We start from the raw sequence: 71,852 nt of genomic DNA on the forward strand, positions 1-71,852 counted from the left end.
TTAATCATTCTCTGTGGGCACCAGGAAATGGCTCATGGAGGAGGTGGTGTTTTAATTAAACCTTGAAAAATGGGTGAGGGCATATGCACATGAGCTCAGATTGGGATGGAAAGCACATTCAAGGCAGAGGAAGAAGAGGACAAATAAAGCTTCGCACTTCACTCTCAGCAAAACTCAACTCTTTCACGTCTCCATACTTTTCATCAAGGAGTTCTGCCTGTCCTCTTTTCTCTGTATAAGTCCTATCATTTTTTAAGAGCAGCTGGACGCCTCTAGGACTATTGCTGAGGCACCAGCTCTGTCTCCCAGTATTTCCCCCAGCTCTCCTCCCTCATGACATTAACACATAATAGCCCCAATCCTGCTGTGAGCTCTTTGAGGGTAAGGATGTCCTACATATTCATTCATGATCTTGTTTCCAATGTCTTCCACGTGTCCTGCCTCTTAATGATTTTTAATAAGTATATTTTTAACTGAACCAAAAAGATGAAGCAATCTTTTTAAAAGAATAAATCAGATTATGTTATTCTCTAGCTGAAAATTTTCAAATGGCTTTTTACTTACTTATAATAAAATCCAGACTCCTTACTGGCAGTGATTTGGCCCCTGGATATTTTTCTAACTTTAAATCATGATATTTTTCTAACGCTTTTTCACTCTGTGCATACAAGTCTTAAAAGGATCCACAGGTAAATAAACCGCCTGCCAAAACAAAAACTTAACACTTCTATTCAGGAAGATGATGAAATATAGATAATCACACCACGGCATCCAGCATACAATCAAAACTTTCCAGGTTTGTGGAAAAACACGAAAACGTGACCCAAATTCAAGAGAGAAATCAGTCAATGGAAACAGATACAGAAATGAAAAGGGTGACGGAATTATTAGCAAGGGATTTAAAACAGCTATTAGAGGTGATAAAATAACATGCTAAAAAAAAAAAAAAAAAAAAAAAAAAAAAGTTTGTATCTTAAAGAATGCAGGGAAGGAGGGGAGAAGGAAAAAAGAACTCATGGCCCAAATAGAAAAACAAACAGCAGTATGGTGAACTAAAACCCAATTAAATGTAAGTAGGTTAAGCTCTCCAATTAAGGGGCAGAGGCTGTCTGATTGAATAAAGGTAAAACAGAAAATAAACAGAAGTGTCTGATTCATCAGGTTTGATAAGTAACAGGAGATAAAGACTGTTTGAATGGAGCCAAATCATGTTGGATCATAAATGTCAAATCCTATACTTACTATAGACACTTGTGTTTTCTCTGTGCAAATAGTTAGCTCACCCTGTGAGATGGAATGACCTTCTGGAAGAACAGGTATAAAGCTGACTTACTTTTCAGAATGCTTTATTTGATAAAGAACATACGTCTTCATCCCATCTCCTGATTTTTACTTTCCTGGAGAGGAAACAGAGTGGCCGTGGTCATACCTTTCAGCTGCAACACATAAATAAGCCAGGTGATGAACAAAACCACCTTTCAGCTGCACACTAGGGTCTTTCCTTTAAAAGTGAAAATGTACTTGGAAACTGAAGAAAGTACTAAGTCTAATCTCTCCTTGTCATTAAATCAATAAAAAAAAATTAAAGACAACATTACTCAAAACTGTCGCTCTTGGAAGATTGTCATTTTTTATTATTGTTGTTATTATTATTGTTATTTCATTTTTTCAGTGGCCACCAAGCATGAAGGTTCCTAGAGTTAAAGGCATGGCAGGATATAGGAAAGATATCGCTCTTGCCTGAGTTCCATGAAGCTGATATCAATCTATTTCATAAACTTCAGGCTGGTTATTGCTTCAAACACGGGCTTTGGTGCATTAAATGTGGCGCCGACAGGAATACAAATAATAGTTTTCCCAATGATACTGAGCAGGGGGTCTGGGGAAGGACTGAATTTCCTCCACACCTAAGAAGGAAATTCAGGAAAGGTCACAAGGCTGACCAACGAATGACTCCGAGGTACAGTTTTTGTTGCTGTTTTTCCTCAGTAAGAAAAGAAAGGATAAAGGATTTTATCTGAGCTCAGAAGGTCAGACTTGGGGAAGTTGAAAGGGCCTAGACTTCAGGGTCAGGAGATGTGACGTTTACCCCAAATTTAGCCCCAAATTAGCCCACCTCTCTGGGCCATAGTGAGATCTGTATAGCAGTTCTTCAAAAAGTCCTTTCTGACCTGAAATGTTAAGGACCTACGTGGGGCAATCATTAATATTTGGAAAATACTTTCCAAAACACCAGTTTTCTTGAGGCTAATGACAACCTCGGAAGGAAGGAAGGGGATAGTAGAGTAAGCTGAGGTTTAATTAAGCTGAAGGAAATACCATATTCGCTAATGAGTTGCTAGATCTGGTCGCAGGTCGCATGTCTTTTGGTTTCTAATCATGGGTCCTTTATCCCTCATTCCCTTCAACAAAGAGAATACAAAACCTATTTAAAAGGAACATTCACACCCGGCCTATGTGGCAAGAAAACTTTCCTTAAAAAAATAAATAAATAAATAAATAAGTCCTTCATCTCCAGAATTTTTCACTCTGAAACATGGTGTTCTCCAGACATGCCTGAGATGACGTAAACATATCGAGTCCTGCACATTCTGCCCTGTGGCTGACACTCTTCCTGCTGGTCCCGACATGGGAGAGCCACCACAAGAAGGGCTACGGCTAAGTGCATGTTTGCTAAATGAAATAAAAAATCTCAGCTGAATTTCCCAGAGCTTATGACAACCCCCCACAACCACTTTGATGTCCCCCAGAAAGTGCTGACTGTACCAGGGAGTCTGTAATCCTGGGAACCACAGGCACCTGGCAGATGTGAGCAGAAGTATGACCTGCTAAGAGCCTTTCTTTGTCGGAGACTGAGAAACTGTCTCATAACTTCTATATGCCATTTAAATTTCCTCTTTAAATCATGTCGCCCCTGCAACTCTCCTCTCACCAGCGATTCCATAACCATCCTCCTTGGGGCTCTTGCTTTCCTTTCTCACACTGTATAAGTCACTAGAATCAGTTCATTGGGTGCTCAATCAATATTTGTTGAATAAACAGAAATTTATTTGTGAGGCTTTTTTGTGCTAGGTGCTAGTGGTGACATTGTGCTAGAGATGACATTGCATTAGAGATGACACTGTGAGAACAAATATGGCCTCTTACACCCATAGAGTTCACTGTCTAGTGGAAAACAGACCACCAGGCGATCATGACAAAATAGAGATTGGCTTACAGATGTGATAAATACCATGCAAAAGCAGCATGACACCTTCTGGAGAGACGAAGAAATCACCAGTGTTAACATGTCTCATCTAAATTGGTGAATTGCATGGTATGTGAATTATATCTCTATGAAACCACGATTTTAAAAAGACAAGTGTCTCACATATTAGAACTGTGAGCAAGTGTGAATCAAAGGCATTCAATAATTGATCTTTGGTGGGTCAAAATATATCCTGTTATTGTGAGGCCACATGACAAACATAACCTGAGAACTAGCCGTGTTCTCTGCTTCCTCCCACAGAGCAAGCTGGAATTAATGATCCTTGAGAGAAAAGAAGGGGTGGTGAAAGGTTGTCAAGGTTGTCTTTTGGCGTTCACCTTATCAAAAGCAATAAAATTTCCTCTGCTGCCACCTGGTTCTGAACGGTAAATACATTTCCTGCTCTGGTATCCGAAGAAAGTAACAGACACTGCCAACCATGCTTTGGTGAATGACCAAGCCAATGCCATCCAAATCAAAGTAGCAGTTTAGGATTGAATGAGACTAGTTTAAAAAAAGAACATAGCCATACAGCGGAATAGTGTACAGTCATGAAAAAGAACTAGATCTCTATGTACAAATATGGAAAAATAAGCTGGCTATATTGCCAAGTTAAAAAAGCAAACTGCCTATATACAGAATGACCCACTTTTTGTACAAGGGATATGTGTGTATCTATATTCTTTTATACATAGGCACACTCTATATGTTGCTGAATACTGAATATAAAGAAACTGGCAAAAATATATAGCATATGTTATCAAATATAACACATACATATTTATATATTAACTACATAGCATATATATTAACTGTATGTAATTTATAATTAGTGGCTCTATGGGTCCATCTTAAGTTAGGCCGTAAAGAAGCCCAGCCTAAAACAAGGGTGTGCATGTACATAGATTATTGGGGGATGGCCACAGGAAGCAACGGCAGGAGAAAAGAAAGTGGACACAGAAAGAGAATAAAGGGTGTATTATTAAGCGAGTCATCATAGTGGGCAACTAGGGCTCTACCCCACAGAAAACCCGCAGGAGGCAGTATGGCCCACTTCTCAGACATCCCCGCCAGAGTGTGGAAGTCAGTTTCCCATCCCAGCCATGATGGTCTGAGGTCACAGGGACATCAGCTCTGCCAGCCCTTCCAGCTCGCCCCCCACCCCGTGTGCAAATCAAGAGAAGCCCGTTGTCTACAAGTAATAAGATCTTGTGGTGCTATAGGTGAGGCTAAGCCCCGAGGCTAGGGTCCAAGGTTAGGCTTCCAGGCTCCAAGGCTAGGCTAGGCTCCGACTCCAATGCTTTCAAACTTTTTTTTTTTTTGCGTATTAATGACATTTTAAAATCAGAAAAACTGATAATAAAAACACTCACCAAAATATTAATATCTATAAGGAGGCTTACCACTAAGCCAGACAATGTGCAGGGAGCCCAGTTCCTCACCCCAAAGGCGGCCTTTGGTCTAGACAATGTCTGCTCTAGAGGCCACCGGTCCCGGACACACGCTTGCCGGACACGCAGGGCGGCCGGAGCCGCGAAGAAAGAGACAGCTGAGACAGAGCGCCGTCGTCGGGCTTTTTATTCACGGGTCATAAATAGCATCTCGTGAGCATCAGGGTGATCATGGTAATGGGCTAGCACCTGGAACTTGGCCGTAACAGAGCACTCTGCTTCCCCACCGCTGGCTGAGAACTCGCTGCAGCTGCCCCGCGGCTCCCGGGGGGAGCGCTCAGCTTTGAGGGGGCCCGGCCTCGGGTGCAGCAAGTTTATTCGTGGCTCGTTCTTGCCAATTTTTTTTTTAAAAATCATAAAAGATCAAGTGTTTGCAAGAAAATATCAAAGAGGATAAGAAGATTTTCCGTTCTTCTCAAGTGTCTAAAAGTAAAAAGGAGAGGTAAGAAAGGAGGAGAGGAAAGGGGGGAGATGGCAGGGGCTGCCCAGTGTCTTCCTTTCCCAGAGCGTTTTTCGGAAACGGACACGGGGCAGGCGTTAGTGCTGCTTGGAGATGGGCTGCGTCTCTCTGAGGAGCCACTCGAGCGCTTCCTGGCGGCCCTGCTTCTGCAGCTCCTTCCCGATCACGTCCCTGCAGGTCTGGTGGTAGTTGTTGAGCCACTCACACTGGAGAGAGAGAAAGACGAACAGACGCAGTGTCTCCTTTACCAAAGGCTGAACACGTGGAGTGTGAGGGGCCCACGTACTGAGCGCCCCAGATGAGAATCAAACTCTCCCCCTGCTCTATTTCTCTGGAAACAGATGGGATGAGGCCATATCGCTTATGGTGAAAATGCTCCCGGAAAGTCTACTCCACGTGGCCTGGCAGTGGTTAGAGGGAACCACAAACACCTAATGGCAAGCAATGCCTTCAGGCCTCCCTCAGTGCAGAGTAACTTGCAAACAGGACCCTGGGAACCAAACTCACAGGCCATGAGAAGAGGGAGGAGGCTGCACCCACCCCAAGGGGCCTTACTCGCCCCACCCGAGTTATCTGAGGGTGCTGAGGAGAGAGAGGAACTGGAAAATAGCTCCTGGGCTGCTATGAAGATGCCTACTAAGAGACATAAGTGGGGCTGGCCTGCCCACACGCTCACTTCCTTTCCTGTATCCACTGACAAAGCTGAATCAACTAGAATGTGGGCCTTGTAAGTGTGGCCCAGGACTGTAGGACTGCAGGGCAGGGCAGGGAGTGACCTTGACTGCCAGACTCTCCTGTGGCCCTCACAACAGGAAATAGATTTTTTAAAAAGGAGGAAGAGGAGGAGGAGGGAGAGGAGGAGGAGGAGGAGGAGGACAGGACTTGGTGCCTGGTGAGGCTGATCACTGGGTCTGACAGTGAAAGTTCGGCAGCTGTAAAAGGGTGGGATGGCCCCCTTGTGTGGGTGGGATTTAGGAGATGAGGACAACAACCCACTCCCTTCACTGCCCATGAAGTGGGCCTGCCTGGACACCCAGTTGCAGCGAGGCTGGCAAACTGGCACCACCACGGGCATGGTTGCTATAAGGAGCCAAGAGCTGCTGGGCAGGCAGTGTTGTTACAAACTCATGGGCTTTGAAGTCTGCAGTCTGGACCAGGTACCGAAGCCTGGCTAAGGGGTCAAGATGGACACACAAGTCTTCAAGGCCCAAGGGCAGACAGATGGGGTGATGCTGCCAGCTGGCCTGGGCCCATTGAGGGCTCTGATCCCCACTGATAAAGAGCCTGCGGGCCCTGCTGGGAGTTGGGGAAGGAGGTAGAGTCAAAAGAAAGTGAGTGCTGTGTTTGTTCAACAGTTCAACAGTGAAGGCCGCAGCGGGAGCCAGCCAAGGACCGCAGGGAAACCCGCAGGCCGGTGGGATGGGGAAGGAGGAGGAAGGCACCTGAGCAACCTCCCAAAGGCCCTGACAGTCTGCGATGCCCATGTTCACATCCAACCAAAGTCCTCTGCTGCCATCTGGTGACAATTGGTGGGAATGCTGACCCGACCCCCACACTCCGCAAAGTGACAAGGAAGACCATCTGTCGGGGAGAGAGTGAAAGGCCACAACCAGGTGTTTTAACAGCCCAGTGAACAGAATCTTTTTGGGGAGTTTTACTGTGCCTTCGAATTATACCTTGAACACCTAGATCACTGAACTATGCTTTTGTCCAATTAATTTTTATAGGATATCATCTTACCTTAGGATCACAAGCATTTCCCACAAATAACTGTGGACAGTAGTATTTAACATATCAAGCGGAGCACATTATCTCTTTGAGCAAAAGGGTCCCTTTCCCATTTACCTCTTGATAAATCTGGGGCTTCCGACACAACAGTGACTTATTTCTGGAGGGTCCCTAGCTACGACCCCGGAAGCTGTGCCTAAGGGCCACCACAAGAGACTGGTGCCAGTGGGGCAGAAGCCTCTAAGCAGGGTGGCTCCTGTGCCCTCTGTGTTCTCATTCCCTTTCACCTAACTGAGGTCAGTGGTCGGCAAACTCATTAGTCAACAGAGCCAAATATCAACAGTACAACAATTGAAATTTCTTTTGAGAGCCAAATTTTTTTAAATTAAACTTCTTCTAAAGCCATTTCTTCAAAATAGACTCGTCCAGGCCATGGTATTTTGTGGAAGAGCCACACTCAAGGGGTCAAAGAGCCGCATGTGGCTCGTAAGCCACGGTTTGCTCACCGCTGACGTAAGTCATTCCCCACGAGGGCTGGAGAAAAGCCCTGGACTGTGGCAGGCCTCTGGCTGAAGAGACCCACCTGGCCCTGGGCTGCTCACGGGTGCTTTCAGTTCTGCATCATCTACAAGCTGAATAGCCTGCATCAGCGGGGCCCGCTTAGGTCCTGTGAGTGGGAATGTTTGGTTGGACCAAGGCACGGATGGTCAAGCAGAGGTGCCCACGCATAGAAGAAAGCTAAGCAAAAGTGGGTGACCTTCCTCTGTCACCCATCTGTGAGCCAAACAAGGCAGGAAAGGCATCTAGCTGGGAGGATCCCTGCCACAGGCCCACAGAGAACGTGTTCCTGCCTCCAGAGACACTCAAGGCCAGTGGCTGCCTTGGTCACAAAAATGTCTTCTCTCTCCAGGAGCCGCAATGCCTGTCCTGCCTTGGGCTCCCATCAGTCACTTGCTTTTTGACGGCACTTCTGACCACCTGCCTCGTTCTAGAATTTGTGCCCTGGCTTGTCTTCCTGATCTGGGAATTGTTTTGTTGGTTGCTCCTGCCCCATTTTTCACCCTTGTCTCGGCTCTGACCTTGATCACCTGCCTGAACCCTCAGCCTTACTCCAGGGTCCTTGGCCTGCCACTTCCTTGGCGTCATGAGCCTGGGAGCCACCCTAAGATTTGAAGGGGCTTCAAGGCCTGCAACCCTGTGAGCTCGATAGGTGACACCCTGGGCTCCTGCTCTGCAAAGAGCACCACAGCCCAGAGGGGCCCGGAGAGCAGGCACCACCTCTCTGTGTGAAACTCAGGCCGATGGTAACAGAGTTGCATCTCATTTCCTTATTGCTTCACGCAGCACAAGGAAACAACCTACTGTGTGCAACAGCCACAGGCCCCACCACCGTCTGGCTTTTTGTAGGGAAGACACGTGGCCCACGTTTGCTCAGGCAGCCGTGGCTCCTGCCCTCCTGGAAAATAACGGCACAAAGCAGGCTTTCACCTGCGAGCATACAGCCCCCAATGGGGGCGGGAGGACTATCTCCATGCAGAGGCCCAGCAACTACAAGAAAAGCACCTCATGCTCAGGACTCAGCTGGCCCAGACCTCGGACTTCAAAAGTGAGGATGCAGAAAAGAGTATGAGGTAGCTCTCCCCCGCCCCCACGCTGCCTCCCCAGGACTCCCTCGTTACCTCTTTGTCTGTAAGAGAATCCACATCTATCATCTTGGTCTGTATCGGAACCAAAGTTAGAGGTTCAAAGGTCAGGCTTCCCCGGTTGCTGAAGTTATACTGTGGGGTAAGGAAGGAAACAGAAGTTTTGACGCCTCTTTACCACCAGGTGCCACCGTGAGGTCAGCCCCACCAGCGTGGGCAGCCCTTGGAGCCAGGCATGGCAGACCCGATGGACACAGCTGAGGCCACCGAGACCTCCCAGCAGCAGGGCCACAGACCACTGTCCTCTGTGATGGCAGGGAGTGCGGCCAAGAGAGTGGGGGCGTCTGGGATCAGGGGCTTCTCTGGTTTCGGTTCTCAAGACTGCTGAGGTATAATTCCCCAAATCATTTGTTAAATGGTCAAACATGTGGCCAGGCTTGGCCCAGCCAGGCCCGAGAGAACAGGTGTGCCCACTCTGAGCGATATGGAACAGCCAGGGCACACAAGCACACTGGTCTTTGTCCCGGGAGGGGTTTGGATGGGAGGCGAGCAGCCACTTTCATGGGCAGGGACTTCCACGTGGAAGCCAAGAGCAGGCCCTGCAGTCAGCCTCACCGGAGGCATGGAAGCCACTCCCCTCCACCCGTTCAATCCCCAGTCACCAATGGAGGAGGAGCAGACAGGTCTCCTAGGTAAAGCTCCGGTGACCTCTTGGTGATGCTGATGGGGGAGAAGGTGAACTTCTGTCTTCCCGAGGGCACCACACCTGCCCCACGGCCTGCCCCTGGCCCTACCCATGTGCCTCGGCTTTACAGAGAAAAATCCCCCGGGGCGTTAGTGAAAAATACTCTCCAGGCTTGGAAACTAATTCAGGGTCTGAGAGGGACCTTTAAACAAGCATCGGCCCAGCAGAGGAGACGCTGCCTTTAGTAAACTCACAGCCACAGATCACACCACGCAGGGGCCCGCCTGAGGCTCCACCGATCCCATTCCCAGGTCCCGATTCATTGAGAATTTTCCTTCTGGCTTTGCAGAGGGTGAGTCCCAGGAAAGTCCCCGATATCAGGCAAAGGAAGCCCCAAGCATAAAAGTCTCCGTCCTCCCCATTTAAGGAATAAGGAAATTTTAAAAGTAAATACATCAATTACTCACCTTGGTCTTCACAGGAACCACCAGAACCACATTCTCAATGCGAATTCCAAAGGCCCCGTCTTCATAGTACCCTGGCTCTGAAGCAAACCAAAGCCCAAGTGAGCAGCGGTCCAGGAGGGAGAGGCTCCCAGAGGCCTGCCCACCCCAAACAGGAGGCAAAGAGGTGAAGGGCCCACTCAGCCCAACGTGAGAGCCCAGAGACGCCCCTTCGCCCATGTGGCTCCTTCTAATAAGTACCTGAGGTTCCTGAAAACTGGCTGCAGGGTAGGGAGGACAGTAACCGGGAGCCACCAACTAAATCCTAATGCATATGCAAGAGGCATAATGATGCAGGCATTCAAATACATTCACTAGAACTTGGTGATGATATAGCAATAGGCAATAAATTAAGAAAGCAGAGCCCAGCCTGCATGGCTCAGTGATTGAGCATCGACCTATGAACCAGGAGGTAATAGTTTGATTCCTGGTCAGGGCCCAATCCCCCTGTGGGGCGTGCAGGAGGCAGCCAATGGATGATTCACTCTCATCATTGATGTCTGTCCGTCTGTCTGTCTGTCTCTCTCTCTCTTCCTTCCTCTATGAAATCAATAAAAATATATTGAAAAAATATATGTATATATACAAAAGACCAAAAGCTAACATGTTGAAATATTAAGTCCTTTTTCCCTTGGGTGGTCAGATTACAAATGATTTCTTTTTCTTCAGACTGTTCCAATGTCTCACTTTTCCTACAATGAACGTGTATCACTTTTATACTAATCGTAAAAGGTGTTTAATTCAAGATGACAAGGGGAAATGGTTTCCAGTTTAGTTTAAAATAATTAAAATATAAGAAACAACAAAGAGCCTTCAGGAGACTGGAGGACCCATGCTTGCATCCTAGGTGAGGGCCGCCTACCGTCAGTGACGATCATGCCCGCCTCCAGCGGCTCATCAGAAAACGTTTTATAACTGATGCCGCAGGGGCCCTCGTGAACGTTCAGGAAAGAACCAACACCGTGTCCCGTCCCGTGCAGGTAATCCAAGCCCGAATCCCACAACGCTGAGCGGGCAAAGGAGTCGAGGAGGTGGCCTGAAAGACACACGAAGAACCACTTGATATCTGCACAGCACTTTTCAAGTCGCAACATGTTCTGGCGAACAGGCTTGTTATGTTTGGCTCCAGAAGGTGAGATAGAAACCAGGGGTAAAAGTTACCAGAGGGTTCAGATTTCAGCCCAGCACAGGGAAGAACTAACGATCAGAGCCCCTGAGGAGGGCAGCTCCCAGCAGGCAGCGCAGTCTGAAGCTGGAGGATCTGCCCGGGATACTGGTGAGGGGATGGCATCCCCAACAGGTTAGGGGTGGCTGCCCGTAGCTGGTGAGGGCGGCACTTGAGCCTGGCTGGTGTGGCTCAGTGGTTGAACATCAACCTATGAACCAGGAGGTCACAGTTCGATTCCCAGTCATGGCACATGCCCGGGTTGCAGGCTCAATTCCCTGTGGGGATGTACAAGAGGCAGCTGATTGATGATTCTCTCTCATCACTGATGTTTCTCTCCCTCTTTCTCTCTCTCTCTCCCTTCCTCTCTGAAATCAATAAAAATATTTTTTAAAAAGAAAAAAAAAAAAAAAAAGAGCTGCACTAGATAACAGTGGACATTCCCTGCCCAGCTCTGGGACCCTGAGGTTTTAAATTTACAAAGATGAGATTATAACCAGACTCAAGCAAACAGGCAGGCAGGACAGATGAGGAAACTGACCCCAGGGAGACGAGTGCAAGCCTAACCTAAGCAGATTCAAGGCCCAGGTCTTGTGCATTCCCCATTCAGTGCCCCTCCCACCAGTCCTCGCAAGGAGGTACATATCTGAAGTCAGGGGCCCAGAAAAATAAACCCCAACACCTGTCCTGAAAGAACGCACTGGCCCAGAGCTGAAAGGCATGCAGGAGGCTACAGGGATGTCCACTGGCCCTGAGGCTCATGCCCTGCTGCCCTTTCCTGGAAGCCAGCAGCCCGTGTCACCCAACACTATCCATTGTCACCCAATACCATCCATTGTCACTCAACACCATTCACAGTCACCCAACACCATCCATTGTCACCCAACACCATCCACTGTCACCCAACACCATCCACTGTCACCCAACACCATCCATTGTCACCCAACACCATTCACTGTCACCCAATACCATCCATTGTCACCCAACACCATTCACTGTCACCAAACACCATCCTTTGTCACCCAACACCATCCACTGTCACCCAACACCATCCACTGTCACCCAACACCATCCTTTGTCACCCAACACCATCCACTGTCACCCAACACCATCCACTGTCACCCAACACCATCCATTGTCACCAACACCATTCACTGTCACCCAATACCATCCACTGTCACCCAACACCATTCATGGTCAGAAGTGAGGCACACAGCTGACACCAGGCCAATCCTATGCCTACTTCCTTGGAGGCCCTCTGAACTCAGTAGGTGGGTGCAGGAGACTCACTCTGTGCAGCACCCCACCCCGTGCCCTGGCTGGGCCAGAAGTGGGCTGGGGGCTGACACTGAGAGATGTGTTTGATACCTGGATGGGAAAAGGCTGCCATGTGACAGAAGGAACCACCTACCTTTGGTTCCGGTTGGGAAAATGGCTGCGCTCACAGCTATGTGGCCCTTGAGGACATACGTGAAGCATTCCTGCCAAAGAAAACCCAAGGGGGCATGTTGCAAAGCAGGCACGGGCATGCAATCCTGTGGTTTTCTAATACTTCAGAAAGCCTTGCCTCTGAAGATTTGTCAGCAATACCACACAGAAGTTCAGAGTTAAAAAAAAAAAAAAAGTCTAGTGGAAAAAAGGTTGGCCTTGGAACCAATTTTCCAGAAAATCTTGGAATTAAATTCAGCAAAGAACTATGGGAGAGATGGCCCCCCAGGTCTTCCCCTTCTCATGAGCATTCGGACACCCTCAATGTCATCTGAGCCTCGGGAAGACTGGAAAAGTAACCAGTGCTGAGGACATGAGCTAACACTACCAAGCTACTCCTCTGTGCCAGGCATGATGCTAACTAAATACAACATTTCATCCTGCATCTCATGCCTGGGCACTACAGACATCCGCACTCTATAGAGACCAGAGGCAGCAGGCTGGGCCATGCAGTTCCGAAGAGGTAGCATCTGGCCTCAACGAGGCAATTCTGCCTCTGGGCTCCCTACCACCTGCTATACCCAGGGTTATCCCTAGTGCCTGGACAAGAAGAGGGCTGTTTGGAAGGTCAAGGGCTTGCCACTACTGTGCTAAGTAAGTCAGGACTCAGCCCCAAACTCCTCAATCTGGTCTGGGGCTCTTCCTGCAGCACAAAGAGAACCATACCCAAGGGTATCTGGACCCAAGATCAAACTCTTGTCAGGTGCTGGTGGTGCCCACAGAGAGACAAGGCAAGGGACCAAAACTATGAAACTTGCCCCAGTGCATCACAGAAAACCCTCCTTCCTGGAATAAACTCAGAGACTCAGCCAACATGCACTGAGCAGTGACTGGGACCCTGGAACTTGCTCAGCTCATGGAACTATCCCAGCCAGCCTTGGAGGCAGGTGCTTTTATCCCCGTGTCTATGGGTGGTCTAAGTGCTTCATTCCAGGTTACAGAGCCAATAGGCAGCAGACAGGACCTGAAGTTCAGTCTCCAGATTCCTGGTATACCTTTCTACCTCACAGCTGCTTCCTCTCCTGACAGACAGACCAGAACCTGAGCAGTGTGTGCCACTGCAGGGCCTGGAGAGATGAGTCCAGACACAGAAACACTGAACTTGAAAAAAATCTAGATACTGTTTATAAAAAGCATGGACTTCAGTAACCCACTCTCATCCCCAAAGAGACTTCCTGACTCGAGGCCAAAGCCATTTAAACTTGAATCTGAGCTGCTTTGACCTTAGCAGACAGAATGCTTTTAAAAGGTCGCTAATGCTTAATTAACTGGATGTCATAAAGCAGATAAGCCTGACTCCACATTAATGGGCTATTTTACTATCCCACACATAATTTTTACATATTTATACAATCCCTTTTCATAAAAACAATGCTCTTCTTAAGAAAGCAGAGAGGGCCTGTCGGGTTTTCTGCTCCACCTTACCTTCTCATAGGCCGTAGGGGTCCCAAAATGCATCGTCCGGGTCACGTCTGTGGTTCCATCTCTTTCCAAAAGAAAAAGGCAAGTTATTTTTCAGTCAAAATAAGCATTTGCTCACATATGAGTCGGGCAAGGGTGTGGAGAAATTAGAACCCTCAATGTATCGCTGGTGAACTTGTAAAATAGTGCAGCCAGCTTGAAAAACAGTTTCCAGTTCCTTCAAAGGTTAAACCTTGAATTACCATATGACCTGGCAATCCCACACCTCAGTAAATACCAAGAGAAATGAAAACATATATCTGCACAAAGACCTACACTCAAGTGTTCATAGCAGCATTATTTACAATGTCCAAAAGGTAGAACCCACCTAAATGTTCATCAACTGGCAAATGAATAAACAAAATATGTGGTGTACATACAATGGGATGTTATTCAGCAACTAAAAAGAATAAAGTATTGACATGTGCTACAACATGGATGAACCTTGAAGACATTATGCTAATGATAGAAGCCAGACAAAGAAGTCCATACAATTCCATTTATATGAAATGTCCAGAATAGGCAAACGCACAGAGACATTTTTCCCTGGGGAGGGCAAAATGCGAGGAGTCTGGAATGGGAATGGGAATGGGAATGGAAATGGGAATGGGGTTTCTTTTTGGGGTGATGAAAATGTTCTAAAATTGACTGGGGTGATGGTTGCATAACTCGGTGAGTACACTAAAAACCATGGATTGTACACTTTACGTGAATAAATTGTGTGGTGTGTGAATTATGTCTCAATAAGGTTGTTATCCAAAATAAAATGAGACAGAGTGTAAATGCAAGGATGGCCCAGTGCAGTGGCAGTGAAATCAGGCCCCGACTCACATGCTATTGGTCTGAAATGTGAGGACTATTTCATGGGAGACAGCACTGTGGGGATTATGAAGAAAAGGCAGAGAAACAAAGTAAACAGGAGCCTGTTTCTAGCAAATGACAGCCAAACTCCAATTCCTCTTATCAGGACAGAAAGTTTGCTGGAAGTAAAAATCCCCAATGCGTCTCTTTGAACACCCCAATCCACAGCCCTGACACAGAAAGGATAACTTCCTGAGTCCTGCTAAACTGTAAAAGCAAACGAGAGTTTACATCCCATGCCTGAAGTGCTAGGCTGCCATTACTGACACCCAAGGCTGGGCTGTGGTCTCCATGTACTTGGCTGAGCTCATTTAATGAGGTTCTCCATCAGCCCCGGTCCCGGTGGCAGTGGGGCATGGACCATGAAAAGGCCTTGCTCCTACTCTCTTACTGCAGACAACACCTACTCCAGCTCCTTCTCATGGGTTCCACATCAAGACCCAATCCAATTTTAGGTTCTCCTCTAGGGGATGATGATGAAAGTAGCAAGACATGAAGAAGGAAATTCAGAAATTCAGGAGCACCTTTCATTTCTCACTCATTCATTCAAAGTCATGCCCTCATTTCACAAGGCCCTGAACCGTTGCAAGGCCAGGAAGACAGCAGGAAGTTTATGGGTGGGGGCAGAAGACTTTGCAGTGGTTCTGAAAGCTCACTTTCAGTTATTTATTTAGTATTTAACAACTTCCGGCCAAGGGCTTACTGTTTCTGTCAAACAGTCTTTTGTGGACGAGAATCACAACTGGGCTATGTCAACGAGGGGTGAAAAGAAGGACAAGACATGGGAAAGACTTAATTAACAGCCGGTGCAGAAAGAGATAACCAGCTGAGCTCTCTGCTGGAGACTGGCTCGCCTCCCTACTCAAATGCCTTGACTCAACAGAGTGAAGTTCTACACATTGGGCCACCTTTGCATTCACACTTGTCTAGTTAAGAGAACAGCGCCAGTTCACTTACTTGTATTGAGCACCCGAGTCAATGAGGTACACCTCATCAAGGGACAAAGTCCTGTTCGTCTCAGGAACCGGCCTACGGAAGTAAATAAAAAATGAATTATTCCACAAATGTATTCACCTGCTAAGTTCAGGAGGAGGGCACATTTCATACTATTCTTACAACTTATGTAAGCCTGAAATGATATTTTAAAATTAAGTTGCCCAATAACTTAATGATTCCAACTAATATTAAACTTCCACTATTTAAAGACCCAGTCTACCTATCTCCCCAACTGGAGAAAGAGCTATGAAAAGGAAGAATAACATACTTCTTTATGCCTATCTCCTTTTGTGTCTGGAACAAAATAGGTATTCGTGAGATAATTTATATTTTGTGAATATCAAAAAATAATTATCGATATTCACAACAGGGCCAAACTAGAGTCTTGAAAACTAGGCAGAGAGCAGCCTAGAATCGCTTTTCTCTGGGTGTGTGTCCCTGCCTCAGACTCCACATCCCTCCTCCCTCAGTGCTCACCCCGTCAGCTGCCTCCCCAATTGCCTCTCAGACCATCAGACAGGCAGGTGAATGGCTCCATTGGGGAGAAAAACTACATGGGATTTTTGCTGAGAAAAGGGATGGATCGTGATGCTCTTATGCCGGAGCACTTTTTTCAAAGGAGCATGAGGTATTTTTAAGAAGTGATCTCATTTCCTCGTGCCTTTTTCCACACAATGTCACTGCCCTGAGAGATGCTAAAAAGGGATGGGAGCAGTCCAGGGCTCCGCCCCGCAGCTGAGAGAGGTGCTCCAGTATTTCCAAGCACCACCCCCTCCTTGGCAATGAAGGAGGAGAAGCAAAGCCCCACCCTTGCTCTGAAATGTTTTAATGTGTTAATTATCTGGAAATGCTAGGATAGTGTCCAGCCAGGAAATTTATCACCTAAGTGAAACATAAGACAGGAGCTGGCGTCCTTTTGACATTTGAATGTGGGAACAGAGGCACTCACGCGAGAGAGCTGGGCACTCACATCTGTGACTAGCTTCCACACACAGCTTCCGAATTTTCCCAAGCCCAGAAACTCGAAAAGGAATGATCAAAAAGGGGGTGGGGGCCTGTGCCCGAGTGCAGCACGGTGAACCTAGCAGACCCTCTTGTCTGGCAGGGGTGCTCGGCTCTTGGTCCATGGGCTCTTGAGGGTCTCCTGGTAAAATCCCCAAATGCTGGGGTGCCAGGCTTCAAGCCCACAGAGAGGGAAAAGGAAGTGCTGATTATTTCCCCATCCATAACTGGGTGGTCCACATCAAAGTGATAAGGTTTTTTAGTATGGAGTTTTTTAGGACTAGTGCATCAGGGAAAGCTGCCATTATAGGGAAAACACACACACACACACACACTCTAAAAAATTCTAATCATCAAGATTCAAGGGCTCTGAACACAACTCCCACAGTCTCAGAGAGGAGGGAGGGACAACCGTTTGACTACCCCATGGAGAACTTCAATCATACATCCGAGCCTAAGAGGAGGTTCCCGGAGGCAGAGACTGGGGGATTTAGAGAAAATAAGACCTTAAGGTCTTACTGCCCATAGAGGAACAGTGTCAGCAGACACACAGCAGTGGGCACGGGGCCTCCCCCGCTCAGCCCCAGTGCAGGAGCAGCCGCAAAGCTGGGCAGCGGCTCCTCGGCGGCCTTACGCGTAGTGAATGATGGCACCGTTGGGTCCCGTACTGGAAATCGTCGGGAAGCTCAGGTCCACAAAGTCAGCCTGTTGCCTGGACAGAAAGACACACGGAGCAGAGGGACAGTTTGTTACTGTGCAGAGAATCAGGCCCTCCCGGCCTCATTTAACTCGCCAGGGAGATGAGCACAAGGTTCCTCGGACCCTCAACACACCCTTACCTGCGAAATTCCTCCGCTTTGTCGGCAGCTGAGATCTCCGTCACACCACCTTTGGGCACCTAAGGAGGAAATTATCATACATGTGTCTCCTCCACATTAAAGGGGGCAGGTATACTGAAAGCTTACTTTTTCCTCAGCTCCCATTCCCAACTGTTCAATGTATAGGACGCAGATGAGGTCTCATCTTTAACAAGGAGGGAATTTCCAAAGGCTCTCACTAAAGCTATCCAAAGTGAAGGGTTTCTATTTAGTTTTTCCACTCACTATTTTATATCTCAGGATTACATCTGGCACCTCCCAAAACATACATCTAAGTTTAACAAATTCTAAAACATCCCCTCCTAAGAATGTCATCCAAAATAAATAATAAAGATAAGTCTGATGATATTATTACAGGGTTACCGATAATAGCAAAAGCATTCAAAATAATCTAGACATCTGAAAATAGGCAGAATGGGTAATTAAATCAGTCTAGCCACTAAATGCAGTCTCCATTTAAATCATTGCTTAAAAGCCTCAAAGCACATGGAAAATGCTCACATTAGTATGCAAAGTAAATAAAATAAACAAAACAAAATCTTATTTGCATACTGAGAATTGTGTGAAAATGGTTTACAATGAAAAAATGGTTTACATAGATGAACACAGCCAGTGGAGAGAAAAATAGTCACACTGGTGGCCAATATAAGTTACTTTTCGTATTTAAAGGGAATCTAATATCATGCAATAATAGCACAAAGAAACTATCCTCCTGTCAACCACAGGGAGTGAAAGGGCAGGAATTAACATAAAAAGTTTAATGGCTTAAGTTGATGTTCAAACTGTACACAAAGAGCCTGGCCGGCCTGGCTTAGTGATTGAGCATCAACCTATGAGCCAGGAGGTCACGGTTCGATTCCTAGTCAGGGCACATGCCCAGCTTGCAGGCTCGATCCCCAGTATGGGGTGTGCAGGAGGCAATTGATTAATAATTCTCTCTTATTATCATTGATGTTTCTATCTCTCTCTCCCTCTTCCTTCTTCTCTGAAATCAGTAAAAAAAAAATAAAGAATTTTTAAATACACACAAAGCAAATTTCCAGAAAAAAAAATAAAACTATTAAAAGAGAGGACTAAAATCAGATCCAGATCTTAGACACCGTGAACACCAGAGCACAGAAGGTGCCTTGGTCAGAATCACACATCTTAATTCCTGGACATTCTGTATCCATTTATTAAACAAAGACTAAAGAACCAACCTCCTTCTCCAGCCAGTTAAAGAGTTCACAGAGGGCAACAGCATCTTTAATCTGTGCAAACAATAGAAATGTTTTTTTAAGTATTACTAAAAATCAAATAGCGGCTTCAGAACCTAGTCCTAACATGATACAGAGAGGGCTGTATCTGCAGGGCACAAACCATCAGCAATCAGGGCTCAACGTGCATTTCCTGCGACAAGTCTGCAGCAGTCCCCTATCAGGGACAGGCTGCTCGGCTGTCCAGAATTCAGGGACAGTGAGCAAGGACCCCCCTCAGAGCACACGCAGCTCCCTCAGCAGGTTCACTCCTATCCTATAGGGACCATAAAAGACAGGCCACTGCCAAAAGCTATCTCTGGGCCCCAAATCTTTCTAGACCCTCCGTTGGTTTTAAAAACACAATCTGGGCCCTTTAAGAGGCTTCGCCTTCTTCGTTTTCATCTTTGTAATCGTGATATCACCATCATCTAAACTGTCATCCATCTCTTTTTGTATTGTATGTTGTAGTTTGTCAAGATCTAGCCCACCAAGTGCTTTATCTCATTCTTTCATTAACTCTAGAAGGCTCAGAGAGGTTCCAACCTTGTGCCAAGCTCAAGACCACAGAGCAGGTGAGGAGCTGGGCCTTCGGACCACCACACATCCCCTCTTCTGCACAGGCTGCCTTACTCACATGAGCTCGCCTCATGCCGTCTGATTCGGCAGAATTCTTCACAGCTTTGGCAATGCAGATGGGGGTGTAAGGCATACAGCAGCGATGCTCCTAGGGGCAAAGGGCAGTAGAATGGAAGATAGAGGTTGGCTCGCCTCACCCAGACCAAGGCAACCACCTCTTCACCTGGCACACCACACTTCACACAAACCACTGGAAGAACTTCCACTCAGGACCCACCCAAGCTGGCCGAGCCCTGGGATCCAAAGACCTGCGTCTATTGGTTGATGACTGAGCATAATGAAAGGGGCTTGAACTCATCAAAAAAGATGAAGTAGCCCATCAGTTGTGGTTCAGTGGTTGAGCATTGACCTATGAACCAGGTCACGGTTCGATTCCTAGTCCGGCACATGCCTGGGTTGTGGGCTCGATTCCCAAAGTGGGGCAGGCGGGAGGCAGCGATCAACGATTCTCTCTCATCATTGATGTTTCTATCTTTCTCTCCCTCTTCCTTCTTCAAACAAGGTGTTTCTTTTCTATCACCTACCCCCTGAGCTCTTTGAGACTGCTGGCTGCCAGATCAGCAAGATATGGCTTTTCAAGCTTCCATGGTTGTGGTGAGAGTTCCCTAAGGGATCAAAGTTAGACTGAAATAACCCCTTTATTGCTGCACAAAGGAAGCTTTTTCCAATGTCTGGGGACACACATGACTGACGAGAGAGGATTCCTGCTCCTTCCCTTCTCGTTCGGGGCTCACACATCAGTACTGTTCATGGTCTGACCTTGAAGGGCTGGGAAAACCCTTCCCCATTTGAGAACAAGTTTGAATCCAGCCTGTGTTATAGGGAGGGGGAATCAGGACCACCTCATACTTGCACAGAGCTTCTCAAAGGCCTTTTGCTCCCTTGTTATTTTCTCTCTCACACACAGACAAGGCAGGCGTGATCCCACTTAAATCAAGGAAGAAAAGCTCTGGGTAACTGAGTGTCTCACAGTGTGACGGTGGCAAGGGTGTGACAAGCCAGGTCTGGAGGCCCAGGCCTGGGCTCTCCCCAGATGGCCCAAGCTCAGTGGAGAAGGGGGACATCAGTGGGCTTATCAATGGCCATCCGGCGGGCCAGAGACCCAGGGAAGACAGAATGGTGGCATTTCAGGTGGTTTGGACTCCAGTCCCACCCCGGGCCCCAATTAAAATGAAGGGACAAGTATCGCCCAGCAGCTCAGTCAAGGGCAGGGCTACCACAATTATTTGACCTTTGACAAGTCGCCAATTCCCAAAGCTTCTCTGGGCCTAGGTCTCCTTACTTATAAGATGTTGGGGGGGCTCGGGGTGGAGTTATGTTCCCCAAAATTCAGGTTTTCTCATACCCCCTGCTCTTGCATTTACTTACAGCTTTTCTTTAAAATTGAAATCAACTTAGTTTCTTAAACTCAACTTTGTCTGAAGAACTAATTTTGATATCACACTATCCTATGCTGGTTATATTTTTCCTAGTATACACTAAACACTTTGAAAGCAGATAACTTTAAATAAACCAAAGTATTGCCGAAGCCGGTTTGGCTAGTGGTAGAGCATCAGTCTGTGGACTGAAAGGTCCCAGGTTCGATTCCGGTCAAGGCATGTACATTGGTTGCGGGCACATCCCCGGTGGGGGGTGTGCAAGAGGCAGCTGGTCAATGTTTCTCTCTCATCGACGTTTCTAGCTCTCTCTCTCCCTTCCTCTCTGTAAAAAAATCAATAAAATATAAAATAAAATAAAATAAAATAAAATAAATCGAAGTATTGTCTACCAATGAAGACCGTCTTTCGTATCATACTCTGGAAAGTACAGGACCAGGTGGGCTCTAAGGGCCCTGAGACTCTCAGGATGGCTCCAGCCCGAAGGGCTCATCCAGGGAGACAACACCTCCGATCCAACAGCCATTCCTGGGGGTCTGCCTGACCGACCTCTGCTTCCAAGACAAGGCCACGCGATGCCAGAACTGGGAAGGGGCAGGCCCGGGGAGTGTGGCAGCTTATCTGGGCTTCAGTGGGGTTACCAACCTTGGGGATGGCCTCGCTCACAGCGTAGCTGGCCTTGTCGCTGACCCACACCTTGTCCTTTGGGGAGAGGCTGGTGCACAGAGCCTTGAGCTCATTCAAGATGGACTTGTAGGGAAGCACCTGGATTTTGTACTCAGCTTCCAGGCTCAAGTCAAGCAGCAGGTGCTCCTTCACGCCGGGGGCGTCTATGCGGTCACCATCGATGAAGAGCCTGCAGAGGGGCCACAGGTGAGGCGACAGAAAGAAGAGGGCTCATGGATGGGAGCACAGACCCATAGGCAACAGGCTCGGCCCTCTGGCAATCAACACCAGGCAGCTTCTCCTTCCTCCCCATTCTTTTCCCAAATCCTTCTCTGCGGGCTGTGTACACTGTCCCAGTGTGTACTGTCACCATTTACCCAATTCCCCAAATTACGACCTGGGAACGATCTTCCTTGATGCCCCTCCTTCCCTTCTTAAGCTCTTTAGACCAACAGCCTAAATGCCTATCAAATCTGTCCAGCTTTCGCTACAGCCTGTCCCAGTCACTGCCTTCATTCAGGCCACTGGCATCTCTCAGCATCCTACCTGGTTTCCCTGCCTCCAGCCTTCCCTGCCCATCCTATTTATCGTATCTAGAATTCTTTATAATTGATAAGGCTGATCCCTGTGAAAAACTCATCCGATAGCTCCCCTGGACCCTCAGGATAGCTCCCCTGGACTCTCTGTTCACCTTTTGGTCTTACACTCTATGTTCCGACCACACTGACTCCTCTGGGTCGGTCCTACATACACACTGTGCTCTCTCCTGTCCAGAGGCTCGGAAATGCTGTTACCATGCTTAAATCACCACCATTCACCTGGCCAACTCACATGAACCCTTACTCTCTGTTTTCCTCTCTCCAAGAGTCTCCTGACCTCAAATCTAGCTCAGGCTCCTCCTATAACACCTGTACCCATCCTACTAACCAGCTGGTCCCTACTTACGTGCCCAAATCCCCTGAGGAGACATTCACCTCTACGACTCTGACCCGGGACCTGGTCTGTCTCATTCACTCCAGCACCCAATAGAGACCATAGCACATAACAGCCACTTATTAAATATGTTGTTTGCATGCAAAAAGCCATCCCAATGGAAGAGTAATGGCAGGAAGGCCACAAGCAATGTTGCAAAGTCAACTATGATCTGAGGAGGTGTGACTCAAGGGGTCTTCCAGCATCATTCTGACCTCTAAAGTGATTGGGTTAATTTGCACTGTGAACCCAGGATTGTGAACAGGGAGGCCTGAACAAGACTTTGCAGCAGGAATTTTGGGAACTAAACTCACTTGGTTTTGTTTGTATGTCCTTGCCTACTTATTGTTTTATTCCATAACTACATGAAATTTGTGCAGCTGCAGTCCTTGCAGCCCCAGCTTCGTCTGGAAGGACATCCAGAAGGTCGTTCGGCTGCCCTGTCTAATTAGCATATTATGCTTTTATTATATCCCATAATACTATGGAGATTTTCCTAGATTTCAAATCATCTGGGACAGAGGCAGGATATAAATAAATACCTGCTGTTAACGAAGGGAGGAGGAAAAGAAGGGAAAGGGGGGCAGGAAGGGGAAGAGCAGAATGTGAGACAGAGACTGGGGGGGCCCAATCGGAAAGGGGACGCAGGCTCCGGGGTGCTGTGGGGCAGACTCACTTGATGGTCTCTAGTCCTATGATTGCGTAGGAGAAAAATACCGGATTGTGCTCCACGTCTGATCCTCGGAGATTGAACAGCCCTAAAACACACACACAAAGAATAAGTCCCTGTCACCTGCCTGCGGGGAGATTTGAAGCGGTGCCTGGGGCCTCGCAGGGGAGGGGAGAGCTTTGCCTCCAAGCGGAAGGGCTCAGTCAGAGGCATCTCTCAGAAAGGCGGGCACCTCACTTCCTGCTTCCACCTCTGGGCTGCAGTTGCTCGTGTCCGCCAAACGAGGGCGCCAGAGCTGTTTCTTAAGCTGCCTCCTCGCTGGCCCAAGGAGGGAATGGAGGAGTTATTAGTCAGAAAACACAAGAAATGCCCTTCAAACAAAGAGTTGCAATGGCCCGCCTGGTGGTGACCTGCCAGGCCTGACCGCAGAAAACCTCTGGCACTCCCAACTCACGGGGAAGGAGCCAAGCACTGTCTCCCTGCCGAGGCAAACAAGGAGGGTGAAACACTGAGACCCACCCAAGAGGGCGGCCAGATGAGGCCCTCGGGACAGGGTCACCGAACCCCGCGGAGGCGGAGCTTCCCGGCAGAGGAACAAAAGCATGAGTCAGAGGGGCCCAGATGAAACCGGAGCCTGCGGCCCACCCAGGGGTTAGCCCTACAGCCCTGGTAGAGACCAGCTTGCAGCCCCGGTAGAGACCGCCTGCAGCCAGCGTCAGGGGGTTTGGTGAGGTCACTGCTGTCTGAGAAACTACAAGGACAGGCAGAGAGCACAGCTCTGGTCCCTGGGCTTCCAGTTGCCTCATATTCTCTCTCTCTCTCTCTCTCTCTCTCTCTCTCTCTCTCTCTCTCTCTCTCTCTCTCTCTCTCTCTCTCTCTCCCCCCCCCCCTTTCTCTCTCTCCCCTGGGGGCCAGAGGGCTACAAGACCTGGTGCAAAAAGTACTGCCTCTATTTTAAAAGAACGGCTTCTCAAAGTAAAGCAACGAGGCAAGTTCTTATCTATCAGACTGAATTAGTACTTTAAGGGAGGGGGAAAAAAAAAAAAAAAGTAGTGCCTGGGCTGGCAAAGCTGTGGCACGAGGGGCCTACTCACGTGCCCCTGTACAACCTTTCTGGCAGGTAAATGGCAAGAGAGGTCCAAGCCCCACCAAGCAGTATTCTCTAGTCTGTGATACCACCACTAAAAACCTACCCGAAAGAGGAAGGAAATGATCGGAAACTAAGACCCAAATTTTGATGCACCAACATTTTGATGGCAGCATCATACTAACATCATGGGGATATTGGAAATGACCAAAGGTCGTCCTGAAGGGAACGGTTAAGTAAATGGTGGTATAACCGTATGCTAAGATATCTAATAATCATTTGAAATAATGCTTTTACATGCTGTAAATATACTGATACATTTAAAAAATCAAGCTACAAAATTATATATATGCACAGAATGTTCAAAGTGATTATCTCTGGGAAACAGGATTGTTGGTGATTTTTTTTCCCTCTTCTTTCTACTTCCTCTGCATTTTCCATACTGGGAATGTGTGGGTTTTGAGTAACAAAGGGGAGAAATTGGCTTTATCTGTTACCTTCTCTGGTGCTGAGGTTATTAAGTTAATTAGGGATGTAAACGCTGATACCATTGACAAAGTTTGGGGCTGGGGATTGGCGAGATGGGACACTATCTCACTTGTGAGAAAATAAAAAGTGCAGGTGGTGCCTCTTCTCAGCTGTCCTGGGTCAAATCTAGTCAGAACACAGCAGGCAGAACAGATTCCTTCAGTTCAAAGAGATAACAAAGATACTGAATAATTACATGCGGGTCGTTCAAGGTTTAAAACTTGAGAAACTGCTACTCTATCAAAAGGCTTCACGAAGAACTTTTTGGGTTCCTACGTTTTCTGAGGTAGAGATATTTCTAGACTATTCTCACTGTAAAGAACTTAGGGCACCACAGGGTAAGCAGATAAAGTAAAATGTCTCCTAAGACAGCCCTTGTCCCCCTATAGACACATGAATGTTGGCAGGTACACAACGTGGGGAGCAAAGGTCCTCCCTCCCAGGTGTCCCAGTCCCAGGAAACTGGCCAGAGGTGGACGCCTCTGCAGATTCGGCACCAGCCTCGGTGAAACACTGCTCAGGGCCAGGCTGCCCGCCCTCCCCCACTCCCGGCAACTCCTTCTCCATCCCACTTGGCATATGTAGAACCATTTGGTGACACAGTCTCCTTGGTATTCCCTGGCCAATCGGGGAGCTGAGTGGCCTGAGGACGCAGATTCCCAGAGAGTCGAAGGAGAGGTGAGGCAACATGCCCGCATGGCACTCACACGCAATCTCATCCAGGGCGGTGACCACAAACCACACCACGTTCCTCTCAGCCATTTTCAACCGAAGGTCCGCAACCTTGTCCTTCCAGGAGATACCTGCAAAAAACACACGGGCTTGCAACTCCAGCCCTGGTCCTGGGGACCTGCGTCCCAAACATTCTTAGCCGAAGCCACATCCTAGGGAGCGGGTTGTGTGAGCAGGCGGACACCTGCAATCAAGCCCTACACGAGAGGTGTGACTGTCCCGGCCATTTGAAGGGCGAGAAACATGATGACCTCACCAGCAAAACGAATTCATGTGTTTATCCAGCAAATGTCTATGAAGCATCAAACTTCCCAAGCATAGATATCTACCGGGCCTGTGATGGTCCTGTTGTCCCAGCTCTGAGCTATACACCCCCAGTCCCAGAGCTACACCCGGTCCCTGCCCTCATGGGGCTTACAAGTCTAGAAGGGAAGACAAGCATTAAACTAGCAATTAGTTGCACTATTGTATAAGAATCAGTGCATCAGAGGAAGCCCTGGGAGCACTGAAAACACACTCCCCTGCAGAGAGAACTCATCAAGTCTCCACTCAGGGGAGTACCATCCACCGCTTACATTCTTGGAACAGCAAGGCTCATCTGACAGTGCTAGCCATGGGGTTCTCTGCAGCCTGACTGTGTGACCATCACTCCAATCACACTGCCCTGTAGGATAAAGGCTCCCTGCTGCTCCCCAGGATTAACTCACCCCCCTCCCACCATCACCCACCATCAAGCAGCACTTGTAACTCTGGTGACGGCCACCTGTGCACAGGATAGGCCTCTGTCCCATTCACCCAGCACCCCGCATGGTACCCTGCACTCAATGTTTGCTGAACAGAAGTCTTAGCAACATTTGTTCTCCCCTCCCCTGCAAGCAATAGGCCAGAACCTCTGCTTCAGTGTTAAAAAAACAAAACAAAAAAAAAAAAAAACCTCAAAACACGCTGATGGAAAATGTGTAGCTGACCTGGGCCACTTAGTGGACACATCCCCCCCTCTGCCCTCCCCTTGCCTTCCCCCCACCAAATCAGCTATACTCTCAGTGAGGACATCACAAGGAGAGAGAGCGGGGGCTGCCCCCACAGCCAAACACTGCTTTGAAGCTCAGCACAGGAATGCGATTTAAAACTTGGCTGAGAGTCCGGGCTGTAATGCTTTCTTCCCAGGACCCCTCTGGGCAATCTGCCTGCATTCCAGACATCCCCCACCCACCTCTTGTCTCAGTGTCTGCAGCAAGGCTCTCTCCCCGGCAGCCCCACCTCCCAGGCCTTCCCCTCTGCGCCCCTCACTGTCCCATAAACCCACTTTCGTCCCTATAAACTCTCACAGAACCTTCTCCTCACCCACCGCTACAGAACCTACCCACATCCCAAAACCAGGGAAGCAGAGGTACAGAGGGCAGGGGGCCCACAAAATGCCAGCAGAAGAAAAGGAAGGGGCACCTAGAAACCGGGATAAGACAGCTTCAGGGACAGTGAGCAACTAAGTGGTAAAAACAAAACAAGCCGGAGCTGGTTTGGCTCAGTGGCTAGAGCATCAGCCTGAAGATTGAAAGGTCCCAGGTTCAATTCTGGTGGGGAGCATGCAGGAGGGACCTGATCGATGTTTCTCTCTCATCAATGTTTCTAACTCTATCCCTCTCCCTTCCTCTCTGTAAAAAATCAATAAAATATATATATTTTTTTTAAATAAGAAAACACCTTAGCGGCACCCAAAGTCTGCCCCGAGCGCTTTGCAAGAATAAACTCTGACAAAGTAAGTGGTGAGTAGAAATAAATAAAGCTTCTGCTTTCATCAAATGCCCCACTGGACCGGGGTGGAGCAAAAACCTCCATCAGCTCAGCCTTGACTTTGACTCAGAGGACCGGGATGGAGACCTGGGGACAGGAGGAGGGGGCGATGGCGGGAAGCCTGCTGGGCGCAGCTGCAGTTCTGACCTGTGTAATCCAGGCCCAGAGTGAGGAGGGGCTTGCAAGGGCGCTCAGGCCGGTCTGTCCAGATCTTGTCCACCAGGTTCTCCTTGACAGGAATGAGGTGGTGGCCGGCACTTCGCAGGACCTTGGCCATCTTCTTCCAGTAATCTGAGGAGAAGCACACCAGCCCAGCCATGAGCAGGACACCCAGGACAGGCAGCAGGGCCTGGAGCGTCGGGCCCCCTCTGAAAGGTGATCCTTCCGGGCCCTGCACTGGGTGTGCGGGATGAAACTGTAAAAGGATGTCTTCACCACCAATGGCCTTCCCTGGCCTCGATGCCAGGATTCATCTCCTCACCGTGACCTTGATTGCGATATCGAATCGTGCTGAGCCCACAAATATTCCACAGCCCACGAGCAAGCAAGGAGGAAGAAGGGGGGGGGGGGAGCACCAAGCACCCACTTCCTCCCCCGAGTGGAAGGCCCCCTGAGCACTCACCTGTAGGAATGATCAGGGGGTCCACACCAACCCTGGATCCTTCCGGAAGCACACTCACCAGCCAGTCTTCCTGAGTCGGTGTGTCCTTCAGACCTACAGAGGGAAGGACTGATGAGAAGCAAGTCCCAGGGGCCCAGTCAGGTCCCACCCAGAAGGATGCGGTTCTCCAACAGAGTATGAGCGCAGGGTGTCACTGAGCGCCTCTTAAGGCAGGACTGCAGAATCTGACCCTCCCTGACGCGGGAAGGCTGTGCGAAGTGTAAGGCGTCTGCAAGGGAGGCGTCAGGTAACGGTGAGAGAGAAGGGAAGCAGCAGGATTCTCATAAAACCCTGGTAAAAATGGCATCCTGGAAACACTGTCATAGGTACACTGTGTCATAGTGACTATCACCTCACCAGCCCTCAGTCTCTTCATCGAAGGCTGGTCACTGGGTGAGAATGTGGGCGGCCATAGGGCGAAGGCTGGGGGCTGGGAGCTCCCCATACACCCCACACCGGGTAAGGAGAACACTTGCCCCAGGGCCCTCCCATCATCTGGAAGGCCGCATTGAGGAGAACAGAGCCAGTCCCACAACTAGGCCTGACTAGAGGGCTAAGCATGAGTCTCAGCAGCAAAAAAAAAAATCCTTCCTGAGACCTTAGGGCAGGGGTCTTCAAACTACGGCCCGCGGGCCACATGCGGCCCGCAGAGGAGTCTGATCCGGCCCGCCAGGTTTTTTGGGCAGTGAGCGCAGCCAAGGTGTTACAGTAGGAATTAGTAGTTCATATAGTCCGGCCCTCCAGCTCTCTGAGGGACCGTGATCTGGCCCCCACTTTAAAAAGTTTGAGGACTCCTGCCTTAGGGGGACACACAAGATGGCCACCACCGTCTTTAACCAGGCGCCCCCGTTTTCCCAACTCCAGAGAAAGCAGCCTTGCTGTGTCTAAGCGACTACCCACAGGGCACCAAGGAAGCTTCAGGATATTCCAGTTTTTCTTTCATCCAAGCCATTTATGTTTGGGAGGTATACATTTTCAGTCAGACTTTGGCTAACCAATGAATAACCTGGTAAAATGCCTGCATATTTAGAGTGAAAGTTCACATATTCTACACCAGTACTTATCTTTACTAGTTTCTCTACTGGGCACTGATAACCTCATAACCACAGGAAGGAAGTTCAAAGGTTTACAGGGAAATGAGCTCATGAATAAGTTCTACAAAACTTCCTGAAAGCTGGAACTGGGTTGTTCTTTTGCTATTTGATGCTTTCCTATTTTTTTTCCAAACCGCTGAACAAGCCACTTTTGAACTATGCCCTTAGCATAACGTTCACAGGACGAAGTCATGTCCTCCCCTAGCAGACAGATGCTTGGTAAAGCAAAAAGAATGAATCGCTCAGCAACCAAACCCACCAGAATCTCCCCACACAGGAGAGCCGCCTGAGGAAAAGGGGGCTTGGGGAGAGAAGTCTCAGAGAAGAAACTAGAGGGGGGCTTGGAGGGAACAAGGCCTCATCCCTCGGGGCCACCACACCCCACTTCAAGGAGCGGGCAGACAGTATCGCTCCTCGGACACCTGACCCCCAGAGTGCTCCCAGAATTCCCAGCTGGAGTTCTGGGCCCAAGGAGAGATGCCCACACCCTCAGGGTTATGCCAAGCGATCCACTGGGTGCAGGCAGGAAATATGAGAGATTCCATTTGCATTTATTTTTTTCCACAAAGAAATTAATCTTTGCTCAAATTTGAAATACAGATGAACACTAGCACATAGATATACACACATATTAAGGGCGTGTGAGCCATTGACAGAGGTATGCAATTAACAGCTTATAGGCCTAGTGGCCTGTCCATTTATAACAGTCCCACAGCCCCAAATGCTGTGTGCATGTGCATGTGTGTCTCAGAGAGAGAGACAGACTGAGAGAGTGAGAGAGAGAATTACAATAAATCTATAAATCCATTGTCAGACAAAAATGTACCTCAGGCCGCCCTAAGATAAACAACACAATATCTATATGGAGAGTGTGGGCCCCCCACAAGTATACCCCTCCCCCACCCTCCTGCCCCCCACCCCTCACCCCACCTCAGTAGGCGAGCTGCTTGGATCTTTGTGTCACCTCAACTCAACTCAGTGCCAACAGCCTCTGTTTCCAGAACTGGGAGTTTGCTTTCCTCTTTACTTCCGACATCACATAAGAAGTGTACTTCCGACATCAAACAAGAAGTGTCAGGTATTTGCCTCCTCTTCTCTTTCTGGCAGCCCCCTTTCCCTCCTTATCTTCTACTCTCCAAGTTCCAAATTAAAGAGAAAGAGACCTCTGTGCAGGCTCTAAAACCATGTTCCTGGAGACTACTTTAATGACAAGGAAAACTCAATGAAAAATCAGAGACCAGAGTTTTTACACACACACACACACACACACACACACACACACGTCAACAAACACTGAACTCAATGCTTTCCATATATTATTTCTTTAATTTTCACCATTTTATGCGGTACTTACTATTATTACCCCATTTTACAGATGAGGAAACTGAAGCCCTAAAAGTGGAGTAACTTGACCATGAAAGTTCCAGGCCCATGCTCTTGCCCTGTGCCCTTCTCCAAACTGAACTGCCAGAGGCGAGTCCAGGATCCTCAGCGGGAGAGCTTCCTGGCCTCTGATGCCAACGGCGCCTGACCTTAATCTGACTCCGAATCACGAGGCAGCAAAAAGCAGTGGTCACGGTGCATCGTCGAGAACATGGCAAGGCATGGGATCTGCAGCAAATCAGCTGCCCTCTCTGGCCCTCAGTTTCTGCTCACTAAAATGAGTAACCTGAACCGGAACCTTCCAAAACTGTGCACACAGAGGTATGTACACACAAGGATGCTGTTTTCTTGGTTTCCCTTGTGCCATGCACTGGACTGTGTCCCCTCAAAATTCCCATGTTTAAGCTCTAACCCCCAATGTGACTGTATGTAGAGGCAGGGGTTTTAGGAGGTTAAGTGAAGTCACAAGGGTGGATCCCTAATCCAACAGGAGTGGTGGCCTTTGAGGAGGAAGAGGAGACAGGGATCTAGCCATGTAAGGACACAGGAGAAGTCTGCAAGCCAGAAAGAGTGCTCTCACTAGACCCTGACCACGCTGCCCCCCTGATCTCCGACTTCCAGCCTCAGACTGAGAATAAAGTTCTGTTGTCGAAGCCACCTAGTCCATGGCATTCTGTATGGCAGCCCAAATAGACCAACAAACCCTGGATTCTAAAAAGGGTCCATGACCCCATAAAAGAGTTAAGATCCAGGAGACCTGGCCAACGAAGGTTAGGATGGCCACACGTCTACGCACCCATCCTCATGAGCGTCCAGTTGCTGTCCATCTGCTTGGCAGCCTGGAGAAAGTAGCGCCCGTCCGTCCACATGGCTGCATGGTCTTCTGTGATGATGGCTGTGCCTGGAGCAAGGGAACAAGGACACGAGAAAGGTTTCTGACAACTGCCCCGAAGCTGCACAGAATGAGGACAGACAGGCACGCACAGCGTGAGCACCGGCTCCTGTGCAGCCTGGCCACCCCCACCTCCCAGTGGGCAGGTGGTCTTTCACTCCAGGGCAGCTCCAGGCAAGAGAAGGCAAAGCCCTTAGAACCAGCTGTGGGCCAGACTCTGAAGGAAACAGCCCTGAGGCAGCCCAGGCAGGCCACCTGGACCCTGGTACCTGCTCGGCATGAGTCAAGGCCAGAACAGAGGACTGGGATCTAAAGCCAAAATGGCCTCATAATCACAAGACCGAGAAACGTTTCCTGCTCAGTGGTCTCAGTGATCCACTCCCCCAGACACCCCGAAGGAGTGGGAGATCCCCCCAGGCCCCCGGGAGTGTTCGTGATGGCTCCGTGGGAGTGTGTGCCTCCCCCTCCACCTGCCTTCAGTTCCCACAGACCTGGCAGAGCTCAGGGCTTTCGGCAGAGGTGTCAGCCAATCCTAAGTGCCAACCTACACAAACACTTACATCAAAGGAAGCAATGGGCCAACTCCGAGGAGAGAGGGGCTCTCGCCAACTCTAGCTAGCTTAAGTCTGACATGGGAACACCCTAAAACTCAAGGGCACAGCAGCTTTGGGAAAGTGAGGGCAGGGTGCTAATGAGGCTCAGCATTATCCTTTGCCATTTATGCCGGAAGTAAAAATGAAAGAAATCAAAAGCCAATCATCTGGAGAACTAAGCAGGACCAGTAAGCAAAGGCAGGGGAGGGTGGGGAGGGAGGTACTGGGAGGTGTCAGGGTCCCACGAATTATTTGCAGTGCCAGTTGCACAGGAATATTCAATTTAATTGATATGATTTCCCATATTTCTGTTATATTAAAAAAAAAAGTTCCAAAACATTTTTTTAAATAAAAAACTAAAACTCTAAAAGCCAAGGCACGGAGGAAAGGGTCACTCCGGGGGACCGCGGGGAGCTGGAGGATGCTGGGAACTCGCACGTTCCTGCAGGGGCTCGAAGGGGAACGTCTGGTTTGCATTTTCTTTTTGGTGCTTTATCGCAGGCTGCGACTCGTTCCAGTTATTTTTGGGAGGCGAACAAAAGTATAGAAAGAACAGAGAGAGAGTTTAGCGACTCACCCGCAGAGCCATCAAATCCAGAGACGAAGGCCCGCCGACAGTCGCATGGAGCAATGTACTCACTCTGAAAAACAAAAGGGACCAGGAATTGGACCCCAGCCGGTCACACGCTGGCGCCGCTGGGCTCAGCCCTGTGCGAGGCCCACAGAGAATACACAGGCTGGCGAGGCCTTGGCACCTGGCTTCAAGGGACAGACAGGCTAGCTTAGAAGACAGGCCGAACATTTAAAAAAAAAAAAAAAAAAAAAAAAAACAATGAGTGCACAATGCAGACCCTAATTAATGAAGGGCTCAACAAGCTTTTCCCATTTGTCTCTCGCTCCTCATCTGGAGAACAAAGCGAATCAAGAGAAACAGATCAAAACTGCTCTTTCCTCACCAAGATCTTACTCAAAAAATAAACCGAGAGCCTTCCCCCTTCCCGCCACTGACATTTAGGCATCTGGTATTTTTCTGAAAAGTAAGGCTGGATTTCTGTCTCCAGTGCCAACAATTCTCTAACTTAAGCCTCTCCGGGTATGAGCTTGTTTCTGCACTTCCTGTGTGATCCCTTTTCCCAGGTAGCGTCACCAATCGCTCCCACGCAGACAGACCCTGTCCCTTCCTGTTAGGGAGAGAGGAGAAATGCTTCCTCCAACTGGGAGGCATCAGCAAATAGAACATAATGTCCAAACCCAGGTCCTCCCCGGAGGACAATCCCTTGCCTCTGAAGGGAAGCGGGTAGGGACTGAAGAAAGTCAGAGGCTCTCAGTCCTGGGCAGAGGGTATGAGGCCACGGTGTGCAGCTTCTGCTAGTCAATGGGCACAGGGAGTTAAGGCAATTGCCTGACACATCAGGATTGTGGCAGAGGCAGGATTTGAACCTGGGCTGTCAGCTCCAGAGCCTGGACTCTGAAGCCTTCGGCTGCCCCCGTAGGACACACCATCTCATCTTCATAAGGACTCTCCAGGATAAAACCAACAGCAAACAAGAAAATGGAAGCTCAAAGACAGAATCCTTAAGGAACTTGCCCACTGCCAGGTCAACAGCAAGGCCCGGACCCGCTTCAGACCAGAGCTGCGGCTCCTCCTCCTGTTAGCAGTTTCTCCTGAACTAAAGAACCTGGCAAGGTGAAGAATGCTTCCGGTGGAAAACAGGGCCCCTGAGGCATTTTAGGGGGTGCCCATGATATTAGGGGGGAAAGTGCTCACGTTCCACTCCTGCTGTGAGAGCTTCCCTTTCACCAAGGCAGCCACAGCACATCCTCAGGCCAGCCACAAGTCCACCCCCCAGGGAGATGCTAGAAGAGCCAGCAGAGAGAATCCTGATGTCAGGACAATGGGCTCTGAGCCACACCTGCCCTCTACCGGCCCAGCTAAGTGGTCTGCATCGAGTCTCATGACCTCCCTCAGCATCAGTTCCTCCTTCCAAAAAGGTCATTTCACATTGCTGAATGCAACAGCAGGCACATTTTATCCCGAAAACACAAAGGAACATTTCATAGAGAGCAATAAAGACACAGGAAGAAATGGTGATCAACAGTATGAACTGGAGAAGCCTCATTTGTTTAAACCAGCAATCATTGGTGCAAGACTTAAAAAAAAAAAAAAAAAATAGGCAAAAATGGGTGGAGAGAGGTCACACCCTCCTCCTAGGACTGCTGTGAGGAACAGTAAGTTAATGTTTAAAACATCTCTCCAGAAACCTAAGAGTGCTGCGCATTTGCAGTGGAAGAGGTAGTGCTCATGTCTGCTTCCTGAATGGTGAAAAGCATCTAAGATAACTAAGTTAACAAAAGTGGGATAACTAAGTTAACAAAAATAATTCTTACACTAAAAATCACAGTGCATACTGGGAAAGACACAGTGGGGACACTACCGATGACAATGAGGTTCTGCTGGATTGGGGCTCTCCCACCAGTGACACACAGTCAGGACACTGGCTTGGGGCTCTCCCACCAGTGACACACAGTGAGGATGCTGACGAAGGTCTGGCAGAGAAGGGACTGCTGATCTGGGCCCAGCTGGACTCCTCCATGCAGGGACACATTTCTAGAGGATGACCTTCCCCTATCTGGGTTACCCTCAGAGGAGGGACAGGGCACCCGTGGGGGTTTACCTAGAGATACTCATCAGCAAAGGCAAGAGGAAGGGGTCTCCAAAGGAAGGTAATATAACGGGTGTTCCCCAAAAAATGTATACACACAACATTGAATAATTATAAAAGCAGTGCTTACTAAAATACACTTGATTTTCAAAATTGAGCTATCAGCTGTTAAAGTGTGTATACATTTTGGGGGGACACCCCGTATTAACAGCAGGTGGACATATTTGGTTTGGGATCAAAATGAGGTCTGGGGCAAGAATGTCTAGACATGACCTAAGTGGTCCACCCGCCAGAAAGACGTGGCCTACCGAAGCTGTCACCTCCAGGCTCAACAGAGGCCAGACAAGCACTAGGCCCAGGCCTTCTACTCTTCCCCCAGCCACGTGCTGGCAAAGCCCAGGAACACTCTCCCCTGAGAGCAGCAAAAGGTCGTAGCATGCAAGGAGCAAGGCACAGCAGCACAGCTGTTGGCTTCTCCTCCAAGCCATCCACTTCTCTGCATCTCCAATGTCAGTACTCAGTCCAGGCTTCCATCACCTCTACCTGGACCACTGCCTACAGCAAGCATGTCAAACTCATGGCCACACGCCTCGTTTCTGCGGCCCACGGGCTGCGAGTTTGACATGCTTGGCCTACAGTCACTCTTCACACACTCGGAGTGAGCTTTTCCAACTGCTGACCCACCAATCCAGGTTAGATTGTGCATGGAGACAAGGGCTATCTGTCCCCAAATACTAAGGCAACTTCCTGTCTTTGGCGTCATCTACTTTCTTAAATGAAACTAAGTCAAGGTATGTGGGAAAAACAGCTTCATGCCCTTTCCTTAGTGTACAGCTGCTGAAAGAGGGCTTCCCATCCTGGACTTCACCTCCCAGGCCCCCTTGCATTTAGGTGGGGGTGTCACATAATTAGTTCTCACCAATGAAATGTGAGTGGAAGTGATGTCTGGGTCAGGGCCGGAAACTTGGGTGTGTCTTTACCACACTAAAATACACTTCATTTTCATACCCCTTTCTCCAGGTAGGATGTTGATGTCACAGGATGGAAAGAACTTAAGATTCCTAAATCATTCTTCCCAGTGGAAGAAAGTCACTCACCAACAGAGAACACCTACTCAGGGCTGCTACGTAGGCAAGAAATAAAGCTCCACTGAAACTTCAATGTATCGCCACAGCTAGCATTACTCTAATTAATAGTAGATAAAATCACTCTGGGATAAAAACCACCACCTCCCACCCCAGGGCAGAGTCTGTTTAAGAAATACAAAACAAAACAGGAAGCCGACTCCAGGAGGAATGGCAATAGGATCCAAGGAGTTTAGGAAAATCTGATTCATGTCTTCCAGAAGGAGGAACCATAAACACAGCCAAAAACTCAGTTGGCAGAGTCACCCCGGACAGAACGTGACCCTTTGACTAAGCCCATCTCAAGAGGATGGGGAGGGTGAAGAATGTGGGTTTCTCAAAGCACGCTGGCACAACGCCAGCCCCTACCAATGCTCCTCCTGGTTTGGGGCCAGTGGTGCCCACCAATCTCAACATCTGACTTAGATGGTCCATGAAAGCCTTCAGATAAGCAGAGAGAATGAACCACCCTTCACTGTAAAAGTCCCGCTGGGCCCAAGCTCATTAATACCACACCCTGTTCAGAGTTTACATAAAAAAACCCTTAGAGCTGCAGAGAAGCAGACCCCTGGAGTGCCAAGTCCTTGCGTAACTGTGCATTTGGGGTGCATTTTCTCTCTAACAGAACAGTGTGTGGGTGTCTGTGTTTGTGTTTGGAAGATACAAAAAAGACAGAATTCGAGATTCCCCTTCATTCTCCAACTCTCTCCCTTCCCCACCCAAAGGAGAAATCCCAGCAACCGTGAACCTAGACTGAAATGAAACAATTAGGAATAAGAGCCACAAAGAACAGCGGCCTCACTCTTTCTGAGGTGGCTGTGGTGGCAGGTCGCACACAAAGTCACCCCTTCCTCCTTGTTCTGCCAGTCCTGGCAGGGACCCAGAATCCCACTTAACAGTCGCCCAACCACACCCTGCCTCTCCACAGAAACCGAAACAAGGAACTGGCGGCTTCTCATTTCTTTCTGTGGGTGGCACAAGGAACACTTGGGTTCCAAACTTCCCAATGCCCTCTGCCGTTTGCCTGAAGGTCCAATCTCTGTCCTACTTCTCCTCCTCTGAACCCTTTCCCCCTCGTCTCTGCTCCTAAAGCCAGCACCCATGTCCAAGCGCTCTGCACCCCACCTCTGGGATCCTGCAAGAGCCTCCTAACAGGCTTCTCAGCTCCCAGTGTTTCCCGTCTCCAGTCTACACTAAACACTGCTCCCTCTCACAGACCATTCACTCCTTTATTCAAAGACCTTCAGAGGGTCCCTACTGTCTAACAAAGCCTAAACTCCTCACTCTGGTGGTCAAGGATCCCCGTGACCAGTCATGGGTGGCTCATGAGTGGCCTTCACTGAGCCCCTATTTTTCCTTCTTTTTCAAGGTTATCATTACTCACGTTCTCCTACGTCCATGGATTTGCTCATGGTACTTCTTATACCTCTATCCCCAAGCATTAAAATTCTACCTGTTCACATTCCAGTTAAATGTCCTTTCTCCATGAAGCCTTCCTTGATCCTGTCAGCTTAGTATTCCCTCCCAGCTATGAATTCAGTCCACACTTTGTCTTTCTACTAAAACATAAGCCCATTGAGGGCAGGAATTCAATCTTAAATTCATCTTTATAATCCTATAGTACCATGACCACAAAAAGAAATGCAAATATTTGCTGACTCAAAGACTGAAAGCAGCAGATCCTAGAATCCTTTCTTCCTTCTGCCTTTCAGCCCCATAACATGAGATCTCTACCCATCCAAATCCTACTCTCCCATATTTATTATTTTTATTCACCCAAGGTCATTTATTTTATTTTGAGAGAGAGAGAGAGAGAGAGAGAGAGAGAGAGAGAGAGAGAGAGAGAAACATCAATGTGAGAGAAATATTGATCAGTCACCTCCCGTACATACCCCAACGGTGGATTAAACCCACAACCTAGGTATGTGCCCTGACTGGGAATCAAACCTGTAACCTTTTAGGGTACGAGACAACATTTTCAACCAGGGCCCTCCTCTATTTAAATAACTAGTGTTCTCAGAGGTAAAGGGCACTTCCTGAGTTGCTTTCATTAAGATGGAGGTTGGGGGAAGGAGGGAGTGATACTCAAAATCATCCCTTAAACCTACTGGGTGAAGATCAATAATGACTTTACAGATGCTCTTCTGGCTGTCAGAGGATGGAACAGATTGGGTGGAGAGAGAAGGAAGCACAGACAATTCTGCTAGGGACAGAGTGCGACAGAGGAGGTGGGTAAAGTGTGTCGGCAACAGAAAGGTCCAGACTTCTACCCCTCATTGTCCACTAATTCTTCCATCATTTATTAAAAGCTGCCTTTATTCACTGGGAACAAGGAAGCCAGAACCAAATCAACAGGCATTCAGGAATACACTGAACACAGGTCCCTATGCCAGACCCTGGAGGACATGCTTAGTTGTGATTGACAACTAGAATCCGATAACACATTGGGGAAAAGGATGAAATGAGAGGAGAGACTGATGAGTTCCATCACCACCAACCCATCTCCACTCAGTACCTGGTGGGCATCCCCCGACGGGATAATGTAGGCCTGGATGGGTTCTGTCACATACTCCAAGTTCCTCATGGCTTGTCTCAGCTGCCGAAGCAGCTCAGAAGTTACTTTGGGAGGCATTCTGCTGTCTGCAACAACAGGAAGAGTTTGTTTCAAAACCAGCCAGCCCCATGCAACTCGATGACTACTCCAATGGAAGCACCCCCTTTGTTCTGCCCCATTCCCAGAGGCAGCTTCAAAAGGACCACCCCGCCATTTGACCAAAACCAAAGCTGCCCCCAAACTCTCCAATTTACAGTTCTTAAATACCTAGAACTGTAAACTGGTACAGCCAGTTTACAGCCACTTGTGGAAAAAAAAAAAAAAAAAAAAAAAAAAAAAACTTGAGCTTCTAAGACTGATTTCCAAATTGATTAGTTACCTCTTTCAAGTCTAGGATTTTATGCTAAGGAGATCATTAAACAAGTACACAGAGGTGTAGGTGCTTATCTTTGTTTACAGTAGTAAAAATATGGAGGGGAAAATACATGACTGGTTAAATAAATCACCTCCCATCCAACAGTACACAATCAAACAATTAGAAATTACATAGTTCCCGCCATTATGAACAAAGCTGCCATAAACATCCACATGCAGGTTTTTGTGTGAACATAGTTTTCAACTCCTCTGGGAAAGCAGCAAGGAGCATGATCGCTGTAAAGAGTATATTTAGCCCTAACCGGTTTGGCTCATTGGACAGAGTGTTGGCCTGCAGACGGAAAGGTCCCGGGTTCGATATCAGTCAAAGGCATGTACCTCAGTTGCAGGTTCTTCCCTGGCCCAGGCCCTGATCAGGGCACGTGCAGGAGGCAACCAATCGATGTGTTTCTCTCACATAGATATTTTTCTTTGTTTTTCCCTCTCTCTTCCATTCTCTAAAAGTCGATGGGAAAACATCCTTGGGTGAGGATTTTTTTTTAAATATAATATACTTAGTTTTATAAGAAACTATCAAATTGTCTTCCAACCTGGCTGTACCATTTTATATTCCCACCATTAATAAGCAAAAACTCCTGTTGCTCCACATCCTTGCCAGGACTTGGTGTTGTTGGTGTTTTTTATTTTTTAACAGAAAATGTTTCACTTAATAAGAAATGTGCTGGCGCACGATGCTCCAAGTAACGGAGTTACACGGAGGCAACTACACCAGACCTCATCCTCCAGGGCTGTCGCCCTAACTCCCTGGGCTTGTACCCGGTTAGGTATGGGCCCTTCTTTTTGGTTCTTTAACTTTTCATCTGCTTCTTTCTCCTTCACCACCAGCACCTTGGGCTTCCATATTATCAGTCGAGATGATTTTCTGCAACAGAATCCCTTATGCGATACTAGACTGATCTTGGGACTCCCTGAACTAGTGCCCCATTCATAACCTGCAGCCAGGGCAGCTTCAGCCACAGGCCTCGGGCTCCACCTCCGGAGTCTCTGAAGGACAGTTGTACTCAAGGAATCAGCCGCTGAAAAAGGTCCTAGTCACAATTCAAACATGTCCATGCTCCGTGCATTACAGCTGCTTCTGAGTACTTCTCAGACGGGCATCCTTTCCTTGCATCTGATGTCCTGAGCCTGTAATCTCTCACCTATCTGAGAAAAAGGGAGCAGAAGTCCCAAGTTTATAGGTCAACACCTCCACTGAGTTCAAAATGAAGCCCACTGCGACCTCACCAGCTTGCCAGCATCTGAAAACGTTATTATGACACCTTCCAGGAGCTTCAAAATAGACTTAACACATTTCGAAACCATACTTCTGAGTAACTTAATTCTTAGAGTCAAGAAAAAATGTAGACTTCCTTTGGACCAGTATTTCAACCTTGACTGCATATTAGAACTACCTGGGGGACTTCTGACTTAATTAGTCTGGAGCACAGCCTGGGCATCTGGAATTTTAAAACGCAAATATAGGATAAAGGCCAATATATTTTCTTTCTCAAGACCATTAATTTCTTTATTGAACCTGGCTTCTATTTGGGCACATTCTGACTTAAGAACTTTGATGGCACTGACTGGGTGTTTATAGCATTGACTGTGGTATGTGTCAACATTATCGGCCACTAACTTCATCAGCAAAGTCAACAGAACCAGTGGCAAGCACAAAATCCTAAATTACAAACTGTAAACCATCCAAGGCAAATGGAGCCAGCCAAAGACATCCTCTGCTTCCTGGGACCACAATCTCTCTCCTCACCACCACTTTCTGACCTTTAGGCTACAGCAGCAATAGCAAGTTGCAGTGCTGAGGCAGTGTGTGCTGTGGCCGTGGAAGCAGCTACCACTCACGTAAATGCAATGAGCAAGGTGTCCACAGGGACAACAAGTCTTAAAAATAACTGAGTGGATAAGGATAGCTGAGGAGGCAGCAAAGCTAGTACAGGTATAAGACCCAGCCATTGAGGTGGCAGCAGTTAAAAGGCACTCAAGATGGAGAAGATGAGGCCCTGCTGGTGTGGCTCATGGTTGAGTGTCAACCTATGAACCAAGAGGCCTCAGTTTGACTCCCAGTTGGAGCACTTGTCCAGGTTTTGGGCTTGATCCCAGTAGAGGACATACAGGGAGGCAGCCAATTAATGATGCTCTCTCATTATTGATGTTTCTATCATTCCCTCTCCCTTCCTCTCCCTGAAGCCAATAAAAATATTCATTTTTTAAAGATGGAGAAGATGAAAGGCATGGCTGGTGATCCTCAGAGGGTAATTTTTATAAGGATTAAATGGGTTACTCCCTATAAAGCATTTAGAAACAGTGCTTGGCACATAGTAAATGTTATGTGCTTGCAATTTTTAGAGGGAGTGCACAATGAACTAACTCTGACAGCAATGTGATAAATGGTGCCACAGATGTATCTACTGCTTCTCCCTAAGGCAGGACCACATCATCTTCATCTCTGATTCCATTGCCTCTAAATCCATTAACACACCCATACGCTCACTCAAAGATGGCTGGGTGGGTATCACAACTGTGTATCTGTGACTTCTCAGACTCAATATAATAAACAGGAATGAACCTTCCGTGAAAGCTAGGATCTTAGCCGATGCAATATTGGGAGCATCTGTTCATTCCACATCCCATGACTTTCAGAAATGTCAGAAGCAGCCAAGAGCTAATCAGGGTGTGCAGGAAAGTGGAAAGCCAAGAGCAACAAATCCTAGTCCATGATGTAACATTAGCCCATACACTGCCAGGTATTTTTAAATCATGCTTTTAAAATGAATGACTCATTTAAAAGTCTCTTGCGTATGTGGACCTGCTTTTAGAAATAAGTTTCTAAACCTTCAGCCTTTATCACAAACTAGACTTTTGACTCCCTGGAAGTACATGAAAAGCACACCACATTAACCTCCCTGGGCGGCTAGACGTATTTAACATGACATGTGTGAAAATCACATGCACAGCATATGGTACATTGTAGGAGCTTAAGAAATAGGATTTGAATCTGGATCTGAAGTACAAGCTGGGATTTCTACAAGCCTTGTTATAAGGATAGAAGGGGATGCTCACTCTCCCTCGCTCCGAGGAAAACGCCCTAGCCTTTCCCTCCGTCCTCTCCCTCCCCTATAGGCCCGCATCTCCTGAACTCGAAGGGTTCCCACGAGACTTGCAACCAGGGGAGCCATGGGCAGCAGCAGCTCGTCCTGGGCTAACCCCCTGAACCTGACTCCAAGGCCCCTTTTCTCTGACTCTCCAGTGAGCCAGGGCAGCTGGCCTAAGCTCTCTCCTGTTGCTTCCTCTACCCTAAGCCCTTGCTTGTTTCACTGTCTCTAACTTTAATAAACATACTCTAAAAATAAAAAATTAAATTAAATTAAAAAGCCATAGAAGGGGGTGCTTTTCTCCAATTTCAGCCTCTTACCACATACACAGATGTGAAGCTGGGCTTCCAGCATCTGAGCTAGGGCCAAGGGATTTCCAGGCATTAGTGGTTAATTCACACAGCAATCCTCCAAGGGAGGTTTCACTATCCCCATTTTTTTCAGACAAAGAAACAGGAGTTAAATACTTGCCCAAGTCAACTGGATCATTAGGAACCAAAACCCAGATCTATCTAATTCCCAAATCCGGGTTCTATTATAAGGGATCGTAACAGAGGCTCTCTTAAAGCATTCTAAGACCAATGGAATCAAAACAAGCGGGTTCCGGTTTCCAGCTGGGATCTGCAACCTAAGACTACTGAACCTCTATTTCTTCATGTATAATAAGAGAAGTTCTCTTCAACCTCTAAATTGGATAGTTCTATCACTTTTCCCCTTTCTTTACTTCCCCTTTTCCCCTCTCCCCCCTCCCAAGATGGCCCAAAATGTGTTGCGTAATCTACATTTTTAAAGAAAAGGGATTAGTACAATTATAGCACTAATCTTCCAAAGAGATTAGTCATGGTTTCTTGTGCGCTTCGGGATTGATTTTTTCACTCAGCTGAAAGGAAACATTGTGGTTCTCCTGGGTAGTCCATAGAAAAGCACTGGCTTGTTGGGGCTAAAAATACAGAAATGCGTCACTTTTCAGAATTCAGGTTTCTGGCAACCCAACAAGGCAACTAACCAATTCTGGGGAGAAGATACAGTTCCAGAAATTTTTCCCGAAAAGATTTTCCTGAATGCACATTCAATTTATAAAGCACAATAATACATATATTACAAACTTTTCTCATTTAATAATCATATGATAAACATTGAAAGCTAATCTCTAAGGCAGCCAATAGAGGATTACACTAGAGATTAGAAAAATTAGACTAGTAACTTACCACAACTACCCCTGAAATGGCAAATGCCATAACTTTCATTCTCTAACTTACTACCCTAAAAAAAAAAGTAGCGAATATTTAGAAACAGTAACCAACTACCCAGAAAGCCAAGAAACAAAGTGGTTTTTAAGTTCCAGATATAAATCCTCCCAGCCCCAGCCATGATCAATTGTTAACCCCTTACCTTCTCTTTTCTCTCACCTTGAGGTTGAGGCAAGGGTAACTAAAAATCCTTTCGAGATGTTCCATCTAATAATTGGCAAAATTATTACCTGTGTCCATACCTGGGCCTCCTGAATATATCACCTCGTAAGGTTCAATTATTCTTAAGTTTTTCAGCTGAAAGTCCCGGTGGCTTGCCCTTAAGAAGAGAAAGAACAGGATATTGCAGACTTTGACCACAGTAAACGTGGCAAGGCTTAGTCAGAGAGGCCATCAACTTGACTGAGCAATTTTCCTTCATGAGTCCAAAGAACTCTTACCCCAGAATCAGTAATGAAATAAATGGAAACCGAAGATAAAACATCAGCATGACAGTAAACCTTTTCAGGCCTAGCCTATAGTTCATGAGCTTTCATCAGCTGTGTCTTACCTCCTGTTTAACTATGATAAAAAGACTTTTATTTGCAATAATTGTCACATGTACAAATTCTTTGTTCTTTTTCAGATTTCCCTGTTCTTTCTTCACGGTGCCCTATTCTTTTCTTTTCTTCTTTCTTTCTTTCTTTCTTTCTTTCTTTCTTTCTTTCTCTCTTTTTTTCTTCGTTTTTTCTTTCTCCTCACTCAAGGATATGCTTATTGATGAGAGAAAGGAAGAGAGAGAAATATGGAGAGAAACATCCATCGGTTGCCTCCCATATGTACCCCAACCGGGGATTGAACCTGCAACCTGGGTGTGTGCCCTGACTGGAAATAAAACATGCAACCTTTTGGTGTAAGGGATAATGCTCCAACCAACTGAGCCATTCAGGCCGGCCCAGGGTGTCCTATTCTTTCGCTATGGTTTCTATTCCCTCTCTTAGCTTTAATTATTTGGGGCCCTTGTTTTATAATTCATTTCAGACTTTCCACTATAGTCTGGGGACAGTAATTCTTTGTTGGGCCTACTGGCTCCCTCCTGGTAGGTCATTCCTTGTGAGCTTTGTAATCTTTTAGTAAGAGCTTATCTTCAGTAGAAAATGAGATGTGTGCTTCATTGTACAAGCATTTCTGTCACTGTCATTTGCTTCGGAGACTAATTTTCATGTTAACTTCTTAGCTAGGAAACTCACACACAAGTCTCCTATGGGGAATGAAGGCCTATAGCATCCGATGACCTCCCCAAGGCTCAGTTCCAGCTAAGTTCCCCAAAAATTCAGACTTTAAGTTCCACTAGTATAAATTTCTGGTACCTGAGGATTTTTCTTTCAAGTCCATTCAATCAACAAATCATTTTATTGAGAATCGTCTATAATCCAGGTCCTATCCTAGACACAACAGTGAACAAAGCATACAGCATCTCTGACCTCAAGAGGTTTACATGGGGGAAGGAAGGTTCCTGGGAGAGAAGGGTAGGAGAGGAAAGGCAACAGACACAAAATAAGAATACAGTGTGTCAGGTAGTGAGTGTGTGTTCTATGAAACAAGTCAAGTGGGACCAGGAGAAGAGAAGGTCAGAGACATAAGGGGAAAGTTCTCTGATATGGGTTTGCCAGACAAGGCCTCTTTGCTAGCAGATGATAATTTATCAGAGACCTAAAAAAAAAAAAAAAAAGTGAGGGATCAGTCCTGTGGATAGTCTAGGGGAGGAACATTTCAGAACTGGAGAACAGCAAGTACGAAGGCACTAAGGCAGGCATATGCCTGGTGTACCAGAGGGAAAGCAAGACAGCCAGTGTGCTGGGAGATGGGAAAATAAGTGGTTAGGAGACAAGATCCGGGAGGCAACAGGAGCCTATTACAGGCTACAGAAGGGATTTTAGATATTATTCAGCTATAAACTTAAAAGGGAATTTTGCTCTAATTTTACCAAAATTTTATGTGTTAATAGAGGGAAAGGTGTCCACATTTGCTCAGTCCATCATACAGCCCATGCAAAAATTCATACATCAGGCCTCTAGTAACATATAAAAAGGATCCAAGTGGAATTTAGTCCATGAACACAAGATTGGTTCAACACAAAATAAATAATGTAATATACAATATCAATAGAAAAAGAACAGCCCTAGCTGGTTTGGTTCAGTGGATAGAACATTGGCCTGCAGATTGAAGGGTCCTGGGTTCAATTCCGGTCAAGGGCACATGCCTGAGTTGCGGGATCAATCTTCAATAGGGGGCATGTGGGAGGCAGCCAATCAATGATTCTCTCTCATTGATGTTTCCATCTTTCTTTCCCTCTCTCTTCCTCTCTAAAATCAATAAAAATATAATTTTTAGGGGGCAATGGTAAAATATGTACACAGATAATAATTTAATTTTAAAAATTAAATGTATATATATGTATGTGTGTGTATATATATATATATATATATATATATAAAATGTTTTTAAAAAGAACAAAAATTACATGATAACCTTAGTAGAGACAAAAAGCATTTGACAAAATCCAACTCCCTTCATGATAAAAGTATGGAATAAACTAGAAGAGAAATTCCTCAACTTGATTAAGAATATTACAAAACCCACAGCTAACATCACCCCTATTGTTAAAAGGCTGAATGCTTTCCCCATTAGATCAGAAACTAGACAGACATGTCCACTCTTGCCATTTCTAGTCAATCAGGCAAGAAATTGAGTTAAAAGGCATTCATGTTAGAAAAGAAGTAGCAAAACTATTTATTTGCAAATGGCATTATCTTAAATATTAAAAAAATCCTAAAGAGTCTACACACAAAAATTAGAATGCAAGATACAAAAGCAATATGTAAAAATCAATTATATTTACATACACTTGAAATAAACAATTCAAAAATGAAATTTTAAAAAGTTCATTTACAATAGAATCAAAACAATAAATACCTAGGAATAAACTTAAACAAAAGATATGCAAAACCTACACTGCAAAAACTACAGAACATTGTTGAAAGAAAACAAAGAAGACCTAAATAAGTAGAAAGCTATTCTATGTTCATGAATTGGAAGACTTAACATTGTTAAAATGGTAATACTCCACAAAATAACCTATAGTAAATGCAATACCCATCAATTCCAGCTAGCTTTTGGAAAGAAATTGACAAGTAGATCCTAAAATTAATGAAAGCAATAGCCAAAAAAAAAAAAAACCTTGAGAAATAATAAATTTGGAGGAGTCAATCTTCATGACTTCAAAGATGATAAAACTATAGTAGTCAAGATAGTGTGTGCCCTGACTATAGTAGTAAAGATAGTGTGTGCCAAAATAGTGTGCCTCAGTGGATAGAGCATTGGCCTGCAGACTGAAGGGTTCCAGGTTCGATTCCAGTCAAGGGCATGTACCTTGGTTGCAGGCACACCCCCAGTAGAGGGTGTGCGGGAGGCAGCTAATTGATGTTTCTCTCTCATCGATGTTTCCTAACTCTATCCTTCTCCCTTCTTCTCTGTAAATAAATCAATAAAAAATATATTTTAAAAAAGTTAGTGTGGTACTGACATAAAGATAGACTTCTAGAATAATGAAGTAGAATTGAGAGTTCAGAAATAAACCCTCACATTTACTGTCAAGGGTGCCAAAACCATTCAATAGAGAAAAATAGTCCTTTCAACAAATGATGCTGGGACAATTGGAGATCCACATGCAAAAAAACAAAGCTCACACTATATATACCATACACAAAAATGAACTCAAAATAGATTATACACATGAATGTTTTCTTAGAAGAAAACAGTCATAAATTTGTCTGACCTTGGATTAGGCAATGATTTCTCAAATATGACATCAAAAATATAAGCAACAAAAGAAAAGATATACTGGACATCGCTAAATGAATGACTTTTATCCACAAGTGAAAAGATAATCCATAAAATGAGAAGAAAATATTTGCAAGTCATATATCTGGTAAGAGTCCAGTATACAATGTACATAAAGAACTATTACAACTCAAGAAAAAAAAATACCCAATTTTTAAATAGTCGAAGGCTCTAAATCAGTGATTCCCAAAGTGGTCTATATCGACCCCCAGGGGTCTATGACAACCTGCAAGGGGTCTACATCAGCGAAAAAAAAATTTGGGGGTCCATGAAATGAAAATGGGGGTCCACGATAGTGGATCTCAACATGCACTGATAGTACCTATTTACTTACATCATATTATCTTATAATATAAAAACATATAAATTATTTATAAAAGTACCTATGAAGTAAAAAATTTATTATATATGTTTATAAAATTGTGTAAGTTGTAGGATAAAAACCTGTACATAATGATATACCAGTATCATCTTGTTACAAGCATACGCTCAGTAAACATTCTTGCCAATTTTTGTCTCAAAGCTTCGCGAACTTGCACCGACTTGTTCAATTCGTCACTCTATAAATATGAATGTGAGAAAAATATGTTCATTCGTTTCCTGAATCTTGAATAGGAAAGTGCTGAGAAAATATTTAAAAATATATAAACTGGTAGTTTATCATACAAATTATAGTGAATCAGTGTTATTTTGTTTGAGAATGCCGGAGAAAAGTAGGTACATTATTTTTTATTAAATTTTAACACTAAACTTCACTACAGTTAGAAATTTACAAAAAAATCAATATCAGGTAAGTAGCGGGTCTACCCAAAACCGAAAAACATGGCAAGGGGTCTATGGCACAAACAAGTTTGGGAACCTCTGCTCTAAATAGACATTTCAATGTCTAAGATATACAAATGGTCAAAAAGCATATGAAAAGATTTTCAATGTCATTATCCATTTGGGAAATGAAATCAAAACCACAATGAAATGCCACTTCACATCCACTAGGAAGATTATAATTTAAAAAACAAACAGACAATAACAAGTAAGGGCAAGGATGTGAAAAAATTAAAGCCCTCAAACATTGCTGTAGGGAATTTAGGTTTGGAAACAGCCCAAAGTTCCTCAAATAGAGTTTTCCTATAAACCAGCAATTCCACTCTTAGGTACAGAAATTGAAAACATAAGTCCACATAAAAACTTGTACACAAATGTCCATAACAATATTGTTCATAATATTCAAAAATTAGATCAAAGAACTTGCTCAAGGCCTCACAGCAATTTGGTGATGGAGATTGTCTAGAACTAGAGGCCAGGACTCTCAAATGGACTCAGTGCTGTTCCCCTTCCCAAGACTCCTTCAGTCTACACCTTCTCGACACCATGAAGTGCCACTGGTGGGTAAGGGAAAAGAAGGGCGCAGAGAACTTTGCATAGGACAGTTATAGCACATTTTCCTCCCTCTCTCTTTTTAAAGAAATCCCAGCAAGCCCTCCCCAGCCCATGATGAGAATGTATCACTCAGAATGGGGCAAGAAAACAAGGACCACCAAGATCCTCAATCATATCCCATGAGGTAAGGCAACGGTAGAATGGCACAAGTTCAAGGGTGGAGATGTGAGTAATGTTGTCTTTGCCTACCCAGAATCCATCTCTTCTCCTTTTGATGAGAGCACCTTAGTTTTCTTTTTGAGAATGTCTCTTCTCCAGTTTCAGTCCACAGAGTTGAGAAGAGTCACCCACTAAGTTCTGGGACCCAGATCTGGTCAATCCATCCCTCCAGCCACAATGACTGGTTCAGGATAGTCAAAAGCAGTGGTCGGCAAACAGCGGCTCGCGAGCCACATGCGGCTCTTTGGCCCCTTGAGTGTGGCTCTTCCACAAAATATCATGTGCGGGCACGCATGTACAGTGCGATTGAAACTCCATGGCCCATGCGCAGAAGTCAGTTTTCGGCTCTCAAAAGAAATTTCAAAGGTTGTACTGTTGATATTTGGCTCTGTTGACTAATGAGTTTGCTGACCACTGGTCTAAACGATCAAATCAGTCCAGGGAGACAGATTTCTGCTCCAACCAGTAAGTTCTAGAAAGACTCCAATTTTGCAAAGGCTGTCAGCCTAGAACGGCTACTGGCCTGCCATGAGGAAAACCTGACTATCAGTGAAGCCAGCGCTGAAGAAATGAGAGCCAGGAGATGAGGAAGAGAGGGAAGACTGATGCCAGTGTTGGTCTACTGACTCAGCTGCCCCAGAAGCCAGCTCAACCCCTTTCTACCTACATCAATTCGAGTTCAATTTCCATCACCTAAAGCGCCTCACTTTTACACTGATTGGCATTCAAATTCTGCCACGAGGGGAGGTGCCTGGGGCAAATGATCTCCCTTCTCTCAGCCTCTGGTGGCCTCTTGTGTAAGGTAAAGAAGTTTTATCAGCTAATGTTGAAGGACCCTTCTGCCCCTCCAATATTGTGATGCTGTGAGCCCAGCAAAGACCACCTTGGTCCTCCACCTAGGCCTAACTCATCGTGATGAGCTTGCCTGACCCCACTTTCAGCATGGAACCTGCAGGCTGCTGCTTCCACATGCAAGTCTGCCGCATCTCATGCCTAATGTGTTACAGCAAGGCCACGTCCACATCAAGGTCGGCTTTTGATCTGTCCAACTCCCAAACACAAGCACACGCCATGGCCTGTGTTCGTCAAGTGAGCCTGGCTAGAGTGCCAAGCGTGTTCATTCAAATGTCAGCGGGTTGGAGGATGGCTGACTGACCCCATGTGGATCTCCAGGGAGTCTGGCTTCTGGCCTTGGTGAACACTGCATGTCTCTCTCCCTCTCAGGCTCCTGGTCTGTTAGCTGCTCTGATAAGTAAGTATACTCTGGCAGCAGCAAGGAGGGGGGGAGGGCGGAGGGGGGAGGGGCTGAAATGTATTTAATGTGAGACTTGGGGGTTTATCCGGGGAGAAGACAGGACATGTTACTGATGGGCGTCCCCAGGAGATGATGTCAAAGTACGGCCTCACACAGCCTTCTGCAACCATTGGGGCGGGGAGGAACCATTGGGGCGGGGAGGAGCCCGCGTTTGCCTATCTTTGCCTATCTTTGTGACAGATCAGTCCGGCGAATTGCACGTGTCGGTATTGTCAGGGTTGTACATAGCGGATCAGATTCCCAAGGCCCAGGGGCGAAGGCAGGGACTCGCCGGAGGAGCCAGGGGGCGTCAACTTCCAGAAACAGCGTGGCCTTGCGGCGGGCTGGGGCGGCCACAGTCACCGCCCCCTCTGGCCGAACGCGGCCGGCTCCGCAGACACACTCCTCAGGGGCCCGGGCCCGGCTCGGGCAGCCTGGGGGTGCCCGCGGCCCCGCCTGAAACAACCCGGAACTTGCCCGCTGCAGGGCGCCCTCCCCCAGCTCCGGCTCTGGGGGGCGGGGGTTGGGGGGTGTCTCCAGCCAGCCCCGGCCAGCCCCGGCCTTCCCCGGCCTGCAGCGGGCCGCCCGCCGCTCTACCCCGGCGCGTCCCGGCCCTCGGGACGGCCACACGCGCCCCGGGCCCGGGGAGCCGCGCGCGCCCTGCGCCCTCCGGCTCCCGGGCGGCCTCCTCACCTTACTCGCGGTGCCTTCCTGGAGGCTGCCATTCGCGGTGACGTGCCCAGCCCACGTCAGGGGTGCACAGACCAGCTGATCACCCGCGGAAGGGATGGAGGGAGGGGGAGAAGGAGGGAGACAGGGAGGCCGGCCGGTGCGCGAGTTGCTAGGCGCGCGCGCCCGCCGGCCACGCCCCCGGCTGTGGCGTGCGTGGGCGCCGAGGCCCCGCCCACCCGCAGGGTCAGGCCCCGCCCACCACCCAGGTCTGGGCGGGGCGGTTCCACCCTGCGTCCTGCCTGCAGGCACCTGCAGTCTGGCCTGCGCACAGCAGCCAGGTCAGTCCTTTGCAGCCTGAGATCATGTCCCTCTACTGCTTAGCGCTTGCCGATGGGTTCTCATTCTTTTGCAGGCAAGGGGGGGGTGGGGGGGAGGGAGCCTTAGGGATTCAATAAGACTAATTTTTAAAAGAATTATTTATTGTTGAAAGTATTACATATGTCCCCCTTTTTCCCCCCATTGTCTCCATCCAGCCCGGTCCCGCCCTCGGCCTCCCGCCTCTCCACCCCACAGGCCGTTACCACCCTATTGTCCGAGTCCATGATCTTTGATTACCTCCCACCCACAACCCTTCCCCCGCCTTCCCTCAGAGTTTCTGCACTCTGTTCCGTGCTTCCATGTCTCTGATCCACTCCATTCATCAGTTTGTATCGTTGTGTTGCGCGTTAGAGGGTGTGTCACCTCTGTTCATTTTTCTCACCAGTCCCCAAAGAGGAAAGAAGGGCTTTGTTCTCTGAAAGGACTGTAGCGCAAAGAGGGGCCTTCCAAGGAGGGCAAAGAGGAGGGACACACAGCCAGTTCCGCAGGGTCTCACATCCTGAGGTCTTAGAGTTGTCCCCAAAATCACTTCTCTAGATGGCTTCAAAATCCAGCCATCCACTCCACTTGGCTAGCTAATATGCTCCTGGCCCTACCCACCAAAAAACGTGCGCCACCAAACGTTTTTGCCATCAGTCAGTGGCTACTCTGTTCTTTCAGACGCTCAGGCCAAAATCTTAGAGCCATCCCTTCCTCCTCTTTCTTTCTTTTTTTTTTTTCTTTCAAGTTTTTATTTTTTTGTTTAAATTTCTTTATTGATTTAGGTATCACATATTTGTCCTCATCCCCCATTCCCATTCCACACCCCTCCCCACGCATAACCCCCCCCCTGTAGTCTTTGACCACTGGTTGGCTATATGTATACACACAAGTCCCTTTAGTTGATCTCTCCCCTTTATCCCCATCCTCCCCTACACTCTGTCTGACCTTCCTCCTCTTTCACACTCTACATCATGTCAGTCAGAAAATCGTGTTGGCCCTGTCTACAAAACAGATCCATAATCCGACCACTTCTCACCACTCCCAGCTGTACCACTTCCTCCAACCTGTGGGCCTTTGTCACTACTGCCTCACCCAGGTGATGGATGACCCTGGCCTCCCTGCTGCCACCAGGCACCTGCAGTCCGGCCTACACACAGAGGCCAGGTGCAGTCTAAGATCATGTCCCTCTGCTGCTCAGCACTTGCCGATGGCTCCTCATTTCACTAGGGCTAAAAGCTGTACTTGATCTGCACCTAACTCATCACCTTGTTCACTCAGCTCCAGCTAAAGCAGCCTACTTGCTTGTCCTTGAAAAAGCTGAGTACCCTCGTGCCGCAGGGCCTTTGGACTTGCTCTTCCCCAAAATACCCAGGCTCCCTTGCCTTCCCCTCACCTTGCTTTCAAGTCTGTTCTGATAGTGTTACAGAAAAACCAGAGAAGAACCAAGCAGTGCTTAGAGAGATGGAGTTACATTTATGATGATGATGATGATGATGATGATGATGATGATGATGCATGGGCCCAGAGAAAAATATCCTTCAAATTCTGGGCCCCAACATGGAGGAAGTTTCCCTATTTATATCTTTTTACCTTCTCTGTCTCCCAAATATGGGGTTTTCCCGCCCCCTTTGCAAGTTCTTAAAGAGCCCTATGTGCTGGGACTTTCAGACCTCAACCAAAGGCTTGGCCTGGTGCCAGCACTGATAACTTTGTCTGGGGAAGGTTTATGGCTTCTCTGGAATGGGAGTAGTCTTCTTTTCCTTATTATTTAAGCAAACAAGCATTTACAGAAGCCAAAATAGCGGGGTTAAATTTTAAACAGCAGTTTTTATATAAGATGGATGCTTCAATAGCACCTTTTCAATGAATGAGACCTCCCTTGACCCCCCTATTTAAAATTATAAACCACAGACACACACACACATTCCTAATTCCCCTTACTTTGCTCTAATTTTTTCATAGCACTTCCTGTCTTTTTACGTGATAAAAAAAAAATTATATGTATTGTATTCTGTCCACCATTACATACCCTCCCCCCCCCCCCCCCCCCCGCACTTCACACACACACACACACACACACACACACACACACACACCATAGCCATCAGGGCAGGGATTGTTTCTATTTTGTTTAATGGTGAACTATACCTGATATGTAGGAAGTTCTCATATATTTTGTGTATGAATGAATGTCCCCAGAACGTGAAGTCCTCAAGGGTAGGCACAGTAGCTCTCTTGTTCATTGTTATGACCCTGGTGCTTAGAATGGCACCTGGCACAGAGTCAGCACTTAAGAAATATTTGCTAAATGAAAGTGACCACATTTTTTTTTCTTTGACCTTGGTGGAGGCCTGTAGTCAAATAGGTTCTGCTGCCTTCCAGAGCCCAACGTTCTAATTGTTATTCAACAAGCATTTCGACAAGCTAAATCCGGCCCTGTAGACCAAGTATGAAAAAATAAAAGTAAATGATGTGGTGCCTTGGAAAGCAGCAGATGTCTGCTCCATTTCCCCAAATTTATGGGGCCAAAAAGAGAGAGCTTGTAAATAAAGTGACTGCTTCCAGCCCACAGCTGAGAGATGGTGGGAAAGATCATGCTGTCCTAGGGAAAAGGAGAAGTCAAAGAGATAGATCACTGGGACCTAAAGGGAACAGGTATTTCGTAATCACGTTACCTAGACGTGTCTGCTCAGAATTTATGGCGACTGGCTTCGGGGGAGAAAAAGAGAAATAATTGTTCCCTGAAACAGATTTGTAGTCCTGTTTGCAGGACAACAAGGCACCCTCCCCCCTCTTGAACTTCTTTCAGCAGAACGTTAAGGAGAAAGGGAGTCGAATTTTCACTAAAGGTTGAGAACTCTAGACTGTTCTCGTGGCTCTGCAGGCCTCACGTGTTTGAAGAGGTGGAACAGTCACACTAACATTTACTGAGCGCCTGGCCCACAATGACCCAATGAGTGAAGGACTATGGACCACATTTTACTGGTTGAGGAGGCAGGTTTTATTTTTATTTATTTATTTTCTTAAATATTTTATTGATTTTTTACAGAGAGGAAGGGAGAGAGATAGAGAGCCAGAAACATCGATGAGAGAGAAACATCAACCAGCCGCCTCCTGCACATCCCCCACCGGGGATGTGCCCGCAGCCAACGTACATGCCCTTGACCGGAATCGAACCCGGGACCTTTCAGTCCGCAGACCGACGCTCTACCACTGGGTTTCGGCAAGGCGGGTTTTTAGAAATTGTCAAGCTAGTGTGTGATGTGGCTGTGGTGTGCATTCAGGCAGCGGATGTATTCCTAGCCCCTGAACACTTAATCACCAAGTTACATAGAAGTAACACTGAAAGTCACATCATCCAGCCTAGCCCATACAGTGGAAGGAGGGAGGCAACCAGATTCATCATGCAAACTCAGACTGGGCATGTTTTAAATGGAGCCAGAGATACTAAGTGTGTGGAAACATAGGTTGAATTGTGCCCTCCCAGAGTCCATATGTTGAAGCCCAAACCCCCCAGCACCTCAAAATATAATCTTGTTTGAATATAGGGTCGTTGCAGATATAATGAGTTAGGATGGCAATTTTCAACCTTCTTCATCTCATGGCACATATTAACTAATTACTAAAATTCTATAGCACACCAAAATTTTTATCATATTTTTTTGCTGGCCGGACAAAAGAAATAGTTATAATTTTTATTTGTTCACACAAGACAGCTATTGTTGTGTTGGCTGTTGTCATTTTTTTTTTATTTAACAGTCTCAGGAAAGAAACGTCAGTGCCCCTGACTAAATACTGTTTCCTGCTGAGGCATTACATGTTGTTGTTTTTTGTTGTTGTTTTTTGTTGTTGTTGTTGTTGTTTGTTTAATATATTTTTATTGATTTTTTTTTTTTACATAGAGGAAGGGAGAGGGACAAGAGTTAGAAACATCAATAAGGGAGAAATATCAATCAGCTGCCTCCTACACATTCCCCACTGGGGATGTGCCCACAACCACGGTATATGCCCTTGACTGAAATCGAACCTGGGACCCTTCAGTCCACAGGCCAATGCTCTATCCACTGAGCCAAACCAGTTAGGGCAGGCATTGCACATTTTAAAAATTCTTGCAGCACGCAGGTTGAAAATCACTGAGTTAAGATGAGGTCATACTAAAGTATGACCCTCATGCAGTATGACTGGTATCCTTAGTAGGAGGGAAAATGTGGACACAAAGAGAATGCCAAGCGAAGATGAAAGCAAAATTCAGGGTAATGTATCTATGAGCCAAGGAATGCCAACAAACCTCTAGAAGCTAGGAGAGAGGCATGGAACAGTTTCCTTCATGGCCCTCAGGAAGAACCAACCCTGCGAATGCCTTGATCTTGGACTTCCAGCCTCCAAACTGTTAGACAATAGATTTCCATTTAAGCCACCAGAATGGTGGTACTTTGTTCTAAAAGCCCTAGGAAACAATACAAAATGAGTTCCAAATGTCCAAGTGTATGAATTTGTGAAACTGTCATTTTGGCCACACAACATTCATCCACTGTCCTTCTAGTTACCATCCACCTATTTCCCTCTGAGGATCCATCCTTTCCTCCTTACCTTCCTCCTTTATTCTCAGTCTGTGTTCTCTTTCTGAAACACGTGGATTCTAGGAGCGTGACCCAGCGATAAGCCATAGGGATAGGCTCAGAGGTCGCAATCGGACCAGGGCAATGACGTTTCCTGGTGAGTGCTGGAACAGAGCCTTGTTCTCCTCTGCCAGGTGAGAACCTGGATGCGGATGCTCTGAAACTCTTGCCTCCACATGCAACATGTGAATAGCACCAAAGCAGCAGAAGATAGAGAAGAGAGGAACAAAAGAACAAATCTCACAGTATTATTTTAGGCCTGAATCCTGCCCTGCTTGAAACTAGATCTCCCACTGGACTTTCCAGATGTCCGCCAAAAATTTCCTTTTGTGTTTAAGTCAGCGTGGCATGGATTTTCTACTATTTGCAATAAAAAGACTCCTCATTGAATAATTTTAACTTTGTTTCATCTGTGCAACTGAGTTTTACATGTGAAGTAGGTAGAACCTTTTAAATATTGAACTAAGAAATGGAAAAAGTAATTATAAAATAATGTAATATTCTACTATATAATTTATACTAGAGGTCAGGTGCAAAAATTTGTGCACCAGTGGTCCCTCAGCGTAGCCTGCAGGGATCAAGCCCCAGCTTGTGCCCCAAGGCTTGCAGCCCCATAGCCCTACCTGGCACTACCCACTCACCTGCTCCACCATCCCACCTCAGTCCCACTGTCCTCAGGGCCCATCCGAGTTAGCATCACCTTCTCTGCCGCCCACTGTCAGTGCCACATCACTGATGCCTGAATGTTCTGTGCTGTCCTCTGATGGTCAATGCACATCATAATAGCAAGTGGTCAGACTTCTGGTGGAACAACTGCTGGAGGGGACAATTTGCATTTTAGGCTTTTATTATAATAGGATATGTAATTTTATAATTATATATATTCTGATATATACATCATTTTAGAATAAAAAGAAAATTATCCACAAAATATCAACGGTGCTTTTCTTGAGTTGGCAGATTTCTGGGTGATCTTAATTTTGCTGTACATTTTTGGGGATGGGTTTGTGTTTTTTAGATTTTCTTTTTATTTAAAAGAAACTCACATACTGTACTAATAATTTCTCTGACCATTTCTCCTTTGAAGATAGAATGAAGGACCTGTTATATCCTCCATATCTAAGCAACACCAGCAATAGTCCTCCAATTTTCAATTTGATAACTGGTTGATGGCCTAACCATTGATCAAAGAAGGGGGTAACATCCCCTTTGATAAACCCCCAGATGAAAGGACCATAAAATAGAAATTCTTATAGACTAGCAAACAAATTACAACTCTAGAGGAGGGTTTTAACCTTTTCAAGCATTTCCATTTGTTTTCATAAAATTGAGAGTTATAGGAACAGTGATGAGTGAGGCTCTCATAAATTGTTATAACATGACCTTATTTTTTTTTATAAAGTTAACTGAAAGATAGGCTTGTGGTTACACCCTAGAAAGGAATGGGAGAAGAAAGGTCAAATTTCAGGATCGTAGAGTCTGCCAGAACAATGTACTGTAAATTAAGGCTGAGAAAAATGCATTTGGCTCCGTTCAGAATTCACTCACCCTTTGTATTCAATGAAAACTGAACTCAGACCTCTTGATATCTGAGTTCCATTTACTCTTGGCAAAGTTCACTTCTCTGGTTCAAATTTTAAGAAATGGCCGGGAAGGTTTCTTGGACAACGAATGGTTCTTGCACAAACAACATGCTGATGAGCTAAGTGTAAATGAATCGGAAACATACAGAGTCAGTGGCTCAAACACACAGAAACAGCCCATGCTACAGGAAAATGGGCTCAGGGAAGCACTATGTTTATCTCTTCCTTTAAGGAGCATTCCTTTTACTGTATTTTATCCCTTTGTCAGGAAGGGAAGTAAGTATGTATCCAGCTGTTCCTAATGTTGACTTCTCATAATCCCTTTCTAGCTATGCCTTAAAAGCTGGGCTTTGGATAGAGACAGCATGACCTAGAGGTTAAGGTCAAGAGAGAAGTTCTGACTCTAACTAACCCTACCACTATAAAGGCAAGTGACTTCGGACCAGCAGACTACCCTCTCCACTGATTTCCTAAGAAAGTGCGTTTGACTAGCCTCTCCCAGGCCTGCTAAGCATTCGATCAAGTCATAATCAGAGAACTTGAAGTTAACAACCTGGCATATGTGTTTTATGTGAACGTCACTGTATTCCTTTTCTTGTGTGTAACAACTTTATATAATTCACATGCCATACAATTCATTCATTTAAAGCAGTGACTTTCAACTAGTATGCTGTAAGAATTTTAAAAACACGCAATACCTTTCTATTTATTCAGGGGAACTGACCTCTTTTCCCTTAAATTGTCAAGTAAATTTTAAAAATGACAACAGCCAACACCATAATAGCCATTGTGTGTGAATGAATCAAAAATCATACCTTTCCTTTGTCAGATCGGCAAAATTATATATATTTGTGTGTGTGTGTGTGTGTGTGTGTGTGTGCGCGCGCCACAGAATTTTAGTGACTAGTTTATGTGTGCCATGAGATGAAAAAATTGCCCTAACCAGTTTGGCTCAATGGATAGTGTCGGCCTGCAGACTCAAGGGTCCCAGGTTCAATTCCAGTCAAGGGCATGTACCTTGGTTGTGGGCACATACTCAGTAAGGAATGTGCAGGAGGTAGCTGATTGATCGATGTTTCTAACTCTCTATTCCTCTCCCTTCCTCTCTGTAAAAAATCAATAAAATATATCTTTTAAAGAAAAAAAGTTGAAAATCATTGCTTTTAAGTATGCAATTTAATGATTTTTTATATATATATATATATATATATTCACAGGGCTATGCAGCCATCACCACAATCAATTTTAAAACATTTTCATCACCCCAAAAGAAACCTGTACACTTTAGTAGTCACTTCCCATTTCCCTCCATTCTTCCTTCTCTAACCTCATGTCTCTACAGCTTTGCCTCTTCTGGACATGTTATATAAAAGGAATCATGTTTTGACTGGCCTCTTTCACATATCATTGTTTTTAACGTTTACCTATGTTGTAGCATGTATCAGTACTTGATTTCTCTTTATTGCCAAATAATATTCATGCAATGTTTATCCATTCATGACTTGATGGACATTTGGGTTGTTTCCACTTTTTGAATATTGTGAATAATGCTGAACATTCAAGTACAAGTTTTTGTGTAAACATGTTTTCATTACTCTTGAACACATATCTACACATAGAAATGTGGAGTCATATGGTCACTCTGTGTTTAACCTTTCAGAAAACTGCTCAAGTGTTTTTCCAAAGGGGCTACATCATGTCACATTCCCACCAGCACGAATAGGGTTCCAATTTCTCCGATATCCTCACCAACACTTATCTTTCTATTTGACTCTAGCCACCCTAGTGGATATGAAAATGGTACCTCACTGTGGTTTTCATTTGCATTTCCCCGAAAACCAATGACACTGAGCTTCATTTTATGTGCTATGTATATATCTTCTTTGGGGAAATGTCTATCTATATTCATTGCCTATATTAAAAATCTTAATTATTGAGTTGCAAGTATTCTTTATTCTAGACAAAAGTCCCTCATTAAGATATGTAATTTAAAAACATTATCTCCCATTCTGCATTTTTAAAAATTTTATTGATTTTTAAAGAGAGAGAGAGAGAGAGATTGGCTGTCTCCCGCGTGCACTCCGCCCAGGGATCAAACCCACAACCCAGGCATGTGCTCTGACTGGGAGTCGAACCCGCCACCCTTTGTTGTGCAGGACAGTGCTCCAACCAGCTGAGCCACACTGGCCAGGGTTCCCATTCTGCATTTTTTATTCTAATTAAGTAGCAACATTTAAAAAGAAAGGTTACTATTTTAAAAATTCCTATTGTCAGCTTCTGTTGAAAAACCAGAAGGTTGATTTGGCAACACCGGTCCTTCCTTCTGTGCAGCAACAAGCAATATGAATAGACCAAGGGCTACCCCCTAGAAATGGGACAGGGAGCCCTCCATCTGACCATGGAGGCACTGCTACTTTACCCAACGGGCTCGAGTAGACATCACAGGTGTGACGCCTTCTCTTAGAGAATTTGACAAAGCATGGCCTGGATTCCAACTCCACTGAAATTGTCCTTGCCATTGAGTTACATCAACTACTTCTTGCCAAGATCTTTTCTTCACCTTTGACACTTACAGAGAGGAAGAGAGAGAGAGAGAGAGAGAGAGAGAGAGAGAGAGAGAGAGAGAGAGAGATTGATTGTTGACACAGAATCCCCCAAACTTAGCACAATGAACTATCCTTCACTTTTCCTGTTTTGCCATTTGTATTTTGAAAAGCATGGGGTAACTCACTGGGGCTTGGCAAGGCCTCCAAAACTTTGGCAGCCTTGTTGGTACTGATGTCATGAGTGTCCCTTGCCATAATGCATCCTTATTACTAATGCAAACCAGCCAAACTCAAATAAATGGAGCTGAAAAAAAAAAAATACACAGAGTAACAGGCTGCCTGAGCTTTGAAACACAATATAAAAATATCAGAAAAACAATTTCATGTTTAGAACATAGCCAAGAATGAAAATCACAATTTCTGATTGTTAATCATCCTTTTCCCTAATCATAATTTGCCTACTGACCTGCTCAGAATAAAATGTGGATCTCTAAAAAGACTCATTTGTAACTGAACCTTGTCACATAACATTCTTTTCACCTGTTTCTCCCACTTTTGTTTAACTTTTCATTTATCTATCTATTTAAATAGTTTTATTCATTTTCTTTTTTTTTTTAATTTTCACCTGGGAACATGCTTAGAGAGAGAGAGAGAGAGAGAGAGAGAGAGAGAGAGAGAGAGAGAAACATCAATTGATTGCCTTCTGTAACTGGGGATTGATCCACAACCCAAGTATGTGCCCCTATCAGGAATTGTTTGTGTGGTGTTTTTTTTTGTTTGTTTTGTTTTGTTTGTTTTATTTTGTTTTGTGTATTTTTTAATATATTTTATTGATTTTTTTACAGATAGGAAGGAAGAGGAATAGAGAGTTAGAAACATCAATGAGAGAGAAACATTGATCAGCTGCTGCCTTCGCACCTCCTACTGGGTATGTGCCCACAACCAAGGTACATGCCCTTGACCAGAATCGAACCTGGTACCTTTCAGTCCACAAGCCAATGCTCTATCCACTGAGCCAAACCAGTCAGGGCCCCTACCCGGAACTGAACCAGCAATGTTTCAGTATACAGAACAATGCTCAACCAACTGAGTCACGCTGGCCAGGTGTAAATATTTTTTTTATTCTTACTTGTTCTCTTTTTAAACAACTTTATTGAGATATAACTCACATACTATACAACTCATACATTTAAAGTGTACAAGTAAATGGTTGTTAGTATACTCACTGAGAGTTGTACAATCATCATTACTACCTAATTTCAGAACACTTATCACTCTGAAAAGTAACCTGATATCTTTTAGCATCACTCCCCATTTCCCCCATCATTTTCACCCCTAGGCAACCACTAGTCTGTTTTCTGTTTCTGTAGAGTTGCTTGCCTCTTCTGAGCATTTCATATAAATAAAATGACATTTACTATGTCAACTTTGTGTCTGGCTTCTTTCATTTAACAATGTTTTCAAGGTTCATCCATGTTGTAGCATGTATCATTACTTCATTCCTTTTGATTGAAGAATAATCATTTCTCTTGAACAAATACCTAGGAGTGGAATTGCTCAGTCATATGGTAACTTGATGTTTAATATTTTGAGGAACTGCCAACCTGTTCCTAAAACGGCTGTATTATTTTAGATGCTCACCTGCAGTGAATAAGGGTTCCAATTTCTGCACAGCCTTGTCTGTTCTTACCATTCTTTATCAGTATGTTTGTTCTTCTTCCTCCATCAACTCTCCCCAGATTTTAAATGAAATTCCTAATGGTGTTATCCACTGGAGAAGTAAAGTGACATTTCATTTTAGAGTGAAGCCTTACTTAACCTCTGTTTTAAGGAAGCCATTGGAAAAAAGTATGGTCCAAAGGTCCATTTACTCTAGTAAATCAGGTTTGTTTCCATAGAAACCCTAAGCCTGGGTCTCTAAGCACCTCTTCTGGATATTTTGGATACAAGCAAAAGAAAGTAATTCAATCACATAAAGTAAAACCATAGATTTATGAAATTTTGAAACTGGAAGAATTCTAAGGATCCCTTCACCAGCGCTTTCACTTTATAAATGAGGTTGCTCAAACCAAGAGAGAGATTCTCCTGAGCAAGGCCACACAGCTGATTTGCTCCAGAATAAGACTGAAACCCAGGTCTTCTGATTCCATCACTTTGTCAGTTCAACCGGGTCTCTCAGTCAGCTGTGCAAACCCAGCTTAGCCAACACTGGGGCAAAGGCTACATCCATACACACACCAAGCAAAAAATTAGGTGATCCCCGGCCTACCACCTACCACAAAACCCACTCAAGTGGAAACCTTGACCAAAGGTTGCGAATTGGGTACCCCTGGCTTATCCTACATGGTATTTGAAGATTTTTTTTACAGTTACCAACTCATAAATATGAAGGGATTTCACCTAAAAAAAAAAACTATTAACATTGGACCTGTGGTTCCTGATTAAACTTTCCAACAAACAGGTTGGGGTTAAGCAGTACCACCCAGTTGAGTGCCTACCCAGTGGGCCTCGCCCATCAATGCTACCTGCCTACTTCTTGGAAGTATATGAATAGGACTCAATTCAGGTCACAGAGAAATAGAAGAGGTGTCGGTGCATTTGTTGCCTGCAGGAGTACTACCACTCTACGTGGCCCTGTTTAAAAGAGAAGGCAGTCACGAGACCTACAGACAAATCCTGGTAGGCGACTGAGATCTCTGCAGGCTTGAAGGGCGTGGGGGTGGGTCGGGGAGGTGATCAAACAGAACGTCACAGGGCTGCAAGTAGACAAAGTAGTGCACAAAATTAGCAGCAGTGGCTTTGAGGCGTCTACAGATTTCCAAGAGAAGTAAAGACAGTAAAGAAGTAAGAGTGTGCTGCCTCAGAGCACAAGGAGTCCCCACATGGATGAATGGATAAAGAACATGGGGACAGAGAGTCCAGGAACAGCACGCTGTCTCCTGAGCAGCGGCCCCTGGCCTCCTCTGGTGCAAAGAGCTGGGCTTGTTTCCAGAAAGTGCCACCTCGTTTGCTCTGCTGTGCAGCACACCAAGTTCTTCTAACCAATCGCTAATTGGTGATTGGGAAAAAGGCTACGTGACTGGACAGGCTATTCTGAAGACTAAACAAAGGAACGTAAGCCCTACCTGGTTTGGCTCAGTGGATAGAGCTTTGGCTCAGTGGATAGAGCAGACTGAAAGGTCCCCAGGTCTGATCCTGGTCAAGGGCACATGCCCAGGTTGCAGGATGGATCCCTAATAGGGGGCGTGCAGGAGGCAGCCAATCAATGATTCTCTCTCATCATTGATATTTCCATCTCTTCCTCTCTGAATTCAGTAAAAATAAATGAGGAGGGGGAAAAAGAACGCAAGAAAGGCACTTTCCACTGAGCCTAGAAAGGACCCAGTAAGTGTTAATTAATGCTGGTGAACTCCCACAGTGCATTTTGAAAATCGGATGGTTATGCATCTTCATAAAATCAGGACTGTCAAAACCGGAGGAGTCCTCAGAGAGCATGGAGTTCACTAAACTTATGAGGAAGGCAGTGTCCTTCTTTCGAAGATGAGGTGGTGGCCTGGACCAGCATGTGGTCCCATCGGTCTAGGCTTCTGTCAATGCCCCGCATTGTGTCAAGCAAGACACACCTGCACACACCAGGGTAGGTTTGCCCACGGGGGAGGCCTTGCTGTTATGCTGAAGCGTCACCTTTCCTGGCAGCTTGGGCTCACTACGCAACTGTCAGAACTTAAGAGACCCCTGGGTGAGGCTCAGAGACAAATGAGCTGGGAGCCCACGTGGGAGGGCGTGATTTACATCCTGTCCCTCCTCCCCAGAATTGCCCCAGGGTCTGAGTGGGATGGAAGGCTCTCGGGCTGGAGTGCAGCCCAGCTGTACAAACAGCCTGTCCCTGCCGCTCTCCCCAGCTCTCTGGCACAAAGGAGTCGCAGGGAGGCTGAAGGAGGTGAGAGCAAAGGAAGAACTGCTTCTAAATGCAGAGCGAGGAAAACAAAACCGAAATGTCTATTGTGCGAACTCATCGCCAGCCAGCTCTCTCTCTCCCTTTCTTTGAAGTTAGGTGGAACTGGAATCATGTGGGTGTTAAGGAACAATTTTTTAAATAATAGACTCAAAATCGCTAAAGATTTTGTGGCATGCCATGATGAGCAATTCTCAAAAACCTGTCAACTAGAAGCAGGCTTTAAAAATCTAAAAGCCTTAAGCTGCCCTGCAGGGCAAGGCTGTATCCAACCCTCCCCCTCATTCTTCCTTTGTGCCTCAGGACCTTTGCACATTTTAAATGCCCTAAGGGGCTGCAGGCGTCCTGGAAAACTGTGCTCCAAGGTTGGGAGGGGGCGGGGGAGGGTCACGGAGCTTAAAAGCTGAGTGTGAAGGACAGGATAAGGGGTGGGACCTGAGAAAAGATGGGCTTCTCCCTTTCATTCCCTGTGCCTGTTACCATCAGGTGACGATGGTCTTCACAGCTCCTCAAAAGAGACAATCTGCTCCACAAAACCCTCCGCTCCTGGGTGTGGCCCCAGAATGCCAGGTTCATTCCAACCTCTGCACAGTGTCACAGTTTCTCCACCTGGAAGACCCGTCCCTCCTCTTCTATCTAATTCTGCCAGAGCCATACCTATTCTCTATTACTCTAGGCCAGCACTGCCCAATATAAGTCTCTGCAAAGTTAAAATAATTTTTAAAAATATATATTTTATTGATTTCAGAGAGGAAGGGAGGAGAGATAGAAACATCAATGAGAAAGAATCATTGATCCATTGATTGGCTGTCTCCTGCATGCCCCCCACTGGGGCTGGAATCTGCTAACCGGGCATGTGCCCTTGACTGGAATCGAACTCGGGACCCTTTAGTCCACAGGTCACTGTTCTATCCAACGTGCCAACAGAGCCACATGTGCCTACAGAGCACCTACTATGGCTTGAATGGCTGGTAAAATGAGTTTTAAAATTTATTTACTTTTACTTTATATTAGAATAGCCGCATGTGGCATAGTAGCTACAATATTGAATAGCACAGCTCTAGGCTATGTTGACACCCTGTATTGCCTTGATTTTTTTATTTCTTCAGGAACTGAATACAAATGTGATTGGTCCTCAATTTTTCACTTAGAGAAGTCTTGTGTTTGGAGCTAGGCTATTAGCATACGAAGGGAGGTAAAGGTAGGAAAAATCTACTTTGTGGCCCATTATTGGTACACAGTGCAGGCACAGGACAGGCTGGACTCCTGCTGAAATCAACTGTTGCTCAGAATGGGCTGAGACAGACTGCAAGGCCTGTCGCACTTGGAAGCTGAAGTAGCTGGTGCTCCAATACGGAAGGGAGGTGCTGGGTGAGGTGTGATTCTGGGGGAAAAGCTAATAGCTCCCCTGATAAAGAAGCCAGCCCATAGCACACCCAGATGAAGACAGCTTTAGCCCCACCCAAGTACTTCCAGCCCTCTGAGGCCTCCTGCATTTCCTGGAATCCTCTTCTTGAACCCAGAAGTGGCTTTCGCTTCTGGTAAACACCCAGGTATAGGACAGAGTACAGGGGTGATTACAAAGCAGCAGGCTGGAAGGAGCAGGAGTGCCCCTGGGTGCTAATTAGAGGCATTCTCTGTAGCTCTGCTGTGAAGCCCTGGATCTGCCTTCCCTTCTCCAAGCTTAAGAAACATTCTCATTGAGCCCTAGCTGGTTTGGCTAAGTGGATAGGGCTTTGGCCTAGGGACTGAAAGGTCCTAGGTGTTATGCCCAGACTTCGTGATCCCCAAGGACCACCAGGGAGCCGAGTCCGATGCAATTAACAAGAGAGCCTCTTCCATGCTAGCATGGGCTCTGTCCCACTCATGCCAACAGCATGGCGGAAGAGAGAGCGAATTTCGCCAAGCCCTGGGGTTTTACTCCGGTGGTGATGTCACTGCTTTGGCTGACCCTGATTGGTTGGGTGAGGGCTAGGGTCCAGTTACAAAATGGAGGATAACTCCGCCCTGCCCCACAGTGGAGTCAGGAGTTTATCCTCGCCCTGCCCTGCCCTCCCACTAGGTTTGATTCTGGCCAAGGGCATGTACCTCAGTTGCAGGCTCCTTTCTGGCCCAGGCCCTGGTCAGGGCTCAATCATTAATGTTTCTCTCTCTGCCTCTCCCACTATTTCTAAAAATCAATGAGAAGATATCCTCTGCTGAGGATTAAGAGGAAGAAAAAGAAAGAAAGAAAGAGAGAGAGAGAGAGAGAGAGAGAGAGAGAGAGAGAGAGAGAGAAAGGAAGGAAGGAAGGAAGGAAGGAAGGAAGGAAGGAAGGAAGGAAGAAAGAAAGAAAGAAAGAAAGAAAGAAAGAAAGAAAGAAAGAAAGAAACCCTCATTGAGATTTTCTCTCTGAAGTGCTGTCTGCTCATCAGAGGCTTAAAGAGGAGCTAGTCGCCTGGGGGCACCTTGGCACAGGCCCAGTTCACAGCTTATCTTCTGGCTCTGAAGTCTAGGTTGCTTTCCAAGGGGACAGGCAGTCAGCGGGGACACTATCAGCAATACATGGAAAGGAGAAGGGGCTGTGAGTCCATTGAGACAGGAAGATGAAAGACACAAAGGGGTTAAAGCCTAATAAAGAATGTTCATGGGATCCTCCCAAGGCACAGACACTCCCACAGGTCAAACAGGGCTTTTGAAACAGAAACAGATGAGAAGGCTGAGCTGTAAGATGAAGACAGGAGTGAAAGGGAAAGGATTCGGGGAACCTGGATGTCGGAGCACATAGTCTACACATTAGGCATTCTGGGAGGTTCTTATGTGGAGTTTGAAGGGGCCCCCATACCTTCCTTTAGGATGAGTGAGGAGGTGGAGAGGATGGGAGATACTCATTTGTTCCCAGGATGCCCAAACTACTCCTGGAAGATGCCCCTGGGCTGGCCTGGGGCAGGAGGGGGTGGAGAGCTGGAAGGTACCTGAATACCTGAGCACATTACAGATGGGAGCCCTGGGGTTTTTACCTAGTCTAGAAGGAAGTATTTGGGTCTATATGCTCTGGTCCACCATCTGTAGTAGACCTCCGCCCATACCTGCCCTCCCAGTTCAGAGAGAGGAACATCAATAGGTTAAATGACCTAATACAAAAAGTATTCGATCTCTTTCTGGCCCTGTCAGAAAAAAAAAAAAAAAAAGTGTTCTCTCTCTCTCTCTCTCTCTCTCTCTCTCTCTCTCTCTCTCTCTCTCTCTCTTCCTCCCCTCCCCCTCCAAATGCTGCCCTCTCTTCCCTTAACCTTCAGGGACAGGTGAGATCCCCTCCTGTCACTTCCTCCACAACTCATTTCCCCTGTTTACTCACTGACACACCCAACCCATTCCTGTGCAGGGGCCACCAATGACTTCCCAGATGCCACACTGAACAGACTGCAGAGGCCTGGCTTGGCCTAAACAGACATTACTTTGGCTTCAGAGATGATCACTCCCTCCTTCATGAACTGTTTCTCCCGAGACCTTCTTGATAGGCTGTTCCCTTCACTTTCTCCAGCTCCCTCGATCCTCCTTCCTCTTCCCACTTTTGCAGGTGTCAGGACTCCTTCTCACTCACCCTGCACTGCCTCTGGGTGCTTTCCCTAAACCAACTTGCCTCCACTGTCACTCCCTTAAGTATCATACCTCTATCTCCAGCCCAAATCTGGTTTTCTGAGCACTGGGTCCTCTACAGCTAGCAGGGTCTCCGAAGACCATCGGAAAACACAGATATTTACATTTTGATTCATGACAGTAGCAAAATTACAGTTATGAAGTAGCAACGAAAATAATTTTATGGTTGGAGGTCACCACAGCATGAGGAACTGTATTAAAGGGTTGCGACATTAGAAAGGTTGAGAATCACTGCTTTATAGTAACATCGCTCTCGTTTGCACTCTGCTATGCTTTCTTGAGGGTGAGAGCAGGGGGTGAAGACAGAGCCAACACCAGTCATGGCATTCAACCTACAGTTTAGGTGACACTTGAAGCGAGAGACCAAAAATCTGAGCCTACTGAAATAGTGCCTCCTGTCATGGTCACAATTCATCGGTGGCTCTTCACAAGATAAAGGGTGAAAACCTCGTTACTGTGGCAATTCTTAGATTTATTTCTTAGGTTCTTCCAGACTGAGTACATGACTTTTATCATCACAGCACACTCCTGTCTGTAGCTTTGTGGATTTCTCAAAGCACTTCCCCACTCAACTCCCAGGCACACTTGCCCAGATACAACCCTAAGCTCCCGACAGCCATCATGATACCATTTTAGAGATGGAGACGCTGAATCTGAGGAAGGTAAAGCAATCTGTCCAGCCCCACAGCAGGAGGAACTCAGGTTTGCTCATCCTAACCAGCTCCCTTGCCGCCTCCCAGGAGGGCCAATGAGATCATAAGTAGGAAAGTACTTTGGAAAGAAAGAAACTCTATTGATGCCAGATGTATTATTATAAGCCAAACCTAAGTACAGAATGACCTTGTTATCACCCCTGGAGTGGGGATGCTGATAGATCAGGCCTGTTTAATCTCCCGGTGCCCTGGGGTGAGCATCTGGGACTTTCTCCAGCAGGGGTAAGCCTTGCCTGTTCCTGACATTACTTTCCCCCGAGGGGACCCATCAGGAAGAAAAGAGTGACATCCCCCTTCGTTCCTTACAAACATCACCCTCCCCCCCCCGCCCCCTTATGCCCAGCTCAGGCCGATCTAAATGTCAGAGGGTAATAGCATAGGTAGATGTCAGGGTTCCAAATTTATAGATGGTGTGGACGCTCGTGATAGTTTGTTTGGAAAAATGGACTTGTCATGTGCAAGATATATGGCACCAGATAAAACATCCTGACAATCTTACATGCTTGGGGTGGGGGTGCACGAGCATACTGTTTTGAAAGCCCGCTGTTATGACATTTTAAAAATTCCAGAGTGAATGCTGAGCAAATCCAGAGACTAATGCAATGCAGGAACATAAAGCATTCACTCTGCATCACAACGTGCACTTTTCATTTCCTTCTCTCTCCAGTCATGGAACTCGGTGCATTTTAAGCAAATCTGACTGGAGCATGTTTAAAAGTGGGTCATGTAAAGGTAATAATAAAGACTCATTTTTTTTGAAAATACAAATGCTTTTAAAATATGTTCAAAATTGCAAACTTTTAAACCTGAGAGCCCAGTGAGTTGGAAATGCTGCTTCTTCTCTCGCCAGCTAGTCAACGTAAGTGGCTGCCATCCTTTCCCTGGAGGAGTCTTGAGTCATGAGGTTTGTTTGCTTTTCACTTACATGAGGTCTCAGAAAGTGCAGCCCTCGTGTAAAATGCAGCTTCCTTGTACTCAGATGTACCAAATGTTTGCAGAGGGCTTATGATATACGGGCTTTCCCACGTCTGCAATTTTACACTTCACCTCAGCCTAAGAGGGTGATCATACCTCCTTCACGTTACAGGGGAGAAAATGGAGACAGAGGATTCCAGTCACTTGCCCAAGTTACATAGGCAAGAGAGTGCAGAACAAGAACTCACAGGCGGGGCTTCTCATTTCTAATGCCACAACCCATTACTAGGGACAGCCAAAACCGGTTTGGCTCAGTGGATAGAGCGTCGGCCTGCGGATTGAAAGGTCCCAGGTTCGATTCCAGCCAAGGGCATGTACCTTGGTTGCAGGCACATCCCCAGTAGGGGGTGTGCAAGAGGCAGCTGATCGATGATTCTCTCACATTGATGTTTCTAACTCTCTATCCCTCTCTCTTCCTCTCTGTATAAAATCAATAAATATATATATTTTTAAAAAATTACTCGGGACAACCTCTTATGCTTGTACATAAGTAGTATGAATAAGAGGTGTATGTGATGTGATGTGTGTGTGTGTGTGTGTGTGTGTGTGTGTGTGTAAATCAGAAAAGGGTATGAATTTTATGTCTTGTCATTGTGAACCAGAACAGAGACCATTTGAGCTAAAGAACACAAGAGTGTAAAGAATCCATAAGAACAGAAGCTCCATGGGGAATTTAGTGATAACTTGGAAAAGGTTTTAGATACCCATAGGACAAGGAATTAAGAATTCATTCCAGTTTCACCTACAACTCAAGGAAAAGAGAAGTTCCCGCTAACATCTGGGTTACATACAGAGGAACAATGAAACCCAATCTTCAGAGTGAGACAGGGTTAAGTAGACACAGAGAGAGAGAGACCACGTTGCTTCTTGTATTAAGTAGGCTAGGGTGTGGTAACAAGTACATAAAATTTTATAATTGTTCAAAAACAATATGATTTGTTATGTTGTTGTTGCTTTCTCAACAGTCTGAAGACAGCTCTTTTCCATGTGATGATTCAGAAACCCAGGCTCCTTTCAGTTTGTGGCTACACTATCCTGTAGAGTTTAGGTCCTCATTGTTATATATATCCAGCAGAAGGGAAATGAAGCAAGGAGGGGACACATGACCTTCTTAGCCTGGAAATGGCCTACATCGCTTTCACTCACATTCTGTTGGCTACAACTCACACATATAGCCACACCTAACTGTTCGTGTAGCCCAGGAAGTGTGGTCTAGCTGTACATTAAAGAAAAAGAGGAAATGCCTGGCCTGCATAGCTCAATGGTTGAGCATCAACCTATGAACCAGGAGGTCATGGTTCGATTCCTGATCGGGGCACCTACACGGGTTGTGGGCTTGATCTCCAGTGTGGGGCGTGCAGGAGGTAGCTGATCGATGATTCTCTCTCATCATTGATGTTTCTGTCTCTCTTTTCTCTTCCTTTCCTCTCTCTAAAATCAGTAAAAATATATATATATTTTTTAAGAGGAAATGGATTTTTGGTAAATGGCTGTCAATCTACCACTTCCAGACACTCGCTGTCCATTTGCACCCTTCTTCCATTTGTACTACAGAGAGCCTATACCATGACTTTCTCAAAGAAGACACCCCAAAGCTCCACACTGAGTCACTACATTCATCTCTAGGTCTGGGGTTCTTGAAGATACAATGTCTTGTCATATAGGTGTGAATGTGACTCCTCATTGTCCAGCAATTTATTAACTAAAAGACCAGTTATCTTGACCCTCTAACACACATCCACTATACCACTATACCAATTTAGTGATATTTTGGAAAAGGTTTTGGATACCCAAAGGACAAGGAATTGAGAGTTCATTTCAGTTTCACCTAGAATTCAAGGAAAAGAGAAGTTCCAGCTAACATCTGGGTTACATACAGAGGAGATCCAGTCTTCAGAGTGAGACAGGGTTAAGTAAACACAGAGAGAGACCATGTTGCCTCTTGTATTAAGTAGGCTAGGGTGTGGTAACAAGTACACAAGATTTTATAATTGCTCAAAAACAATATGATTTGTTATGCTGTTGGAGCTCACTCAACAGTCTGGAACAGGGACTTGAACTGCAATGACACCCTTATTGAGAAAAGGGAAGAATGGGAAAAACAGAGTCCTTGGTTAATAGCATGGTGGAACCCTCTGGTATGAAGACCCTCCGCCTGATAAGAGGAATAAGTCCCTTGCTTAGCCTTTTAATCTGCTTTCTGAGAGAAATTCATGATCTATTTTTCTCTAGGGCCCCTTACTCCACCCTCTGGATGTCCTTCCTTATCCATTATCCCTTTTGGCCACTTCTGAATCGCCCTCCTCGAAGATTCTAAATAGCTAGCCTTCATAGTCCACTTTCTGCTCATGCAAATTTAGCACCAAAAATGATTTCATCCAAGCTTGTGATTTCTTTAACAATACAATTCCCTCAAAAACTTAGTAAGATTCTCATTTACTTGCTTCTAGTGTATTCCAAGTGCCAGTAACCACACCCAGAATTCCTTCCTGGACATAGTTCTGAAGCCTAAATTATTTGTTTCCTTGTCTCTATAGTTTTCTCTCAATGTAACGGCAGCTACCTCGAGGTGACCTGAACAACAGAGGAGAGTAGAAAGGCTACACCTTTAATCTGATCTTTGCTGAAGGGTTGAGCTGCTATATTTAGCTGAGAATTCTTAATGGGATTTAGTCTTTTCCAAATCTGGGGTTTTAATTACATTCTTCCCATCTTATTTCTTATTGTGGGGGATTCAGAATCAATAGGTTTTTCCAAATGTGTGTACACTTTTCATTCCCTTTTATTTCTGCTTATAAACTGGTTACTTATCGTCAGGGATATTTTTCTGGTAGTAACTTGTAGCAAGACACTCAACTCTAACACACTAACATTCTGTCTCTTTCTAATGGCTTTCTCTGGAGCTACTGGTCCATCTTGATCTGCCTTTTCCAGATGATTGCTGTCCACAGTTATAACAAATATTTTGCTACAGTACAACATAGTTCCCCATTTTTGCTGCGTATTCTGTTTTCTTGTCTCT

General features: G+C 46.2%; 1 protein-coding gene across 4 annotated transcripts; it reads right to left on the reverse strand.

Annotated features, from left to right (window-relative positions):
- Positions 1–4,810: 4,810 nt before the first annotated feature.
- Positions 4,811–50,650, reverse strand: XPNPEP1 (X-prolyl aminopeptidase 1). 4 transcript variants are annotated; one of them, XM_084904195.1, is made up of 21 exons: positions 50,465–50,650; positions 43,242–43,318; positions 38,190–38,314; positions 32,465–32,528; positions 31,199–31,303; positions 27,887–27,979; positions 27,412–27,555; positions 25,449–25,544; positions 23,133–23,214; positions 21,464–21,674; positions 19,441–19,530; positions 18,768–18,818; positions 17,530–17,588; positions 17,325–17,402; positions 15,650–15,721; positions 13,796–13,856; positions 12,294–12,363; positions 10,580–10,753; positions 9,682–9,758; positions 8,566–8,664; positions 4,811–5,364 (listed from the first exon to the last, which is right to left on the reverse strand). In XM_084904195.1, exons 1-21 carry the CDS (start codon positions 50,494–50,496, stop codon positions 5,236–5,238), a joined length of 1,989 nt encoding a protein of 662 aa, XP_084760321.1. In that variant the 5' UTR covers positions 50,497–50,650; the 3' UTR covers positions 4,811–5,235. The 4 variants fall into 4 exon arrangements, with proteins under 4 accessions (XP_084760321.1, XP_084760320.1, XP_084760322.1 ...); XM_084904194.1 differs by having other exon boundaries at positions 43,230–43,318; positions 50,465–50,649; XM_084904196.1 differs by lacking the exon at positions 43,242–43,318 and having other exon boundaries at positions 50,465–50,649.
- Between the last annotated feature and the right edge of the window lie 21,202 nt (positions 50,651–71,852).

The sequence above is a fragment of the Pipistrellus hanaki genome, assembly GCF_964339955.1.
Source record: "Pipistrellus hanaki genome assembly, chromosome: 14".
Classification (NCBI taxonomy): Eukaryota; Metazoa; Chordata; class Mammalia; order Chiroptera; family Vespertilionidae; genus Pipistrellus; species Pipistrellus hanaki.

Bases quoted from the DNA above. Each gene is read 5' to 3' on its own strand.
- XPNPEP1 (XM_084904194.1), bottom strand. From the start codon at position 50,496: ATGGCAGCCTCCAGGAAGGCACCGCGAGTAAG. The intron at 25,545-27,411 runs GTCAGAACTGCA...TGTTTTTTGCAG, and splicing joins TCTGGGCCTGGATTACACAG to GTATCTCCTGGAAGGACAAG. The intron at 18,819-19,440 runs GTGAGTAAGGCA...TTGTTTGCACAG, and splicing joins ACGGCATGAGGCGAGCTCAT to ATTAAAGATGCTGTTGCCCT.